This window comes from Vollenhovia emeryi, unplaced genomic scaffold (genome assembly GCF_000949405.1).
Source record: "Vollenhovia emeryi isolate VEMERY1.0 unplaced genomic scaffold, V.emery_V1.0 DF939165.1, whole genome shotgun sequence".
In the NCBI taxonomy this organism is placed as follows: domain Eukaryota; kingdom Metazoa; phylum Arthropoda; class Insecta; order Hymenoptera; family Formicidae; genus Vollenhovia; species Vollenhovia emeryi.
Genome location: NW_011967201.1, coordinates 696,907 through 763,091, shown reverse-complemented (window position 1 = coordinate 763,091; position 66,185 = coordinate 696,907). Strand labels below are relative to the sequence as shown.

Here is a 66,185-nt window from a genome sequence, read left to right as displayed (position 1 = left end):
GAATCACTCCAGCATCCCCTTAACTGCATATATAGAAATAGATAATATCACTTTACGATTAATTTTCCTTACCATAATTCATAATAAATATATCAAACATTTAAAATAAGTAAAATAAATGTTGTATAATAGTATTTTTATATATATTACATAATATTCATAAAATTACGTATATTTCTCGACATAATTGTGCTACGATTTTGACGTCATAAGTATCACGTCATCGGTCTGTGACTTATAGCCGTCATTATGATTTCGTTTTTGACGTCTTTTATGACGTGAGTTTCGTCATGTTATTGACTTAAAAATGACGTTATATTGACGACATCTTGCTACCTGGGTAGTTACATGTTCAGCGAAAAAACAGTAACTGTAACTGGATACTTTTATAAAGTAACTTTCCCAACCCTGAATATTCCTAATAATTACCCTAACAACAAAAAGTCGACTTTATGTCGACTTAAAGTTTTCAACTGTACCGAAATATGACGTGGCGTAAAGTCGATTATTTTAAGGACGAAAGTCGACTTCAAGTCGGCTAAAAGTCGGCGAATGACCCAAAAAACGTCGACTAAAAGTCGCCTTTTCGTCATGATTAAAGATTGTTAATTTTTACAAGAGCACTTAAAAATTTTTTCAGTAAATATTGTGTGTAAGAAATAAAATTAAGGGATAATAAAATGGTGAAGCTAAACGTTTCTGCGTTAAACAGAGAGCTGATAAAAATATGTCTAACAGAAATCTTTTTATTTAAAAGCTATCTTTCATAATGCATATGTATACAATAAATTAAATTAGTTTTCTTTTTCTTCATAACATGATATGTAAAAAGATTTGTACGTGTAAATATTTTAAATCATCAGATGTAATATACGTGTTAATAAATAAAAATTTTACAACTTAAAAGCAATAGTGGAAATAAATTCCACAATTTCATTCTCCGTGCGCTGTTTTCATACCATTGAGCGAATAATGCTGAAACAAAGTGAAATATTCCTATTCTCACAAGATACACTTTGCACCTTTTACTGGACGATATTCGGAGCTATTTAATAAATACTTGTGTTAAACCAACCTCTGTCGCGACTTGTGATCCAACCGATTACAGGCTGCATCTCATTTTGTCGTTTCAACCATGCATGCAAAGGCTCAAAATATTTGAGCATGGCACCAGCGTCTATTCTATTCGTCCTACCTCTTGTCATTTGCCTGACAACGTCTTGCCACGGTCTAGAAGCTCCCGTCGACAGAACATCTCTGCAAACACGGAAATCTCATTTTACTAACGAGCTATTAGATATTATTAGATTGATATTTCATTGGTGTTTTTGTAAACTTTACGTACGATAATAATCGACCCGCTTCTCGCGATCTGTAAAGATCGCAGGTGTGCAATTCGCCAGTGTGACCAGAAATTTCACACAGGGACTGGAACAATTGAAACTGTAATACAGTACTTACAAAATACCTAAAAATTAAAGGTACAAAAGTAATAATATAAACTGTCTCTATAATGAGAATAAACATATTTATTATGTTTTTACTTGGCATAAGGACTGTCTGCTGGAATGTGATACTTTGCCGCTGGATCGAAATTTCTTTCGGATCTCGGTACAGGTGGAACAATGCCTTGATATTGCAACCTTAATTCCCACCAATGTGCAGTCATATCTTCCACGCCATCGCTGAAAACGCGCCATCTCCACTATTTCGAAAAATTAATGCATGTAATTTACGACTATTTAATTATGTATTCTTACATATCTAACAATATTATTTTATCTTTTCAAAAACCATTTTATAAACAAATAGTATAAGTAGTAACAGTGCTTATTATACGTGAAAGTTATCTATTATTAATCATTTAAATGTTTGTCATTACTCACTTGATCGACTATGTAAGCAAAGGGTATATAAGCCACTTTGCGAAGAGCCAGTAGCATTAGAAAATTTATGTTACTATTGTAATCGTCTGTTAAATTACCGTGCAGTCCAATTTTATGCAGGTGTTGATGAGTGAAAATCGATAAACCAATTGCGTCGCTAACAGCTTCATGCAATCCTAATTAAAAAATTATTGTTAACGAAACATACAAAACCATAAGACATAGGTATGAACACGTGAATGTATGAATAAGATTTACCTGGAATTGCCTCGTTTCGAAATAACATTGGATGATCCTTGTATTGCAAATAATATTGCAAATGTGCCATTTCATAATGTGTAGACAGTAGATCTTCCATCGTAACTCTAGTACACTGTTTTATTCTGCAATTATATATAAAAAAAAACTCAATTTGGAGAACTGTGACACGCAATAGGTTAAATATAGAAGAATATGTTAAAATTAAATGAGCATTAAAAATTAACTCTCGTTATGTGACATAATAAACAAGGACACCTGTAATCAATTTTATTACAAAAATCCCATGCACTAGGGGTGCACTTGATTTCTCTATCAATAGGTTTTTCAAATATGGAGAATTTCCAGAATTCCGGTGGCATCGGTTTCATTCCGAGCGAGGTAAAGAACTCTTCCGCTATTTGGAACATCCTTTTTACATAAACAAAAATCGCTTTAGAAAATTATTGGTATTTTGTGAATTTACATGCAACTATTACACGTATGATCTAAAACATACCTCATTGGAGTTATGCCCTCAATCATCATGTCCAAAGTTACATCGAGCTTTCTGCTTGCAGGAAATGGTTGCACTAATTCGAAAAGATTTTCCCAATTCTGAGCCCACATATCCCCTAAAATATGCGCCGGTAAAGGCCCATCCTCCCGTATTCTATCACCATATCTTTCAATCAGTTTTGTGCGCACGTAAGTAAAAAGATTCTTGTAAAGCGGAGTTATGGCTGACATTATCTCCGCTATGTTTTGCTGGAAATATTCATCTTCAAACAATTCTTTCATCTGGTCACCAGCATCGGCGAAACCTTTCACAAAACAAAAAAAAACACGTTAATATATTTATTAGCTTGAAATATATGTTTTAAATAATTTTATGCGGTGAAACAGAATACCACATTTTAGAGTCAAAGCCCTTCGTACCATTTAACTTGGCTGCCAGATTTGCCAATTGAACATATCTCAAATATTTATTTTGAAGTTGTGGACCAATTGCTTCATGCCAAGCATGCCAATAATGTAATAATTCGTCGTAGTCTTTTGACTGTGCCATTATTTGATTTATATCTAAAAGTGATTTACACACATATGAAAGCGCGTACCTATATACACAATTTCTTTTGCAATTTTACATGTGCATCAAGATATGCATTTATTTTTGTTAATTGATAAATTAACCCAGCAAACACAGAACATTGCAGCAACGTTGCGACAATGTTGTAACATTGCTGTAACGTTGCTGCAATATTCTGTGTTTACTGGGAAGTTAATTGACTAACCGTGATCCAGATTCAAATTGCATTCGCCATCAATTTGTTTGTACGGACATACTCTAGCTTTAACATAAATCTCTTTCATTTCCGCTATTAAACGGTGTATCTGCAAATTAGATGTAGTTATCATACTTACATAAATAAACGCAATAATAAATAGGATCGCAGATTACATTGATTTAATAGCATTTGTCTCTTAAACACTTAATAATATGCAAACCCTTTCATTCACGTTTATGTGCTGATTAAGGGATTACAAATTAATCTCATTTTTATTACGAGACATTTAGCCACCTCATTAAATTTATCGTCGGTCAAGGAACTTCGACCTTTCGTAGCTATCATTTTAAGTTCTCTTCTTGCTAAAGGATCTGGTATTCGACTCCAAGCAAAGGTGACTGCTTTCCGCCAAGAGGCTCTTTCAAATTTTAACTTTAATGTTTGCTCGTCCATCTGATAATCACATGTTAGATGACAGATTTATAAAATATTGCATATAAATTATTTATATTATATCATTTTGTAAGTAATTAAAAAAGTTTGTTGCACCATTTTCTGGTGGTTAACATCAGTGACGTTGGTCGCGAAGTTCCATTGGGCTATTGTCACTCTTGTACACATTAATGAAGCTGCGTTATCATATTCTCTTAAGAATAAAAGGGCATCTCCTAAATTCATATTGAGACCCTTTAAATAATACATAAAAGAGAATTGTTAAAAATAAATACTGCTTGGAGTCTGCCACAATTATTAGTTGTAAGTTAATCGAACAAAGCATGTATTTTATTTAATATTAACAATTAGGAGCAGTAAATAAGTAAAGTCTAATAATCTACGTATTAAACATATAGTGCGATATGCTAATAATAATTTCAATGCCAGTTAACTGATGTATTTTGGAAGGAGATCTATGATTTTCCAAGTATGACCAAAATCTAACTTTTACGAAGAAATTGATTCACAGTCTTACCTCCAAATACTTTCCATAAGTTTCTCCATGTAATAGAATAACGAAGAAAGCAACGAGATTTCGAATAGCTATTGTCGTTATTCTCTGTGACAAATTCATCCTTGCGCCAATAATTGACATGACAAACCTCGTACACATTTTAAGATGTTTTTCATTCTCAAGAAATATCTTGTATTGTCACAATGCGAATACTTAGATAAGCACAATGACGACTTAAAAAGAAATGCGTGAGCAATTGTGTGTATATTTATAAATATTATTTAGGTTTTACACAAATATTCTGATATTAATCAGATGGGGGGTAAAGATGGCGAGGAGGAAAGACGTGCAGTGAGAAGGTAATCACCTCACATTTACATTACACGACAAAATAGTATTATTTTTGTAATATAAGTTACATAATATAAAAGTTTACACTGTCCCTAGCAGAAACTGAGCCATAATTTAAATCAAGCTTAGCTAATGTAATAATGTGTCAAAAATTTGAAGAAAATTGAACGATTATATGGAACAACTTGCTATGTAAACGTAATGTTTAAATTTGTTGACTTTAGCACAACAATCGATCAGTCATTCGACAACTGAGTTAAAGTACCAAGACTCGATGCTGTCGTCGCGGTAAAACTGAATCGTGGCAGAAGGAGAGATGGGTCTTTCCGGGACGGATATTCCATGGGCAAAAAGAGGAAGGGACAGGCACTATCGGTGCGTGAAGCGTAACTACCTAACGCATCGTAGCACACGCCAAAATCTTTCTACATCGCTTTAACTTCGTAATTATTTGGTTAAATGTATGTCACAATAGTGAATTCGTAAAAACTCGTAATCTTCAATGTTTTTCTAGCTATACATATATCTACAGTGCAAAAATATCTGACTTTAATGTTGGTAAACTGCCTTTATCTCTACAGAGAATTCATAAAAATGTTAAAATGACACAAGTACGCAACGCAATAAAGTTAATTAACGGAAACTTATCACTTTCCACACACGTATGTACTTCACATATAACTTCACATATAACTCTATGTACTTTTCTGTTCTTTTAAGTTAACATTTTAATGATATAACATGATATTGCAGACGATTCTTACGCAAAAATTTGTTGTTGCACAGTGTGTTAAACTTGAAGTAGAAAAAAAATTAAACAAATTTTAACGAAACGAAATTAGATAAATTATTCTCAATAAAATATATGAGGAGTATCTGGATCTACATAAATTTTAAGCTTTGTATTATATATTGAGAAAAATCCTGTTCTGAATAAAACCTGATTCAGAGAAGTTTCTTCAATTTTACTTGTGTAAAATTTTAAAATAAATGCAAGTAGATAAATGTAATTTCTGTTGTTAAATATATTTATAATACATTTTTAAATCTATTAAATAAAATTGGAAACTATGCTACGATCTCTCAAGTGTGAAGAAGAAGTGTTGTGAAAAGAGTTTGACTGATATGCTGTTTGTAAGAAAAGAATATTTCCTGTAACGGTACAAATCTATTTTCTACGGCAGAAAAGAAATACGATATATCTTCTTGATTTCATATAATTGTGCCTACTATTCTATGCGATTTGGACTGCCAATACAATAGTGGATATTTTGAATTTTTCCTAAAAACAGAAAAGATTTTAAAAACGAATATTAGCAAAAATACATTTGTTAAGTAAGGTAAAACTTTGTCTTAATTTATTAAATATTTTCTTACATTACACAATATATATTACTATTACGTATATGATAGGTCTCGTAATTTTTTTCGAGATTTGAGAGTTACTATTCGCTGAATCTCTCTTCGTCTGCTTAATTGTTTATGGATTCTTTGTAATTCCTGTAGCTTCATACGCGTTTTAATGGTATCTATAACACTTGGAACCTGCATTTAGGACACTTTGTATAAATAAGGAGATAATAAATAATTACAAATCCTCTTTAAATCTTATTCAACTTTTTGTGCAAAAAGTAAAGTTAAATATTGTACAAGGAAAAAAGTTTTCATGTAAATAAATGTATTAAAATTCAATACGTTAAGTTGTACAAATAAAAAAGAATGTTACCTCAAATTTGTTTATTAAATCTATCATCGACTCAAGCTGTTTTTCCGCTTTTTCTATTTCAATTTTTGTAGCAGTTTGTTCTGATTGCAATTTTGCGCTCTCCTGTCTTTTGAAAACGATATTATTTCTCACTTTATTCATAGTTGACACTAAGCCATCCACCTTTTTTTTGTGTTTGCTCAATGTAATGTTATAGTGGCCTGTATCAAATTTGATCGTTTAGGTACTGCAAAAATTTAAGAGTTTCTATCCCTTACCCGCGATTCTCTTCATTTCGAGCAGATACCGATTTTTCTCGTCAATTTTTTGTATGCAAACTTCATTTTCTATGTTCAATTGTTCGAAGTCTATGGAGCGTAGAGCCTCGCCCAATTCTCTTCTCTGCGCTAGCTGCAACCTGATTTTTCTTATCTGACACTTTACGGTAGTCATTTTCAATCTGATTTGTTCCATTATAATGTCGACTACTTTTAACCACTCTTCTGTAAATCTACATAATAAAATGATTGAGTCTTTATATCTTTATTAGATTTAATTAACTAGATCTGAGAGAGAGAGAGTTAATGTTACTAAATAATTAGATCTACGTCAAGAAGTTAACGTATAGTTGTGTGGAGGTGATTATTATAACACCTGATAAACTTTTCAGCCGGTATTTTCCCCGTAATGCTATCGATGCCTTTCTGTACAACGTTCTCTTCAAATTCCTCCCTATTTTTACAAGTTTCGTGAATGCTAATCTGACTTTCTTCCACTCGCGCTCGTAGACATACACTTTTCTTCGCCGATGTCTTTTCGAACTTTTCTAATCCTTTCTGTAATTCCCGGATTTCGGTGTTGGCCATTTCGATACGATGCATATACGTGATTCTACGATTCGACAAGAAATATTGTAATTACAATCTGTAACAGAAGTTATTAGTAGAAGTTATCTAGCGGATGGACTTTGTTCCTCCCGTTGGTACTCTGGCTGTTAAAAGACTTGGCGTGACGTGTCGACTTCCGGATTGCACGCTGGTGACGCTCACTGAATCTTTGTCGCCAACATTCATAAGACTTCCGGCTACGCTCATAACGGGCGATGTGCGAGCGTGTTGAGGCGCGATTTTTTGTACGCGCTTAGCGGTTTCTAAGATTTGCGCAATTGCTAGACAAGGTATATTAAGAGACAACGTTAATTCTATATCTGCAAGAGGCTCAATCTAAAATGGGAGTATAAGAATTTCAGGAAAAACTTAAAATATAAGCATAAATAAATTTAAAAAATTACTTTGAAGACTTTCAGGATCCCGACGCGCGAGATATTGTTCAAAAATGTCATTTTCTAACCTCAGGAATAGATTCGAATAAACAATATTTTCAAGTGCCTGTTGTAATTCCGCTTCACTCATATCTACAGATCAATAAAGATTTTGGGATGTTTAAGATACGATCAAGTTATAAATTTCCTTACCTTCATAATAACAAAATTCATCTCTAGGAGTTAAACCTATAGATCCGATACTGAGGGCACTGATTTGATGTCGTGACATATTTGGTTTTAAAATTTAATCTTTAGATATAACAATTTGTTTAATTCATGTCAAATTTGGTATTTTATTGAAAGTATCCAACATTACACATATGTGTTTAAGTAAACGATTTCGCTATATGTCATAATTTTTATGTCACATAAGTAAGGATATGAACTTCAGCTATCTTCAAGTATTATTTTTTGATAATGAAATACCTTTGTGCGTAAATTAAAGCAATTAAATTTACAATATATTGTATTCATTTTATTTTATCACACAATTTGATTTTACACTCATAGTTTAAAAATTGTACACAAAGTTGCATGGCACATTCAATAGTACTGTGATTAAATCTGACTTTACAAGAATAACAGTTTTAAATATTGTGTTTCACATTTTGTGTTTCACATTACAGGCTGTCGTCATTTATGATGCATGTAACTTATAGTACCTTACGAAAAAGTAACGAAATAATTACTAGAAAATTACTGTATACTAGTAATTGAATCATTAGAAATTACTGATGTACATACAGTAATTATTTCTTTACAAGAATAACAGTTTTAAATATTGTGTTTCACATTTTGTGTTTCACATTACAGGCTGTCGTCATTTATGATGCGTATAACTTATAGTATACCTTACGAAAAAGTAACGAAATAATTACTAGAAAATTACTGTATACCAGTAATTGAATCATTAGAAATTACTGATGTACATACAGTAATTATTTCGTTGCTTTTTCGTAGGGGGTTATCGATAGTGTGCACATACTTATCGATTAGTATATCAAATATGAAAACTCTTACAATCAGACAAGTCAAGGTGTATATATTTAAGATTCTTCCAATAAAGCTTCTTGCTGTATTTCAACGTCGTTGATATATAAAACGTACGCTATACCGATCTCTTTTTGCTCCGAGCTATAAGATCTGATAGCGGCCGGTACATCGCCAACGGAGAAGAGAATTTCTGCACCGCCGTCCATAAATTCGTTCTATACAAATCGATATTTAAATTACATGTTATCAAATAAAAGATCTGTGTAAATACACAAAATAATACGTAAAGTAAAACTTTCTAATCCTATAAATTACCTCAACTTCCACTTCTTGTCCATTCACGCAGACGCTGTGAGCGTGTTTGTCTGCAAATCGTGAAACAGAGGAGAGAAGTCAAGTATTTCAGCTGTATGTATACATATAATATACTGCTTTGATTTTGTTACCTAACACAATTCTATAGTCCTCGTTCCCAACTGTGGCCAACCAAGTTTCTAACACTTTTGACTGCGTCTGGACAAACTGTTTGTAGCTCTTTCCGTTCACCCACAACGAGTACGAATATTTCAGACCTATTTTAATCGCGATAACAAAAGAATAAAAATAATAGAATACTCATCACCCGAAGGGAATGAGACGATGAGGTTCTACCTGGCATTGGATCAACTCTGATCACGAACTTGGTGTTATTGAACATAAATACTTCATCACCAACCAGACGAAACATCCAATCTCTGTGAACTATATTACTGCCATCAATTTTTACCACGCGTCGGCCTGTTGCTGTTCCATGTTCAAACTCCACCACGTGATTCCCGTCGCTCAAAGGAACGGTCCATTTAGCGGTAGGTTCGTTCGCTATAGTTTCCAGGTTGTGAAGACTTCTAAATAGGTGTCAAAATAAACGCTATGTAGCATTGAAAAAATAATATTGAATAATACATCGGGGAGCGCTATGTAAATGCTGGCATTATTAGTTAACGTCAAACGTAAGGTATCAGACAAACGATATTCTATAGCAATCGATATATTACTTTGGAAACTTTTGATAATAAGTACAGAGTACAATATTAAAGACTATATGATAACACTAAGATAATGTGATTAAAATACATATTTTTATAATAGAAGACCTATATGTGCGTGCATGTGTGTGTGTTTAAACAAATGGAATGTGCATTCATTAGATTGGTAAAATAATTGCAATCCTTCACTGCTGCAACGGTGACCATTAGTGCAACTACAAATGCAAGTGCAATGTTAGACCTTGACATTGTCCAGTTTATACTTATGGAAATAAAATTATTGGTAGCTATACTACGATAGTTTTAAATTATTTATATATTAAATAATCTTTTATGTGTAAAAACACCTTTATATAGTTCAGATTCGTGTATTTTGCTTACCGAAGTAGAACGCCTGCCATGTTTCTTCTGCCTGCACCTGTACTAGTCTCCTTATTGATCGGCCTTACTGCGACTAACTCTCAATCAATAATCGAGTCATTTTATACGTCATACCACACAATATTGCTCCTTTAAGTACATCATAGTAATCCATTTGATGTTAATGTTTCGGTTATATAAATTGTATTCATTGACAGTAAATAATACAAAGTATACGTAAAAAATTACAAATAATTATTTACAATAAATAAACAGTTGCTTCATAAATAATAATTACAGAAAAAAATATAATTTGCAAATTTTTATGTACCTTGCATCTTCATCATAAACTTGTGGCTTAATTCGTAAATGCGTATGCAATTAAATTTTTTAATTAAAATTAAATATTTTTCAAATCTCTTTATTGCTGGATTTGTAAAAATACACTGAAATAATTAAAAATAAGTACACAAGGAAAAGTTTATTATATTATAAAGATCAAATATAAAATATGCAAAAGACGACAAAATATGTTTAACTTATCTTTGCCATATTTTATACACCAATTTCACTGTGTGTTAGCGGGTAACAATTTACCAGTACATGATCCAAAACCAACCTTGTAGCCGTCGCCAACACAACAACCTGGGAAATTAGTTAATCGTTACAATTATGTTAGTAAATCGTTATACACATAATGTAAGATTTGATAAATTTATTTACTTACCACGAATGATTACTTCATCTCCATCTTGAAGAAACTTTCTTGTAGTACCATCCTTTAATGGAATAGTTTGTGTGCCTTTCCAACATAATTCCAGCATGCAGCCATAAGAATCCGCAGTCTAAATAATCAATGTTAAAATTGTGTGATAAAAGTTATAATTTAAAAAGGATAGATGTCACGCACGAAAGAAATTAGATAAGATATGACAAAAATTAATTTGGTGTGTTTAACTATGCTGATAGAATATCGATTAAAAAATTCAAACGCACGTTTCCACTTATCGTGCCGGAACCCATTAAATCGCCAGGATTAATATTGCATCCGGTTATCGTATGATGTGCCAATTGCTGTCGCGGAGTCCAGTACATGTATTTGAAATTGCTCCGGCATATTGTTGTAGCTACACCACTTGGAGCTGCAAAATAAGAGAATAGCATACAATTAAAAACAATACAATAAAACAAACATTATACACAGATATATGTATACAATAAAGGACTGTTATGAAAAACGTAATAAAACAATGTCAACTCACGTTTAAGATCAACTTCAAGTTTAATATCGAAATTACAAGACTCGTCATGTTGCAAATACGGGAATGGTTTAGGATCTTGTGTCACATTTGGTAGCTTAAAAGGCTCTAGAGCTTCCATCGTAACGACCCATGGAGAAATGGAAGTTCCCAAGTTCTTCGCGCCGAAGGGCCCGAGGGGAATGTACTCCCATTTTTGAATATCTCTGGCTACAAAATAGAAAGAAAAATAAAAATCTATATAGGTATATAAAAAAATACAGAGTGTACTAAAACCACTGGATATCTTTTTAATCACAGTTTCTTTAGAAAATTTTAAGACAAAAATTGTAATACAAAAATGTCCGTAATAGTTTTTAAATAATAAGTGATTATATTTCACCGTCATGTCGCCGTGTCTGAGCGAAATCTCAGTCCTGTCATTTGTGAAATATAATCGCTTATTATTTAAAAACTATTGTAGCCTCGACATTTTTGTATTAGAATTTTCGTCCTGAAATTTTCTGAAGAATCTGTGGTTAAAAATATATCCGGTGGTACACCCTGTATAGATATACATAATATACATTTAAATTAATTAAAGGGTAAATTCTTTTAATTATAACATCATATTTTTAAATTATAAAACCATACCGCTCCAATCATTCATTAGGACCATGCCAAAGATATGATCATAGGCCTTCGAAGCTGGAACTGTGTCGCCAAGATTTGTTGGTGGTCCGACGAAGAAAGCAACTTCCAGCTCGAAATCCATTAATTTAGATGGCCCGAAAACAGGTGCTGCACCTTCGACTGGAAGGGTTTGACCATATGGTCGTTTTATGGGTGTGCCTGACACAACAATGGAACTTGCTCTTCCGTGATATCCAACCGGCAAATATTTCCTACACATACATATATATATAAGTTTATATATATATACATTTTTTCATACATAATTTTACTATTTCAACTATTAATATTTTTATACATATACATTTTATTTCTATAGTTTCTAAAATACAAATGTACAATTAGAAACATTACCAATTCGGCAGCACCGGGTTTTCTTTCCCACGGAACATAATTCCGACATTTGTAGCGTGTTGAAGGGACGAATAAAAATCTGAATAATCTCCAATTTTTGCTGGTAAATGCATCACAGCATCTTTCTGTGCGACGAAGACTCTGAAAAGAGATATTACGAAATTATAATATGACTTTAAAGATCTCAATTCATCTGATGAATTTATAATAGAAATTTTTTGTTTGTCGATTACTCACTTAGAACGGACTTCCGGATCTTGCAAAGTATGATTGTTAGCAGAAAGCAGCTCTTGAAGTTTCGATCTTGCTTCTAACCATGCTGGCCTTCCCAGTGACATAAAATCATTGAGAAATTCACGACGAAATACATCCTGTTTACTTTGCAACAGTGGTCCGTTAAAATGATTTGCAATAGCACGTAAATTTAGAATTTCATCACCAATTGCTACACCTATTTTTTTCTCTGGCTGAAACATTTCAAATAAAGATCATGCATATAATAATATAGCAATTATACAAACAAATTAATAAAACATTATTACAACTCTTGCATACTTTAAGCAGGTCTAACAAATTTGGCGATTCTTCAATACTGTAATATAATATAATTTATTGGAATTTAATAAAAGATAAGGTGAAAATTACATATATCGAACGATAGTAACGTACCAGCCGATGGTACCAAAATAAAATTGCTACTAGGCGGCGTTGAAAGGTGAGCAGACTGGAATAGAAACATTCCATTCTTCATATATTATGTTATGAAGAAATATACAATTTATGTTCAATATTGAGCAATTTTTCTAACAATCTGAAAGACATTACAAAAATGCGTAAAGGATTATTATATTCTATCACGATTCATGATTTCTTAAACCTTCCAAATTTCCTACTAAAGTTGGAAATGCGCAGTTGTATATCTATATTTAGTCACTCTGAAATCACATGACGTGGCATAATTTATACAATCTACGTTATACGATAAGTTGATTTCGTTCATACCTCATCTTTGGTAGAGAAGATTCCATACGGCAAATTTTCGATCGGGAAATCGCTGGAGCTCGAGTAATTGATAAAAGACTTCATGGTTACGGCTGCTACGAACGACTGACTCCAGTCGGTTTTGTCGCATGTGCTGGTAGCGACGATCTGATAAGTAGCATTCGACATTCCACTGAACTAGGCTGGGAAGTAATTTATACACCTGTTTACGATGCTCGGTGCCGGCGAGCCTCTGGTGTAACCTGTTCCGTACATTTTAATGCAACGAAAACCATTCTATTGGCTGTTTTATTTTGCCTTGAATCTTAATCAGTCAAGTTTATCATATATAAATGTAAAAGATTATTGTTGCATAACATGTTTTCAGCTCGCTCTCATTTTATCATTAATAAATTCTTTGATATCGAATTGGAGTTAACTTTTTCAAGTTTAATTGTTTTTCAAACTAGGAATTTTATGAAAAAAAATGTATGTACTGTCGATGTATATTTTATTATTTTCTCCCCCCTCCCCCCTTCAAAGTATCTTCTTTATAAAAGTAATAATATCATCAAATGGCGCCAACTAAACTGAATATAAAAATCAATGAGTAAAAGGGGCTAAGAGCCTTGACTAGGTGTTAGTGTCAAAAAGTAAAAATTTAGTTTATTAAAACATAAAAATTACAGACGTTTCGGTCTTTCTTTAGACCACCCTCAGTGTATAAATAGAAAAGAAAATGAGTAAAAGAAAATAATTTAAATGTAAAAGTCAATGGTTAAAATTCGCTCGCAACGCAATACATAAGAAAGATGTAAAATGTAAGCCGTATTCGGATTTCTAAAAACAAAAGAGGGAGTAGTAAGATAAGATTATATTATAAACTGAATTTTTTTATACAAACTAGATACTTTATCTCTTCCGATAAAATGTTATGCTCGATTGTTTGGCTGTAACATTTTATCGGAAGAGATAAAGTATCTAGTTTGTATAAAAAAATTCAGTTTATAATATAATCTTATCTTACTACTCCCTCTTTTGTTTTTAGAAATCCGAATACGGCTTACATTTTACATTTTACATCTTTCTTATGTATTGCGTTGCGAGCGAATTTTAACCATTGACTTTTACATTTAAATTATTTTCTTTTACTCTTTTTCTTTTCTATTTATACACTGAGGATAGTCTTTCATTCTCCTTTACTCAATTAAATATTTAACTAACTTCTTCTTTAACTTTTTTTTTATTCTCTAATCTTTAAGTATATTTTTTCAGAAACTTGCAAAATTCATATGCGAGGTGAAGCATGACATGAATCTAAAAGAGAAGTGAAGCACACTACCTCGGGAAAATCGGCATCGCGGAAAGGAAACCTCAACTGTTCGATATTAACGACACTCACGCCGGTAACATCTCTTTTTTAGAAAGAAAATACATTAATTATAAATTAATTAAAAAAGAAGAAAGTAGAAGCGAAAGATTTTTCTACAAGTTACGAGTTATCGATAATTTGGGATAACAGCAGTTTATTAGACATTGATATACAGTGGATAATAAGGGCAATTAGGTGCAGGCGGTATTCGAACAACATAGTTATGTGCCAGCAAACATCTTTACATCGCCGCACATACTCTTGACTTTCGCTTCTCGTTCACATATCAACGACATCTTACGCACACGCATGTACATATATATTTTTTCTATGTATATGTATATATATAAATGTATTTTGCATTACAGTATACAAGGACAGCTTTCTCTCCTCGAAGGTATTTCGAGGTTTCCTCGCTAAACACTAATCGATACTCTCATCGTTTGGAAGACATGGGACTTTGTTGTTGCTTTACCTCGTTACCAACTTAGACTAATAATTAGACTAATAATTAATGAGATCGACGAGTTCTAAAGTCGGCGCGATAAATCGCCAGTGGAGGAACTTAGTTATATTAATAATGTTTATCAGAATGACGTGATATTCTACCTCAATAACACAATCGACATAAAAGATTATTCGATTGTATACATACGTATTTCTCGTCGATGTAGACTATCGAAGATAGGCGGAACAGACAAGTACTATTGGCCCTATTAAACGTAATACGATGATTAAGATCCAATACGTGCAAAACAATATACATACTGCAAAGCAATGTATAAGCAGAGTGCAGGAAATGGCACATGCTAAGAGTGCATTATGCAAAATTGTAAGTTGTGCGGTGCATTTTTAAAATATTCATTACGTTTAAATAAATTGCATAATGTGTTATGTGCATAATATTATATAAGAACATTAAATATCATTTACTTTAAAAGAAGTTTATATTTAAACTTTTATATCGCGCCAACAATGCAAAATATTCGCACGCTTTAAAATGGCATTTTTTAATACAAACTTTATAATACGCTTCATTGATTATCTACAAAAAAATGATTACAACACTTGCAATTCTAAATTGTAATTGTACAAGTTGTATAATTCATCTAATAAATCGATACTTTAATACTCTACTATATTAATGCTATTACTAATATCCATTACATCGGCCGTGTAAAGATGTTTTACACATCCCGAAGGATGGAATTGAAGGAAAATACGCTGTACTAATCGTGTTAATATATCGGCTAATTATATGAGCAACTTAAATGATCGGAAGTCTACAGGGACGAGTATACTTTCCGTACAAATATATCACTCTTCGCTTAAAAAACGATCATTTACACAGGAATTAATAGAGAGACGTGTGTAAAGACATTTGTAATCACGAGAGAGATTCGTTTATGAGTAGCATTGATTACTATGTCGGCAGCGCCAACGACTATGTCTAAAAAAACTCTCAACGCTGATAGAATTATGAATAATAATTAACAATGATTCGATAGAGTTCTTCTTTGCAGGTATCGGTTTGCTGGTCAGATGAATAGTTTAATTCACTTTCTCGAAAAATACATTTTGTCCCTTCTTTGGCGCATAGTGATTGCAAATGAGTTGCTTGAACTCTGGATCAAAATACAAGTGCAATCTAATCTCGTAAACAGTATCTCAAATTCGCAATATTAACTGTAACTCCTTTAAAAACTGTTTTATGAAATTTTTATACGCAATAATAAATTTATTAACTTACAGAAATGTTCATAATGTTTATGTCTTTATTTCAAATTAATTTCAATTCTGATTAATGATTTTTTTATGTAAGAATATTTTATCTAAAACTGTGAACATAGATTATTGAATTACTTTCCTTTTAATAAATTTTGCCATTATTTTTCTCGTTGAGGCAGAGTTCAGCATATATAATGCGCTTCATATTTTACACATTACAAACGTTTCAAATTGAATTGACATCACCCGCTATAATCCATCAGCCAAGAGCTTTCATTTAAATACGTTGAATTAACATCTTTGGCATAAAATTACAGGTATCAGGATATATCGATTACTTTCTACTTCGATTAATCCTGTGTTAGTTTAATTCCGGCACTAATTGCGGTTCCCCATCTAAATATATTCGTTTAAACTTAAGCTAATTGTCACGACGGCACGGCAGTCGTCAGCAGAAAAGAAAACGCGGTACAATTCAAAGATGCATGTGTACATAAATACACTTATAATTCTTGTATAATTACATCTAGATATTTCATGTTACTTACTTTAAATACCTTTTTTTTCTGTTAGTCCATATTAACGAGTAAATCGAAATCTATAGAATTGTTCTATTGCAAGTGTCAAACAGATCGAAACGTTTGTCGTCATTCCTAATAATAAGTTCACTGTGTTTGTAATGCACATATTACGCAATTATTTGTATAATATAAAATAATCGTCACAAACGTATAAGAAATGAGTTATAATTAATATGTAATAAATAACAGGAAATTATATATGAGATCTAGAATATTGAAAATGATTGTTGCATCACACAATTCCTTGTGACGTGCAATCATTACTTTCAATAGTGTGTTTATGGCGTTTCAATGAAATGGTCGATAGTTTTCTAACAGAATCGACAAACTAATTGAAAGTGGCAACCGTTCGCATGAATATTCGAAAAAGCATGTACTTTCATGGGTTTGTGTTTTGTATTCTTAAAATTTCAACACTAAATATATATAATGCTTTGATATATTTATATATTTATACTTTTATATATATATCTATATTAAATATATATTAATACTCTCCTTTAGAACTGTTTAACAGTAAATTATAATACATATATATTTTTTTGTATATAATAGACGAAGTCCATCTCGTAACGTTATCTTCGCAAACAATTGATAAATTATAAACTCCGTTAATATCCCAACAGAATAACGTTCGGTGTTAAATCTATGTTCTATGGAAAGTAGTGTCGTATTTGTGTTATCTATCCCTAATCCTACGGCGATAGAAGTTTTTCTATTCCGTAGTTATTGGCTGACGATTCGTTGCAAATCGTACAATGGGGACAGAGCAACACTTAAGCTCCGACATTAGCCATAGCTCTTACAGTTTACATTCTAAATGGATTTTTACACTGTCCGAAAACAGGATTGCTTTCACTCCAGTGTATTATGGACAAACTGCAAAGTCTCATTAAATTACAATAAATATTTTTACTTGAATGCATGGGAATTCAGTTTTGCACAATTAATTTTCAACAAATATGTCAAACAATGTTAACTATATAACTTGAACGCGTGGGAATTCATTTTTGCACAATTAATTTCGCTTAATTTTTAACAAACTTGTCAAACAATGCTAACTATATAACTATATTTAAATGATTAAAACCTATTAAGGATCTCAGAGATGTTTGAAATATCTAACCATTAATGCAGAAGATGATTAATAAGAGCGTAAGACACAGTAACTGATCCATAGAATTTTCAAATAAAAACTGTACAAAAATAGTTAACAAATTAAATATATTTAATTTAACGTGCTTATGAATATAAAATATCTGCAAGAAGAAAACATTCTTTTATAAATTTAGAGAATCATATGTAACTTCATACCTAAATCATTCAACACCAATTTGATATGTCATTCGCTAAAATAGAATATACATTGAAAATAAGTTTTGAATATAAATTTTGAACAATGGCATCCTAAACCGCGTTTCAAGATGAAAAATTCCATTCAGATGTTTCATTTGGAAAGCGGGTGTACACTATTATTGCTTCGATTAATGAGTAATTTTATCACTTGCGTAAATATTATCGTGCGTGCATCGAGCAGCAAAAAATAACAAATCTGCATAGCTTACGGCCGGAAGCATCATTAACTTTGTAACTTCATTTATAACTTCGTTTTCTTGGATATGCCGTGTGTTTCATTAAATCTAGAGAACTTATATACTACATACATTTTTCGACGTGCAGGTAGCTGCTGCAAACTGGTCGCAAGATAAAGAAGCGTTTCAACTACACATCGACCCCTTACTAATATCATCGCTTTGTCCGTTCAATGATAAGTGTCAAATTAAAAACATTTGTACTAATAAACTATAATATGCATATCAATTAATCCAGATTTTATTAAAACATGTTATAGAACGACGAATGAATGTTTACGGGCGAATGTGTAATAGTCCAAAGAATACCGTAAGAAATGTTTTCTTTGCTCAATCTAAAGAAAATATAAATACTAAATTAATTAGAAATTCATCGCTTTTATATTGTACAATATGTAAAACAAGTTCATAAAATTATACTATAGCAAAATATAAAAAATAATTAACGTTAGTAAAACGTGACGTTATTTTGACGGAAAAATGAGAGGAAATGATAAAATATACCCGAAGATATACTCGATATTCGTGTGTTCTCTTCTATCGTAACATTAAAACTGTCTAATTTCATCGTATGTCTTACGTTCGTATTGATGGTTCCGAATTTAGTGACCTGAGCCTCGAATTTATAATTTTTGTTTAACGTACCGTCGAAAATGCATTCGGATAAATCACGGTTTCGCCAATGTGTGTACCAGTCGGCTAATCGCTGCACATCGTACGATTAATGCCTATGTGTGGACAGATTTCTTACAAGTCATGGCCCAATCGATCCATCTCAGCCAGGAGAAAATCGACGTCGGCCTCCGATACAGCGGCACTGGAGATGATATTCCTGAAGAAGTTGGGCCGTCGATCGTCCGGCTGGTAACCAACCATCAGCGTGCCGGCTTGCATCATGCGACCTTTCAGAATTGGACATATCTAAAAGCACAAACGGTTCTCTCTTATTCTAAAACTTTGCCGAGAGAGATTTCCGGAGCTTCCTTATAATATTAATGGAGACTTTATTAATAGTCGTTTGTACTTCGTTAAATTCACCAGACGCACCTCGCCTAAGATTTTCATTCTCTCCGCGGTATGTGGCATGTTTCGCACGCGCGTGGGCAGATACCAGAAACAGACGTTGACCAATTCAGGCTCGAGAATCAGGTAATACTTGTCGGGCATTTGTTTAATCCTCCTAACCATGTACTCCGTCAGCTCCATCAGCCGGTCCATGTGCCTCTCGAAACCCTCCGTTCCCTAATAATAAAATAACGGATTCATCCCTCGGTTTTAAGTCTTTGTGGTGGTACAGCCTATGTGCTACCGAAGAGAATGCCGCGCCGACGTATAATGAGAAAGCATAAAATCAGCTTTCTGTGACAATATGACGGATAATGGATTTTGTACCTTGGCGCGCCATTGCAGCCAAAGCTTGAAAATGTCGTTGTGACGCCCGCATTGAATGACCTTATCGCCCGTGTCGTACCTCACGTCGTACAGCTTGTCCGTCATAAACAGGTATTCCGCGGACATTTGGTTACAGCTGATCAGTAGCCCCTGCAAAATGGAAACAGCTCTCGCTTTCAAAACGTACGAGAGACGGGTGTCTACAACATTTTTCCGACAACAAAGCGTTTCCGGAATTGTTTTCGCGCGGTTCACGATTGACAGGCCGCCGGAGGAGGAAGAGGGCGAGTCCGTCTGGGTCGATACGACGCTTCAACACATGCGCGCGAGGAGGAGAACTCAGGATATTGAATTTACAAAATGGCGGATATGCCGCACCAATGTTGCACTCCATTATTGGCTACCATTGTTTCAGACGAGATTACTGTTTAGTCGCTTTCCTCCGAGGATCACTATTTGTAAATGTATCTGTAAATGTCCTACTGTTACGTGGAGAATGCCACGCAATGTTCATGTACATAACTGACGAACGTTTTTCTATTTTCAAGCTAGAGAAGAGATTTTTTAGTTTCATGTCTGTGCATTTGGTTGTCATCGCTGCCTTTTAACGTTAATGCCTGACATAGAAAGTGAGTATATTTAATTATTGTAGGCATAGGCAGTAAAAAATGAATACTTTTACATGCCCGCCTTGTAAATCTGTATTAAAACAACATGATTGTTAACGGAGCACATCCCTTGGACACCGCGCTTCAACGTCAACGGCATCGCGGCCCGACAAAAGCACGGCGCGCGCTCTCTCCCCCGGATATCTCGCGGCAGCCGGTGCACGGAATTTTAATATCCGAAGGGGAAGTTCGGAGTTAGCAATAACTGAGTCGCGTGGGGGGATAGACCCTCCCCGGCGGCGCGCCGTAGACGGACGGCAACATATGTTATCTCTTAGTTTAATTAAATTCCTGTAGTGCCGAGCACCCCGGCACGTAGGTCTACCCCTCGGAATGCGACTAGTGTTGTCTCGTTGCCCTTGCGCGATGCAGGAATTTCAGTACGCTTGGAAACCGGGTGGATTTCTAAAAGTGCAACGTCTTGAACGTGTCGCGGGTGCAACGTCGATATTTATTCGTGGGGATGCCTTTTATTTATTTTTTTTATTTAAAGACTCACTTCTCCACGTGTTAAGATCGTGTCAGAATAAAACATTAGAAGAAAAAGTTGAGTAAAATAATAAAACTCGGAAATAAATATAGACTTTTCCGAATAAGGGGACACTAGTGATAATATTTCCTGGTGTAACATTTCCTTTTTGAATTGTCGTTGATAATAATTACTTTCATAATTCAAGATTTTTTTGTATTGGTGAAAATACTATCTGTAATTAATAATATCTAACTTACATCTTCCTTAAAGTGAATAGATGAACATTGAAGCAAGGCTCCCATAAGTTTATGTGGGTTCCATGTCACTGAATCAGCCCTGAAAAATCAGATACACATTGTTGGAAACTTACAAAACTTTTCGTCGATAGATAATTTTTTATTCTTTCGGAGAGATTACGAAATTTACGCGGTAAACATTAAACAGTGTTTTTATTCGTCTCTCGAATCAGAAGTACTATCAGATTGGTTGTAAATATAGCAAGTTTAATTCTATGCTACGAAGAACTTACTTCAATTTTATCGCATTAATAGGAAAGGTCTCTGTGATAGCAAAGTATATCAAATAAGCCGTACATTTTATGAATAGTGTAGAAAATCATTCTTCCTTTGCCTTATCAGCAACCTGTCGAAGCGAGCCTTCGCCGAGCTGACTGAAAAAGCCAGCCGACCTCAGCTGGTCGTCAAACTCTTATCCACTCCCACGGGAACCAATAGGGGATAAAATATGAGTTATCTTCCCGCCGTGCTCACGGAAGGGGGTCTATCAATTCGAGAGAAGAGCTATTAATATAGCCACACGACCGGATTTAACCCCCTGGTCCTCGGAGACCCACTCCGGCGGTAAAAACCTCTAACCCTTCTTAATCCTTGAAAAAGCATTGTGATATGTGAGAATCCGCATTCACATTCCTCGACCCAAATTTGTGCTTTGTTTTAGATATTTTAGCGGTTAGTGGCGCGCAAAACTATTAGAGCAAAAAAAGGAGCAAATCTAATAAAATATAGTAAAACAAGATGTTGTGACAAATATCACAGTATCTATTACAAGTATTCCCTCGGCACAGATAAGATTAAAGGATTTATAAAGAATTGAAAATAGTACACGTCATTTTTTGTAAAACTTAGCTTTAAGTACATCAGCCGCGTGCTTTATGATAAATTTGATACTTGGCAAGTGACATGTTTATCGCGACGCCGATCCCGCGCGTTGGCTGAACATCCTGTGGATGATACGAGGGTACTCTTGAAGCACCCTTGAAGCGCGATTCGTGTCGTTAGCAGACACTGTCCATTATTCACTCGTGCGCATCCTTCTTCATGTTACAGATCGACACGCGTCTATTTGTTTAATTCTAACAAATAGAATTCGATCATGTGTAATATATATTTTCTCTTATATAGTTTACGCTAACATTCGTTTGTTATTTATGTCTGTATTCTTATTGTCTGTATTCTTCGGAAGTGTTGGTCTACAACGTTGCTTTAAGTAAGCTGTAAGCCTTAAGTCATAAGAAATTAAGCTTACAGCTTACTTAAAGCAAGGTTGTAGACCAACACTTATACTTTCTATAGCAAATTTATAATTATTTCTATTTTTCTGAACCTGTAATTTGCCGAGCAAACTGTATTCGTATATCATAAAAGATTCTTTATTTTAAATTTGTATAAATGTTGATGCATTAAATTTTAAGAATTATTTAATAAGATTTTAAGAATTATTTATGTTTTCCTGAATATGTAATTTGCTGAGCAAACTGTATATTATAAAACATTCTTTATTTTAAATTTGAATAAACGTTGATGCATTAAATTTTACAGATTTTTACAAGTACAACATTAACCTGTATAAAAAAATAATTACACAAGTCTCTAAAACTATTTTAGAACTTGTCATTATTTACAGTTAAAATTTACTAATAAATAAAAATTGAAATAGCAACTTACGTTGCATTATTACGTAAAAATTGCTGTAAACTTTTTGCAATAAACTTACGAGTATCAATTTAATAGAAAAGAAATGTCGGATACAAAGTTTTTTCTTCGCATAAGACATACTGTACTTGAGAAGTGTGTATAAAGCTCGAGTGATTAATGCGATTCGCAGCTGAAGCTGGCGCACACGGCACCCTACTATTCGCTTTTAAATTCGTCCAAGGTGCCAACCCCAAAAGCCGCTCGATATATATTACAAGGGATGTTAATTACCCGCACCCTTAGCGTAATGTGCGTACGCTATGTGTGGAAGAGAGTTCTATGTTCGGTAGCGCGAGAATTACGTTTCCGACTCAGTAACGATCAAAGGAAAATGTTAACAGAAGTTAATCCCTGCCAGCACACAGTATATTCTCGTAATTCGAAAGCAAAGCTGAGTCTTATATGAAGCCATAAGTCAGACATTTTCTTTGGAAGGTAGAAAGAGTCACAAGATATTTCTGTAATGATGAGGATTAAATAATAATTAGATTTCCTCAAGAGATTAATGAGAAACTAGGAACTTGTAATTAAGAACTTGGAACTGACTTGAAGAAAGTTGAGCAGGTCCGATTTCTATTCTTAACAAATGGCTTGAAACGTACACTTTGAACTTTGAACTTCACGTTCACCCGCAGCTCTCCCCGGGCCGTCTTTTTAAGTCCGATCATTTCAACTTTACCGTGAAGGTAAAATCACGGTTCTTTCTCAATTCTAGAACAATCTGGGACGCGGATGCGAAGGGAACAGAAGAGGAGAAGAGAGGATCGACCGGAGAATGAGGGAGGCAGTTCTCTTTGTACGAGTTTAATCCGGCATTGTCAAGGCACAGGCTTTTATTTCAGGCTTCCAGAGGAAGACACGGTGATGGCACGGCGCCGCAGCGCGTCGATATAAGAGGAGAATTCTGTTCTGCAAATGTGCTCCAGGGAACTGATCCAGCTGTTGCTCATGCGTCGGATCTTTCTATGCGCGCCTTTCGTTTGCCATTTTAATCAAGACTTCCAGGAAGGAAGTTCCCGTCGCAGTACAGTCCACGCAGAAAAATCGCGGACGTGCATTTGCGACCGGCATAATGAAAAAATGTAATTCGTAATTGTGATAATCTCTAAGTAGATATTTGGCAGTTACGTTGAAAATACACGTTGGAAAGTTTTATAAAATATATATAAAAGCCAGTTTCTTAATCACATAAATTATCTATTATAATTCATTGTAATCTATTGCGTGTTGTATGAATTTACCAATTTAAGAAACATTATCCCCATAATGATATTATACCTTAATACGTATAAGATACATTGTTTCATCAATATCCTTGAAAAATACTGATGGTACACTCTGAGAGTTGGTTTACCATTTCTCTTTGTACATAAATCATTCCCGAGAGACTTCTCGCACCGATTTTCAGGTCAGGGATTGTCTGAGTCTAGGGAGCAGATGCGCCTGGATGCAAATCGTGGATTAATCTCGCCAACCCCATGCATGTCTCGTCCGTACCCCTGACCCCTATCGCAGCTCGAGGGTTCCGTTGAATTCGCGTCCACGAAAATATACAACGTGAATCAGAAATTGCGTATTTTCCCCGCGGATTTCTTGTAGGTATAATTTGTGTTTGGTGTCGTCCGTTAAAAAATCCAACCTTCGCACTCTCTTTTCCACTCTCTTTTAACATAATTAACGATAAATCTAAATTTCTACGAAACACATTTTTATTTATAATAGAAAATATATATTATAACAATTTGCATCACTTTGAATTTTCTGATATGATAACGTTATTTTCAATGCAAGAAATTCTAGGGCAATCTGAGCGCCAGCCCCCTCGTTGCATCCTAATCGCGGTTTATGCGAGCAATACATTATAGGCTGACTGCCTTCGACTATTCTCATGTAAAATCATTTGCAGCGCCTGACGTTCGAATCACAACTACCTCTAAAGGAACGTATCGATTTTATCCCACATATGCAATGTACATCGGGTTAGAGGCGTTTTTCAAAGAAGTCCATTATAACTAAGCCCAACTAAGCCCCAATAAACTGTATAAAATGCGTGGATTGGACCTCCCTTACTCTGGACGTATGCGAAAGTAAACAGAATTTCAAATAATGCAATAGACGTGTAAAGTATGAAAAAAAATAAAAGAATAACAGTATTTGATTTTAAAATATGCCGACAAACTATGAAATAGTTTAATTGAGAAATTATTGACCAATTGACATCTTCTTTTCTTATCATGACTCAACTGCTTGAGATATATAAATCAAAATAAATTTTAGCATATGATTTAACACTCACCGTTCGATGCCGGTCAGTCTCGGATGCCTATACTTTCTCGACAGAAGCAGTCCACCACCCCAAGCCGCCTGTAACAGAGATGAATGATTACTCAATGGATTGTCTCTCGAATACTCGATGACGGAATGCAAGAAATCGACACGAGAGATGTGCGATCACAATGTATGGGATTTCTTTAAGTATTATTACTTAATCTGACTTATAGATCCGGTGTTTTCGAATTCCCCTTGCTGTTCACTCGCAAATGTAGTATTGGCGAAACCTCTGCCGCTTCCCACATTTATTATTTACGTTAAGGTTCTTACGCATTTGGCATTTACAGCTTAAGTCGTGTTTGGATGGGCTTGATTGCATAAGCGCATCTAATGTGAAACGTTATTGCTTAAATGGGCGCTCAAAGCTATATTTGATCAACTGAATGTCTTCTCTCTTTTATTTATACATATATTAGATATTTATTACAGTCTTTTTACTTTATACAGTTATTATTGAATCGGTACAACTGTATAATACGTGAAATTAATCTATAATTAATATATATCTTTTCATATTTCCGGTCAATATCTAGAAGAATTTATTTGCCTGGGAATATTGTTTCACTTCATGTTGCGTAGACGTTAAAGTGTGCTCAAACGAACGTTATTTGAATTTATGTATTTGATCTACGTTTGAATACAGACGCACTTAAATAATAATGTATATGTATGTTTTATTGTGTTCTTCGAGGAGCATTACTCACGTCGACGTGCAGCCATAGATTGTATTTTTGACAGATATCAGCCATTTCCGGAATCGGATCGAATGCACCAATAACCGTTGTTCCCGCAGTGGCATTCACGAAGAACGGTATGTGACCTTTGGCCTTGCGCTCCAGGATTAATTCCTCCAGTTTCGATGGAATAATGCGACCGCGCTCGTCGCTAGGCACCATCACGCAATTATCCGTACCGAGGCCACAAACGGACGCGCATGATTTCACAGAATAATGGCACTGTAGACATTAATAATCCACACCAATGATGAACAACCTAATCAATTGCCTCTTATGAGGGTGCACGAAACTTTAATCAACTGTGTGAAATTTATGCAGTTTCAATTATGCTCTGGTGTGAATTTTTTTATATTTGAAAACTTATCGCTTAATTGTATGGAACGGGGAAAAGTGCCAATGCGAGCCAACAAATGAACGGAAGACGGTTCTCACAAATTTATAAATACTTTCTCTCTTTAATATAAACGTTTCGACCCTGTTTCGGGTCTTCCTCAGTATAACTCGTTAAATATATGGTTTGAGAATCTCTTTTTCTATCATGGTCTCATGCTTCTTCTCTAAATGTTCCCGGACATAAAGAGAACTGGAGACACGTCGACTGAGATGACTTCGTTGTAATGGACTTAACACGACAGTCGTGTTTAATACTTTAATGGCTATATATTTAACGAGTTATACTGAGGAAGACCCGAAACAGGGTCGACACGTTTATATTAAAGAGAGAAAGTATTTATAAATTTGTGAGAACCGTCTTCCGTTCATTTGTTGGCTCGCATTGGCACTTTTCCCCGTTCCATACAATTTCTTTTTGAGAGCCTTCACAACATTGGAGTATTATCGCTTAATGTTTCTTACATGATGTATTATGATTCTGTTGTGACTACTCGGTTCTTCTGCAATTTTCTCTCTATTAACTTTTAAAAGCTAAGTTTGTTGAACTAAAAGTTTTAAAAATAACGTATAAAAATAGTTAACAGTTTCATCAAGCGTTTAAACTCTAAGACAAACCTGATCGGACGTAAACATAACCAGCTGTCCTCCGATAGCAGAGAGTCCCTTTTCTTTATAGTACGGGAACATCTTGTGCCTGGCCGCAAGGAAGGCGTAAAGGTTGCTAATAGATCCTCCTGGTGCGAGAATGGAGTCGCCGCAGTTCCAGCCTATAAGCTCGCGCATTTTTTGTAGAACGACATGCTCCATTAGAATGAATACGGGAGCGATCTCGTAGGTAAACATGTTCGTGTTGGCCGTCGCAGTTAGCCACTCGCCAGCCATGGACACTAAATCGAGACCGCATGATAGCTGATTGAAGAAACGTGGATGTCCTAAAATCAAGAGGGGAGAATTTCCTCAGAGAAAAATCACGGTATGATTTCATGCAATACGATTGAAATCGCGCCAAAGTGCGTATCCTTGTCGAAAATTCTGTAAAGGTGACGAAAAATTAATTACTACGAATTGCCCGATATAAATCATTCCGCCGGTAGTGGCTGGAGTGATCGTTGACAAGCGGCTCTTAACAGCAAAGTAATTAATAACGTTGACGTGCACGTGTCCGAGTATTAATACATTTACACGCGACCTTGTACTGTCGCGTAAGTTAAAGGTACGCGGGAGGAAAGGCGGCAAGAGAGAGAGATTTAAGCTCTTCCCGAGTACGTTGTCATCCGCTCGGCTGAACATCGCGCGAGGATCAGGCCTAATGCTTCTATTCGATGGGAGCCCGGCCTTCTGATGCAACTAGGGGAGCGAGTACTTAATTTTCTCTCTCTTTCTGCATTTCCTCCCTCCCATAAGTGCCTGGGCATTTCGGCCTTCTAATCCGCTATTTGCGTTCCGCGTTAAACTCATTTAGTTTAGACCCACTAGTAAAGAATATCCAGAAAAGAAGAGAAATTGCGGGAAAGCCGCAAGTTGTAACGGAGAAGACAACTGGTCAAAATTTGAAAAAAATATTCCTCGCGAGTGTTTTCTCCCACGTCTCGTCCGGAAACAATCAATGAAACCTACAGACATTGTACAAAAGAACCCTACGAGCACTATCATCTTTCTTTGAGATAGCGCGAATCCCTTGATCCTTGAAATATGATGGATTTACTTCCGTTGAATATCCGGTATCGAAAAGACTTTGGCCTTTGTGTGATCGATTATCTTATGCTTTACCGCACAGCGCACGGACGCCGATGTATCAAGAGCATCGCACCAAAAATAAAAAGAAGCTTAAATATCTCAAATTCCTATCAAGAATCTGACACATAAAATTTATTTTAGATGTTGAATTAGACAGAACCTCTGCCTAACAGACAGAAATGTTTTACATCAAGAATATTATTTCGAGTTTATGGGCCAATTAAGCGCGCGCTATTTCTCTATTCGTTGGTACGTAGACACTTTAATCTTTTCGTTTTCCGTAATGATTGACACATGACGTCGCGGACTACGGACATTCCCCTTCACCGACGACAACAGCCTGGGATTCGACGCGTGGTAAAGTCGAACCGACGTTAAAGGTCTAGAAGGATAATCCCCGATTCTCCTCGGAGGATTCTCTTCACGCGGACCACGTATTTCCATTAAAGGGATTCCATTAATGGAAAACGATTATGCGTAAAACGATGGCGGATATTCTTTAAAAAAGATTTTTATTATCGCGACTGTAAAATCGGAGCAAACGACCAAAAGAAGCGATATTCCTTTACTTATCAAATGCGATTTATAATCTGCTACAAATTCTTTATAGCGTCTGTAATACCCATAGTTTATATTCCACCTGACCTGCAAATTTCTATTGATTGCAACTGTCTGAGGGAGGTTTTTACTTTCCCAGCTATCTTGAAAGACGTCTCTCTCGACTACTTCAATAATCTTTGTAAATGGCTACGTAGACCATCACCAATGGAAACAAATATCAACGGTCCGACACGAAAATCGCCTTAGACACGATATCAGATGGTGGTATTTGAGCCGTTTGTCGTACTGTTATTCGCAATTATCTCGGTCCGTGGCTCGTGGCACGCGTCCGGTCGAGGGGTCTGCGAGAAGACGATGTTCTCTCTTCTTCCCGTCTAGCAGGAGCGACAGAATCGCGCCCTGATCAAGGGTGGAGCGGGATTCGATGGTCCGAAGCGCCCGCATTTTGCGCGTCACACGCGTCGCTGCTCGACTAGATTGTTTGCAGAGGCTCTCAAACGCTGCACGCGTACACCGTTCAGGAAAAACAAACACGTGCGACCAACTGGTGCAAGATAAGCCGCTTTGCGTTACGCAGATTTGTGTCGCGAATTCGGGTACGCGCGAACAGTCTTGGAATCCTCTTGCGGAGTCTACATTAAATTAACCACTCTCGTCTCATGTTATTGACTGATGTGTCTCCGTTTCTTACTCGTAATTTATATACCGTGTATTATTTTTTACGTATACAAATATCAAACAAAGATCAATGTAATCTCGTGAATTGAGCTTAAATGAAATAAGCTGATCAACGATACAGATTCGAAGAGACTATTTTCCTATTTTTCTTCTTGCAATGTGTTTGCAACTTAATTGAACTTGTAAACTTAACCGTGTACCTAGAATTTCGATTTTCAGTTGCAATACAATGAACGATTTGTCTCAACCGCGGCCGATTCTTCGTATAGCGATTATGCTATCCAGGGAATCATTTTCCGACTAATTTGCTCCTGCCCTCGCGTAGTCGGGGAAAAAGACAGAACGCAAGGAGAACCTGTTCCGAGCAGACTGCGGTGATATATTATAGGGCTCGGGATTTGTATGGAGCGAAGTGTGTAACTCGGGCTTAACATTAATGCTGCGCGATCAATCATACCGCTCATAAGGAAGGTAACATTGTGCCTGGCATTGCTGTTATATTACGTCTATAAAGCATTTTGCAAAATATTGAGTCATAATGTGCCACTTTTACATCACTCTGTTCATTGTATTATGAGAAATTAGAACATTCATTTCACCTCTAGAGCGTATAAATGTTACTGCTACAAAAAGCCATTCGGTTAGTTTACGTTTTGAGAAATATATCTTACTTAGAAAATTATACAACGATATATCTTATTAAAATTTCTTCTTCGACAATTTATCGGATAATTTGCGGGGGATGGAATATAGAAGTTCAATGCCCTTTCACCTTGCCGGGCAGACAAATGCGTTACGTACTTTAAATGTCGGGTACGTTTGATCTTTTTCGACGGAAAACTATCATCGTCTGAATACCTTCCATGATACGGCGTTTTTCGCATTCCGTGACGAACCGATTTGCGCATTCCACGACGAACTATCGATATCAATTTAAATTCCTCCGCGTGATGCTGCCGCGCCAGAGCTTCGCGAAATACCGCTACCCCTATATCGCGCAAACCACCCTCTGCAGCTGGGTTTCGCCCCCTATTTACTGTTTCCCCTCTACCCTACTAAGAAAAAATCGTGTAGAAATGGCTCTTAATTACACCAATCCTATTGAAATTCGCCATCCTGTGCAACAGCGCCACGCGCAAACTTATGCAAGCAATAACGCCACAGTGTTTTCATACGGTAGCCATAATGCGGATTTGAAACATGGCTTTTAAATTGTATAGTCGTGAAGAAAATTCTATCTATTAAGTTATTTCCCGCATTTCCTGCGTCACTTGTTATTGAGTATGATTTTATATTTGTTTCACTACACGGACAATTGTAATCTGTGAATAGAGAAAAGCTCATGCAATCCGCACACAATATCCTCAGTTATGCAATAATAAAAGTACCAGGTGATAGAAATAGATTACGTGAAACATCCTGCGGACAACATTCGGCGCACATATATGGTTATATGACCTGGAAAGAGTTACATTCAACCACATGACTCGTCAGCTTCTTTTCAAACTGCTGGAATTTCGATATGTCACAGAATTCTCGTGCTTATACAAGTTTTGCGAGTCGTAATAAATGGAGCATAAGTCGCGGAACGGAGTTGCGACGCTTTAACGTCGGATATGCGATTTCAATATGTTTGCACAGATGCGATTATCGTCAGAGAAACGTCACTCAATCTAATCCTATTATGAGCAAATACCCATCGATTAACGATATTCTGTCATCATGTCCGTACGTGATCGTGTAATTTATAAACAATATCCTTAATGAGGAAAGAATTAAATATAATTTGACATTTCAATTGTTTAAATCAATTTTGACAAGCTTCTACCTCTCCGTATCATTTTTTTATTTCGAAATATTATTGGGAACTGTTATCGTCGTCGCTAGTACATTTTTATGCTTAATATGTTGATTGGAAAGTCTAGATTGCATTGTTTTATCAGTCATTCTATTGTCGATGTCTATTAACTTCGTTTCGCGATTATCGTTCTCGTTACCGTTGTCGTCACTTTCAACGTATTTCTGATAAATCTCTCCTAAAAAAACGACGTTTGTATCGATACGCATCGGCTGACATTCTTCATGGATAGGACGGTTCCTTCTGTAGCCAAGCGTAGATGTCCCCTCCTTCCTCAAACCCAATATGCGAAGGGTTCCCGAATCTTGCGGCATATAATCTAATAACGAGTTTTTGTCAGCACGTATCGTGCACGCGCCCTTCGATATCGGGGGGGGGGGGAGGGGATGATCGCGCGGCCCTGCTTCCTTTTACATGGACTGCAGACAAACGGGATTCCTGGCCTAAGTTTAGTTAGGTCTGCTCCATTGTGCATTACCATCCATTCAAGCTGGTAATCGAATCCCACTGAGATAGCGAACTTTCGCACGCCGTGGGAGATTTGCGGTTGACTTTTGGTATTTCATCGAGCCTCTATATTGATATTCAGACACTTCGATAGGTCGATGTTATTAATACAAAATTTCCACAAACTGAAACTCTCGTGTATAATGAACGTATTTATTTTGCTCTTCACGTCTCGTTGAAACGTACATTTAAAGCACTCGAAGGAATTTGACTTGTTATTTTGTGGAATTTGTAAGAAACTTGCGAAATTAACAACTTAAACAGGAAGAGTTGAAGAGAATTCGATGTGTTCTCAGAAACAGACAAATAATATGTGCAAAAATACTTAAGTATACAGTAAAAACTTTGTTAATAACATTTGTTGTCTCATTTAATAAAAATAATCACATTTGTTACAACATTTCATTAATGTTTCTGTGTGAAATCTGGTTGGCAACTGATTATCAAATGTAAAAGAAAAGATCTTACTTCACATAGGTACTGAAACATTTTTTAAAACAATTTTTGCAGAAGTGTGAAAATCACATACGAAACAGTTTTTTTAATAAAATATTTTATCGTTTCCGACGATATGAAATATGACACGAAACATCTATCGTGTGTGCTTCTGTGCCTATTACAAACACGGCCGTCAATGTGTCTATTTCGAGGGTTGGCCGATAGCCGTCGGATTTCATTGCCGGTGTCTGTCGCTACCTTATCTTCACCCCTGCGAGCGCGTATGCTAAATTGAATATGAAATTATGTGGCTTATCGCCCTAGGGGATAGGGACGTGCGATAGCACGTAGCGTTAAAATGCTCCTCTTCGTAGGGGTGCTTGCACTTTTTCAGGATTTTTTGTCTATTATCTCAGCAACGGTCGCGTACCTCGTGTTTAATGCTGACGCGAGCTTTAATCAATTTAACGCAATACTTTCATTGGAAAAATATTCCACAAAACAAAGTTACTTTAAAAATACTCAATTCTCTGTTATTTTTGAAACATTTAAAATTACGCTGAATTAAATAATCAGAATATTTAACTTTTTTGAATATATATAAAATAAGAAAGAAATTATTTTGAATGTTATGGAAGCGGAGAAAATGAAAAAAAAACACTTCAGTAGCGATCGTTGAATATATCGATTTTGAAACGTTTCGCGAACGTTTTAAGATGAAACATCTTTATGATACAAGTATTCGCACCGTTCAAAGTATTTTATATTATATGACGAAAATATAACTTGAGTTTACAAAGTAATACGACAATGCTTATTTTTTTCGATATTTCTCGATTCTCAAAAATTTATCTTTCCATTTTACTGCTTCCTTTTTCGAAATTTAATTATAATCAGATTTTTCGGCAATTGTAACGGGTGTTCTCTTTGGAGTATATACATCCCGCTAGTACTTTACGTTTTGATTTATTATTAAGGGCCAGTTTCACAAACGTCGGTCAATTGTTAACCAGAGTTCAGCCAACTCCCTATCTCTTTCTATCTTATTGTCTAAATAAGAGACAGAGAATCAATTAACCTTCGGTTAGCAGTTAACCGTCGTTTGTGAAACTCGCCCTAAGAGTTTAACACAAAATTGGAATAGAAATAATTCGTATATTTACCTATAATCTGATTTTTATTAGCTTATTTTCTATTAGTTAAAAAATATGTATTATTCATAACGTCATTTTTAAGATAATATACTATACTATTGCAATATTACTTATCTACAAAATGTGTATGATTAAGTAATTAAAAATTGTCCGGTTAACCTTTCATTACTTATTCTAATACAGGTATATAAAAAAAATGAGCAAAGTTTGCGTATGCTTACCGGTTTTTACTTGATACTTCAAGGTTGTGGAACAATCCAGTAGGAGCTGTTGAAGGGTCAATCCAGTATCGGGAATTTCTAGATCGAGCAGGCGCATCATATCGGCAGGATGGTGAAACTCAAGAATCTTCGCACTTCTGTCATTCGTTGACTTGACGAAATCCAGCAGAATGTCCACCACCTTCATCAGGAACTCTCTAGTCGCCGGATAACCTTCTGCATTATGAGGCAGAATGTCTATGAACAAAATAAAAAGTTGCAAACGCGTACTCTTTGCTCTCGTTTATCTGTTAAATAACAGTTAAGTTATTTACGACAACTATCAATGTAGAAATGAGCATTACAACATGATCGTGCATAGATTTTATTTAAATGGCAACATAGAGAATTTTTTCAATGTTTCTGAAACAAATTATATTATATATTTTTATCAGACTTGCATTGTAGTTCTTGAAAATAAAATCAGATAATTCGTGTGCAGCGTAATGTAATAACAATAACTCTCTAATTGTTGGAATCAAGTGAAATCTCTTCTACCGTAGCGATTAAAGCCGGGATCCCACGACGCCCGACGTCACGTAGAGGCTCGGTGAGCCTTGGTGAACTGTACCAAGTCATCCCCGAGCCACGCGTCGTGGGGCCGAGATAGCTTGCTATTACTCGCGGTTCGCGGTCCGTCCTTCCCGTTGAGAGTCCCAGTAAATAGGTAGCGCAAGGATTTGCCGAGCCACCTATCGAGCGACGGAAGAGAAACAGAACGACGGAACGGACTAGAGAACGAGCTGACGCGTCATGGAACCTATGCGGCTTGTTACAATTCGTTGCTTACTAATTCGGCAGGCAAACTTATCGACAAGCATATTGACGCCACGAGCCGTGACGAACCGCACGCCACGGGATCCCGGCTTAATATCGCATTGACAAAATTCCTTTCGGCTGTCTTCATTGTTCGACCTACCATCATGATTTTTGATAGTATCCTCGGAGATAACGATTAGAATGATTTCACCTCATCAAACAATTGAAAGTATAGACCTATATTGACACACTCTCACTTGTTTGGTGGGATGACACCATCTGCATATTCTTCTTTCTCTTCTTTTCTGTTCATAGCGAATCCTTTTTACATCTTGACATATAGCCACCTATCGGTATAACAGCATGCAATTTATTGCATCTATACAAGTCATGCAAAATGCAATTATTCCATAAACATTTTCAACTTGAGCGTCACGTAATTAATATTCGAAATTAGTAATAAAATGCATAATAAAACTCTAAAGACTATCTTTACACTAAATTCACTAAGTTCGTAAATAAATAATAAAAGTTTCTATTAATATAACCGAAATGTACAATTTTTGCATAAAATTTTACGTGCTATTAGAACTGTTATCGCAATTGCGAGCAAAGTATGATAAAGACATGTTACAATGTTCTCTAATAATACGAATATGCTAGGTAGATCATTGAATCATGTACATAGATTCAATGAAGACAGAACAAAGTCGTTGCAGTGGAACATTTCAATGCGCTCGTGGTAAATCCTGGGTAAATTGAACTGTCCTTCTATCGTGGCGCAACCATAAAATATCCCATGAAGTAAACCATCCCCTCGTTTCCCATTGCATTAAGGTGATCCCATGGATAAACAGCCAAGCTACTATGGGACTTTGCTTTCAAATTATTATTTAGCATTTTAAGACGGCGGTGAGAGATTTTTTTAAGAAGATGTAACGTTACGGCATTATTTTCAATTCTCTTTTTTCAATGATCTCACATTGATAACACCATGCAAAAGAATTATCCGAATTTTGCCAGTTTTATGAAACGCTACTATGCTTCACTAACTTAATACAAATGTAAATCAATGTAAATGTAATTTTGTTAAATCGTTAAAATATAATAAAGATAAATCCGACTTCGGGCCAATGTTTGAGCTGAAATATTTGCTGAAAATAAAAATGTTAGGATAGCTTTTTTAGCCAGTGATAATTTTTTTAATGTTTCGTTTTTCGATAAGAATACTTTTATCAATGGTCATAAGAATCTTGAATAAAGGCCGACTAAAGGAAAGAGGGCGCACGCGAAAACTTATGGTGAATTGCCTTGAGCCTATGGTTAGACAAGGGAAATCCCCGGCTTCCAGCGGTCGGATCCAACTAATCCAGCTCCATCAATCTAATGTCCGAAGACCTCCGCCTTTTTCTCGAGGTTTATATAGCACTTTTCGAGATACAAATAAGCCGGTAGCAGTCGCTCAAGATTTCGCTACGTTATAAATATGATCTAATTGGCATCTGTTCTACTTACTAATTAGTATTTTTTTTAATAACAATAGAACACGCGCATAAATATTTTAATAAACAGTTTCAAATGCGACAATTATTTTACTCGTATTCCAATCTAATTTTCATATAATGACATCTCCTAGTTTCTCTAGTGTATCATTGCAGAGTTCGGAGCCGCCGTATCCATCGTGTGCACAGTCATTTGGTACCAGATGTGCCTGGACCCTCGCGTTTCGACTTTAATCAAAGCGCCTTCTGAGGGTTCTTACACGTGGCAATTAGTCACGCCGATTTATAAGCCGGCTTACAACCTTAATTTATAGTAATTCGGCAGATTTCGCGTTACGGCGTAATTTAATTCACTTACGTGCACAAGTGAAATTCTCGTTTTGCGCGAGATATTTACGGTCACTAGTTGTTCAAGATAAAAATCACTCGTTGAAGCACAAGAATCCATTCAGACATTCACTGTTCTACGAGCGGCACGCGCGTGTCGTTATCGCCCGCTAACACTTCCCAAACGACGAGGATGACAAACCCTTCCGTCTCCCTGCGGCGTGTAATCTGTCCTCAGCCACTCGGCACCTACCAACCTCTTTGGAATAATTCTAAATCCTCTATTATTATGCACCCTTCCGTCCGACAGGCCTCACGAAATCAGAGCAATATTGTGACTCTTTGATTTTGCACTCAAAAAGCCAAGCCTGCGCTTGTGTAATATCGAATATGTCGATGTACTTTCTAAATTTCATATACCAATTTTAAATGCCCGGATGGCGCTGAAGTAGAATTTCTATTATTAGAATTATAGCCGAGAACATGAATGAGTAAAGCGACTCCATGCACCACACGTTTGTTAGTTGATATTTATCTTTGTAGCTTTGTACCAAACTCATGCAGTGTTCTAATAAACATTAACTAAAAACTTCCCCAATTGTCACTTACCCGAGTACTTCAAGTTGCAATGCTCTTTAGAGAGCGAATAAGTATTTTCGGAGCTCATTAGTCTGGTAGGCGAGTGCGTTCGTGCGAAGTTCTGAAATCCAAATCACGAGGACCTCTCTTCTTAAGATACACTTTTGCACTTGCGTTTTGCTGTTTATTTTGATTCGATTAACTTCCCGCAAATATTAAAAGTTAAGTTCTTTTTAGCTAAAATTTTTATTAATCAAACCAACTTAAATTTAATCTGCTTATATGACTAACCATATTAATTATTATAAGTATCGGCAAACGTTTGCTGCAAATCAAGAAATTAATACAGTAGCCTAAGAATCCCTAATTGTAGTTACGATTGAAATCAGCGAGATAGATCTTGTCATCACAGTGTTTCCATCAATACTACGCGCGTCGACCGATGTGTCTAACGATATACATGTATTCACTCGTGGACATAAACGCCTGGGTATACGACTTCTGCTAATACTATGGAAAGCTACGGTTTCAATCTAAATGTAAAGTATGCGCAAGATGTATTATTCCGTTGTAAACTCTAATTTACCTGACCGCTCAAGTGCAATGTAAGGAAATAATCAGTATGGTACCGAGGCAATACTTATGTTAATTAAATAACAGTATTTGATAAAGACACTGTCGACGTCGATCTCACTAAATGAGCAGACATAATGAATGATGTGCAATGTGGATGCCTTACATATAAGTATTCCTTGATCGCTGTGATTTTAGTGCCGATCATTTGCACATTGTCCATGTCTCTGCTTGTGTCCCTCGCCTCAACAGTTCCTACAACAATCAACAATAGGTTTCGCTTCAGTCACGACGTACTGCGGCGTCGAGTCTTTGGCGAGTTTCAGCGTGATTGCGAAATTGTTAAACGAGAATCGCCGTGATGTAACCGCGATAGGCTGAGCGACCGAAGAAACATGGACAGAGAGCAGTTTGTGGTCTTTTTTTTTTAATTAATTCCTAGAACACAAAGCTTTAGCACTTTCATAACCATGGCGAAGAACATATTGCGATTTCTAAGCTAAAAGACCCACAATTTAGTCATGTATTATTTTCACAATGAAACATGTATGTTTTCGAAGCAAAATTACAGGAACATTTATTAATAGTTTGGAATTAGATCTCTGAAGCTGCATAGAAATGCATAAAGAACCACCACTAGAAAATTTAAATAATTAATACAAAGAAACTAACAAAAAGAGAAAATTCGGAAAAATTACTAATATATAAAAAAATTATAAAAGATAAAGATTGCAAGATTACTGCTGAAATAAAGAATAAGATTAATGTGATATGTAGAAAAGAAGAAATATAGAAAATAATAAATTGAAATAATATGATATAAAAGTAACTTACACTTACACTTATTATTATAATATCGAATAAAGCGGTATTATCAAAGCGTGTGCAGAAGATAGCCAGAAACCTATCCTTGAATACTATCTAAGAATCGTGCTATGACATACAGTCTGCGGGATTAAATTTGAGTAAGTAAAGATGCGATACCGAAGAAGGCACAGAATCATGCTCAATTGTACTCTGTCGCAGATAGAATATAAGTTCAATTTGTAAGTAAGAGACATCTGATAAACTCGTAAAGTGTAGAATGGAACAGAGCAAACAACAAATAAAATTTAGTTTATTATTATTAACAATTATGTAAATATGTAGCCGTAGAATGGATAAACTTGGACCATCAATCACACTTTATATTCTAAATTTATTTAAAAGACAGCCTTCTTGAATTTCTCAAGCAATCAGATCGCTTTGCTCTTTGAATCAATAGAGCGGTCCTGGAAGCATGAGAAATAAGCTGAAAAAGATCCGAAAGACATTCACCGATTCCTTTAAAAACATTAAAACGTGCAACAGACGAAAATGTAAAGAAGAGATTAGAATGTTTATGAGACATGCATGATTAATGAATGTATTGGGGAGAAGAAATATGTCATGTTAAATAACTAACAATAAGATACCTTGTCATTTATTTTTCCCATATTAATGTGTTAAAACTTCTTTACTTTGAAATAAAGAAATACGAGTGAACAATTTATATTAAATTTTCGGAAAGTTCAGAAAACAGATAAATCTCTTTTGTTAATATAAATAAAATTTTAATTTGATATTTATAAAATTAAATTGTGAGCTGTATTACTTTACTTTGCATTTTAATTTCTTCTTCAGTTTTCTCGTGAAAATGAGTTTTATAAAAGATTATATTGCTAACGATACCATTTTATTCCGTATTTCAATTTTTTTTACGATCATTTTTCTGACAATTCTAGATTTAGTTTAGTTTTCAGTTTTCGAAATTTGAGGGAGTATTTTAAATTTAGCGAAAGTTCTTACACACAGAAGAAAAAGGATTAGCTGATCGCGATAAATATTTGAGAGATTGTAAATTGTAAATCCACGAGTTGATATCACGATGAAAATTAAATGGAACCAAACAGTTTATAATTTTAAATTATTCATTAAAAATAAGCCAATTAAAAAAAAGATATAAAAATCAAGACTTGAATATTGAGAGACCCGACTTTGTTAATATCTTAATTATAAAAATCACATTATTAATTTATAACTTAGTAATTTAATATAATTTTAAAGTTGTATGTTAGTAATTTAGCTTGGTATCCAAATTAAAAAAGTTTCTCAATTTGCAATCACTATCCATTTATTAGTTTTTCGTTTATTATTGAAAAATCTTTTCTATTAATAGCAAATCTATTTGAATTATTATACATGTACATTATATTAGTATACATATTTAAATTTTTCTGGCAGCTGGCTAACCTACTGCAATTTTAATAATTTTTTTTAAAGAATATATACCGTTTAAACGTTTCCTCATTCTACATTTTTAAATTTCACCTTATCATTACACTTTTTATAAAATATGTGGTTGAAAAAACATTTGGAATAATATAAAACATATTGTCAAATTTTGAAACATTCCTTGATAATTCTATATAACATACATTATACCAAAACTTAATTGCAATCTAATAAAAAGAAATTATCTACCTCCTATAATATTTATCTCGTACTCACCTAATCCCTTCTTCTTCGTCAGATCTCCTTCGTGGCCGGATGACTTAACTTGTGATCTCAATGGGGACTAGATTTTGCCTCAGAACGAGCGTAGGTTTGAAGGGTGAAATGCCGACGGAGTGGTGAAGCGACGACGGGCTTCAGGGTGGTTTCCAAGGGACTGCTTCGTACCGAAAACGCCTGGACGACTCTCGAGCTTCGGCCTGACTCGGCCTGCCTCGAGTCTGCCTGACCCAGTTTCATCTCGCGCAACCTACGCAGCCACCCTTCCCAATCGGGGGTGCTTTTGCGTAGGCGTGGTCGTGTCCAGTCGCGACTGGTGGGAGATGAAGGATGAAACATAGTGGTGGATACCAGGGCGTGTCGCCACGCTACCAATCCCGAAGCCAACGTCGCTCTTGACGTCAGAGGAAAGAAGAGAGTAAAGGAAAGCAAATAGTATGCCAATTTCTCTCGCTTTTTTTTATGTTTCCAGACTCCTTTTTGTTTATCCTAGCCGCGTGCGGTTTCCGCAGCGAAACTATCCGCTACCGACACTTTTGTGTGTTATTCAATTCGCTACCTTAGGACGTTGAGCTGAAGAGGCGTCTAGAAAACAAGAATCTCAATCTGTCGAGACCGGCGTTAGGAGATGGTGGTAGATTAAAGTTCAAGACAGTTCTGAAAGATGATACATCCACAAATTTCCAAAGCATGCGTATTCCAACAAATGCACAACAGTTATGTCATAAATTTTTTACGTCCCTACACCCGAAAATTTTTGATAAAATGTGATACGTACAAAACATGTACTTTCAAATAGTACTTAGCTCATTTATAATCTTAAGAATGAAATTATGTACACGAACGATATTAAATTCATTAAATATTCCATTGTATAAAATGATAGTATTTGTAGCTTTTTGAGAAGAAGCAGTTGTCTCTTCCCTTTTAACCTTAATTACAAGTAAATTCAGGGTCACTTAATAATTTTCTTCTAGACTAAATCTAAAAGAAAAGTCAACATATCATCGATCGGGAGACGATGTTGAAATGTTAAGTTTAATATCTCCAAAATACATCTCAACAGAAACGGAGCGCTCATTAGGATGCGAAACGGGTTACCAAAGAAGAATCTAATTGCCGATGGTCCGATTTCTTCCGCGGAAAATGTCGCGACGCCTGCGTCTTCGGCCGACAACGAGGGTGGATCGGGGCTGAAGAACGTGAACAGGTAGGTAAACAGAGACAACGATACTAGAAGAGGAAGAAACGATTATGGTTACACCGAAGGGGGTGGAAAGGACAAAATGGACGGCAACCAATGGAACGCCGGGACAAAATGGCCGTCGGTGAATTTAATCAATACCGTCCTCCGTCCTTCGTTGTAGGTGGAGGACAGGACGAGACCCAGAAAGGGCCAGGATCGTAACTAGAGTACAGCGCGAGTACCTTTCTCATTGACGTCGGTATATTTTGCGCCCCATGTAGGCGTGTAAATCCTCAATGTGGGCGCAGTCGATGTAACGCGATCCACTATTCCTGCAATACCGTGTCAATGTTTCAAGTTGTGAACAACGGGCAAAATTGAAATCGGGATTTGTACCAGTGTCGAGACAAATTTCTATTGAAGAACATGTATAAGAAAATGCATACGAAAAATCCCATTGCTACACAATTTCTTATTAATATTTCAACTTGATTGTTTTATAAGGATTGCGCCGTGCCTGGCCGATTATCCTTTTCCTTTGAAATAATATGATGTAAATGTAGGATAAAAGACATATTGCCACTGAATGTAATTATTGCAAATATGAATTATACAACGTAATTAAACTATCGATAATCCCAGATTAATTGTAATAATAATTTTACTCCATTCCTCTTTATAATTTAAGTTTGTTAAAACGAAACTAAAATCTAATATGTTCCATCCACTGAAGAGAAAGAAAGAATGCGCTACCATTCTCTCCTCCCAATTGTAATGTTTATAAAATTAATCCTACTGAATTTTATTTATTAAATTATGAAATCGGTTTTCAATTAAATAGACCTGTTTATAAATTCCTATCAGTCGTTGATGGAAGACAGTTATAGTGTCCTAAAACAATGCTGTTGTTCACTCGGTTGTCATGACATATCAGCAAGAACGAGCATTATCGTCGCGTGAAAAGCTTTAGCGCGAAGTTTCTACGAGCAGCAACTATCAACTCGGGGTGACTGTTTTAAGAGGAGATCCAAGTTATTTTACCATGGTTGGCAGGGAGAGGAGTAGGTCGCCGATTTAATGGAACGCAGTCGGACAGCATCGATCCCAGCATCCACCTTCCGTTCTTAGAAGGCAGCAACTCAGCTACGAAGATACTGACAGTCTTTCTATTCTTCATCTTTTGAAAAACTTTAGCTCGAATTGACAATCCATGTAACGTTCGCAACTGGATTTGTCTAAACACACACCCCACATTACCTTTAAAAATTTACTGACTATTTACTGTGATATTTTTACGTTGTTTTCCTTTTACTCTTCTTCTGTAGAATAATATTAGATGTAATAGATTTTTATTTAACACTTAAGAATAAATAAATTTTGATAGTTAATTTTATTACCTATCAAAATTTATTTATTGTTAAGTGTAATTTTATTAATTAAAAAACATGTTCCCCACTTACTCGATAATTAATCATCGGTGATTTCATGTATCACGTTTTATTTCCCGTCAAAAATTAAATTGTTATATTATGATTAATCACCACTTATATAATTTTTACAATTTTTAAATATAAATCTTAAAATATATAGCACAGTATATCACGTGCATTTAATTTTCTAATGTGTTTACTTATAAAGTTGCAAACTAACTACAGATATCATTAAAAGATAAAAATTTGTCTAAATGTATTAAATATAAGAAGTAATGACTAAAACTAAAAATAATTGACAATATTATACATTAAAATTTTGAAATTGTGAAATAAAGTGCTTAATCGTTTCTTTATATTGTTATTAGAAAATTTATATGGAATTTACTTTATTTAGTTTACGTAATTGAAACACAAAGAACGTTTATATTTCGGTAATTTATATATTTGCAATTTATTACTCCTTTAATTCTATAATATAACGATACAATAAATATAACTACATATATCGTTTCTATGCGATTAAAGAAGCATAACTCGTTTAAACTTCGTTAAAATATCTGTATTGTCTGATGAAATAAATCGATTGTTTTCGCTCTTAAATCTGCTCTTTTAATTATAATTTATACGTATTATTGGTTAAGTTATTTAATCTCTTGAATTTCGTAACTTTCTTGAAAGTATTAAACTTACGATTATAGAAGTTTTTCTTTATCGCAATTTGAAAACTTTATCTAATTACATAATTTAAAATAGAAAAAGGATAATAAAACTTATAACAATTTAAAAATAATTACATTTAAACCTCGTAAAATCCAAACTTTTCTAACGTTTCCTTTAAGGTATAAATATTCTTGTAAATATTTAGAAATTACGCATGTTATTAGTCTTTTTCCGTTGTATTTAAAGTATAACTTTGAAATAAAGTTACATACAATAAAAATTCATAAATTAAATCTTATAAAATTACAGACTTTCAATTTCTTATATGTCTATATCAATATATGAAAATCTTATTATTTATTACAGTTTCGGTTCGGTTATAAAATGATTTATATCAACTGAAAGTAATTAAATGTAAGTGATGAACTTCTATATAAGTTACTTGATAAACTTACTAACGTTATTTGATAAAGTATAATAGAAATCTGCACATATCATCACTATAATATAAGGGCTATCCCTTGTGTGCGATCTCAAGTTATGTATAAGCAGTGATTAGCACTAACTTATTTAATTAAAAAGTTGTTAACTATTTTAATTATTTATTAGTTAAAATGATTAACTAATTATTTTTAAGTGAGTTTCTTATAAGGTTACAAACATCTACATCAAAGAATTCTATGCTTAGCAGCGTGTGTAAGAAATGTTTATAAAGATTGTCATTTTCTATAAAAGGATTATGACGGCTTTGTCGAGTCGTTATAAAACCTTCATAGTTACAGAAGAATCTGTCTACAGTCTAAGCTAATTGTTACCGAGTGAATATTCTTTTGTATAATACTCCTTTCTCCTTCAAGAAACTTATTTAGAATTACAGTTTCTAAAATTAATAATAAAATCTTTCTTTAGAATACATTTCTAAATTTATAGTTTAATTTGTCACTGAGAAGAGTATCTAAAATGGTTTAAAATATTCGGCATTTTTTTCAATTATCATCTCAAGGTTTATTAATGACATAAATAATTTTAAATTATTGCAATTATAACTCAAACTGAAATATTTAATTACTAAACAACGACTACATTCTGGCTCGCTGTTCGGCTCGCCACGAGCTATCGATATTTCCTTTGTATAGCGAACTAACAGTTTGTTATGATTAAGTAAGGTGACTTGATAATAACGGATTTAGGTATGTGCGAATAACACTTTGAACGGGGAACCAAATTCGGGGCGCCAAGCTTCGGAATGCCAAACTGAAAGAAGAAACTATTCGTCGTGTTACTTTAAAAAATATTATTAAGCCTACAGCTACAAGAAGCCTCGACAGTATAATTTAAGAACTGTTCATAAACTAAATTTTCATACAGATTCCTTCAGTTGTTCTATGAATTTGGTTATTAAAACTATTAATGAAGTAGTTACGGAAGAATATTCTACATTTATTGTTAAAATCTCAAACAAAATTATTTAAAACTGTACCATTTCAAATGTACAGACTCAACTTTATTATTTATATAAAGATATAGATGAAAGTCGAAATAATGATACTTTTATTATATTACTAATATCTAGATCTATATATAGATGTCTAGATTCTTTCCTTGGAATTTTTTTGCTGATTAAAGAATATTAGCACTACTTGATATGTGAAAAAAGGAAGGATATCAATTTGCACTAGGCATTACCGATGCTAAGATCGGCCCTGCTCCGTACCAACGCTATAAAGCCGTCAGTTGTGTGTTGAAATAGATATTTGTATTTCGGACGCCGATGTGAGTGTACATTTCTGTGGATCGAAGTCACTTTCAACGAATTCTTTAAACCGAAGAGGATATAGATATTCATATCAGCACCAGATATTTGTTTCTGAACGTTCCAGTAAAATTCTACTGCGAGAAAGTTCGGTACTCAAATTACCTTTTTAAATTGAAAGTAAGTAGAAAGCACTTTTAATCTATTTCAATCATTTCCTATAACGATTTGAATTTTGAAGAAATAAAATAAACTTTCTGTCGTGATATCTGCCGGATTTTCGAAATCAAAATAAGAAATTCGTAAAATGACACGATACTGAAATCGCGCACGCTCAATATTCCACAAACATCTACTACATTGTTTAAAATCTCGTAAGTGTTCCGATCATCTCCAGCCGATCGTTTATCCTGTATGTACAGCGGCTATCGAATTCTGACTATCTCGGATATACACTGTGCGGGTGCGCGGTCAGACTCCAGAAATTCCTTCTTAGCCATACACCCCTCTCAATAAGCTGGCATCGGAACGCGGAGCTCCGCATCCCCTTCAGAATATTGATTAGCCATCATTTTCAGATGACGCCTACGTTCCGTTGGGTGTTCCTGTTGGCGATGGTGGGCCGCGCCGCGAGCGTGCCAAGGCCTCTCGTGGTCGACGCTTGCGCCTTGCTCTGCAATCCCGGAGCAGAGACTGAATCCGAGCGAGAGCGGGATCCGAACCTATTTCCCCGATATCCCAAAGTAAACTGCAAGCTTCAGTCCGGCAGCGACGAGCACCAGTCATGGATTATTGCCAGCCACTGCTTGAAACTGTGCAGCTACGACCTGTCAATCTCTTCGGAAGTTAACTGTTTCGCTCTGAGATCGTCTCTCGGAGCGAGTTTAGGATGTTATTGTGAAGCTTTAACACCCTTGAGTCCGAACACTATGCGGCTGCACGAAAGTTGGAGGCTCGACTTTTTGGTAAAGCAATTGGCGGAGGATATCGTGACGAATATTCTCAATTCCCCTCTCGATACAATCATCCTGTGTGAGCTTCACGAGGAGCTGTTCAAGAATCAGACAGATACGTTAGCCAAAGGAAAGCTAACGGACGCGTGCGTCAGAGATCAAACTAAAGTACGTAGAAGGCGAGGTGCTGAGAAGAAAACGGAACAACCAGATGACCCGAGTCCAAGGCAAACTGAACGAGATACTGAGGAGAAAACGGACCAACTAGATGAGCCGGTGCCAAAACTATTTAGTTCATGTGAACGAGATGCTGAGGAGACAACGGACGAAACAGATAACATGGTTCTAGAACGAGAGGAACGAGTTACTGAAGAGAAAACGGATCAACCACAAGCGAAAAAACAGACGGATGAAGACCAGGACGCAACGGTGGAAACATCAACCGACATGCCGGACATCGACGAACTAGGCAAGACCCTGCTTGTGATGAATAAAATGTTCTCCGTGGTTAGAGATGACAGTCCAGAACTTATCAAACTTCCTCTAGACGAGCGTCCCCGAGAGCCGAGAGAAATATTGTTGAATCCAAATGAAGGTCAGGATCAGAACCAAAACACCGAGGACTCTATTAGTGAGGACAAAAAGTGCAAGGAAATATGCACGTACACCAAAACTTCTGAAAACTGTAATTGCGAATTATACGCCCAGAGTTAGAAAGTTGAACAATTACTTAAAACATATACGTGAATAAAACATAATAGGCAGGAGTTCGCGTAGAAAGGAGGTGCGGGGCATGAATTTATCTTATAGATTAATGGATTCGTTGTATTAAAGGCATTTCTTATCGTAATTATGGAGACGTAAAAGAGAAATAAAATCTGAAACATGATTTTATTTCTTACTTTTGCTATTCAAATTGATTTTTGCCACGTCAATTTAATATATAATAATAATTATAATACGTAAGAAAAACTAATAAATTATTTGGTACTTGAATTATTATCTGTTGAAATGCTTTGTAATATGCGTAATTCCAAAAATTGTATACTATTATTATTAGTTCGTCATGATTCAAGGGTTATAAAAATATCAGTATGCCTTTCCATACATTATTCCATTCTTAAATTTTGTATTCTTCTATTTTTAATATACATGTGCTTTTTATATATGTGATTTGAATTCTTCTTTCTTTATATGTGTTAATACTTTTATATGTATTTATATATATTTGTCTATTTTTACTGTTATTTTTTATTACCAGTTTATATAAAGTCGAAGTAGAACGTTTTAAATAAATCGAAACGAAACGAAAAATATTCGAGCAAAATAAATTATTACAGAAAAATTGTGAGAATTTAGTTTCAAAACTTAATACGTATTAGTATTGATATACTTGCAGCATTATAATTGCGAAACATTATGTTAACGATTGTAATATAACAATAAGATTTTTCACTTAATGTTTAACATTGTAATCGCTTTAGGCTTAAGAGAGTTCTACACAGGTCCAGTTCACACGAATGCGTTACACGTTCTTCCTTTCTCGAACGATGAAATTTTCATTTTAATACACAATTCTTCAGTAATATTTCAGATAATGTACACTTTCCTAAAGGATTCTAATTATACAACAAAACATGATTGTAACGAATATGTATACTTTAACGTCCTTCATTCGATTTGTTCATCACACAACAAGTTAAGAAACATTTAAAAGAATATTACATCCTACGATGCGTCGACACATTGCTTCTTATCGTGTAATAAAATGTAGACAAAAATATATTTCTATATATAGTTTATGTTTCGCAAATAGTTTTGTTTAAAAAATATCTCAACTAAATAATCTTTCTCTAGTACACATTATCATAAATGCAAATAAATGTTAATTCCTTAATAGATAATCTCTGCTAAATAGAACGAAAATTCAGTAAAATTTAATTATTTCACACACAATTATTAATTACATACATATATAAACTTACTAGTTTTCATTAAGATAATTTATATTTATGTATGTGTCTGGAGGCATAAAAATTCGATCAAAATACTTGCAACGTGTGAACAAGACATCGATGTGTGATATGTGTATTATGCAATAAATTCTACTTATATGCGCGCATGATATGCACGTGCAGTCTCGCGCTGATTATAGTTTACCTAAAGCGACTAATCATTTTTATACAACGCAATAGAGTATATTAAATAAGTAAATAAGTGAACGAAACAAAATCCATGTCTTCCACTTTGTAGTTGAATTATTCTTCGGCGACAGAGACCGCTTTATATTACATAAGTGACAAAGGTATATGCTACTAAAGATAGTTTACTCGTTCTTAGTACGATAAGTCTTGTCCGGCATTAATACGTCATCGATTGCTTCCGATCGAAAAACTATTAGTCTTATAAAATAATCGTTACGTAGGTCGTACAGCGAGTAATCGACGACGTGTTTGTTTCTCATGCCGAATTAAGAAAACAAAGTTGTGACGCGACAATAAGACGTAGACTCTAGTATGCCTGTACGATGTATTTTCAATCGTATCATGCTCTCGGTATTCAATCGATATAAGTACACACAGTTCGTTGATTCTGTAAATTTCTTTTATACAGCAGACGTATCTGCACTTAAAGAGAAAAGAAGCAATGCTTAAACAAAGAGTTATTTGTTGAGTGTCCAGAGGAAGGATTATAATTTAATTATATACATGCAATAAATATATTCGAAAATCGGTCGTTCGCCGAGAGCATGGATAAATTTGGCTCTAATATTTTATTATCTTATATTAATATATGTATATATGTTATTATTTATACAAATACTTATATGCATATTCATTATATTAATATAAGTATTCATTTTATCCCATTACATATATACATTGTGATAAGTAATAACATAAAAGATACCATATTAATCAAATTTAATGTACCTCTCTAATAATTAATTCTATAGTATCTGTAAAAATCGTTGATTGTAACTAATATGTAATATAACTATATACAAGCGAAATGCTATTATCTTAAACGATTTGCCAGCTAAATAAAATAATTACTTAAAAAGCTCTATCATGTGTCAACTCATGCGTGCGAGTTTCTTTTAAATAATAATTTTTTAAATTATATTTATACCGTTTATGTCAAGATTATAAAATATTATATATGTATATGTCGGAAAAGTTTAATGTATATGCTTAGCCCCACATAATAATAAAAAAGATGTTTATAGGAATAAAATTCTGCCGTTACTTCAGTAAAAAATAATAATTACTTTTTAAGGGAAAGTAAAATGATTAGTGAATAGCGATAATGCAATAAATTTGCAATATTATTAACACTTGAGAAATGATCTCCTTTAAAATGTTTCGAAAATGTCTTGAAAATATTGATTAATATATCATCGGCGGAAAGTATAGCAAAGTCTTTTATCGATTACAGCGATGGAAGTACCCTAGCGAAAGTAACTTGTTGAATACTTTGTCGGTGACGAAAGGTAAGTCTCAGAAATTTCAGGTTATCCTCCGAGATATATCGACAATAGGTAGATACTTTTTTAATTTCACTTCACAATATTTATCAAGATTAATACATTTTTAAAGAAACAGATATTTATCTGAATACTAACTTATCTTACGTTACTTATAAATATATTTTTATCTTTCTGTCAAAATTATGTCAAAATCATATAGAATATAATTTTTCGAATAATTGTTTAAACGGTACGTAATATAAAAATACTTTGAACTCCTTATTCTTTTAACTTATATATTTATATCATATTAGACATATAGATATAATTAAAAGGCCATTAATTAGAATGACTAAAATTATTATAGAATTACTTTATTAATAAACATGTTCTTTACTTCTTCATTTTTCACAATAAAGTCATGAAATTTGAACCTGTTAATAATATTTCACAGTCAAGCAATTTATTGAAAACATTGTACAATAAAAATGAAATGAATATTAATTATTAAATAAATATTAATATTTTGGGGATTAATATATTTGTGAATAATAGATTATTATCTATTAAACTGTGATTTTATTACGAGCTTCGATACACGGTCTATACGATGCGATTGAAGCAATTTTTATTTCCCTGAAGTAAGAGGCAATCAGGATGGTCTTCAATTGCATTACACTTTCTGATAGCTTATTATTTCTTCACACACTACACCCTTATAGCATAGGCTACTCTCATATAAAAGCCGATCCAACCACCGAAGAAGCGTCAGTCGAGTACCAACTATCTCTTGGACACACCCCGTTCATTCAGGTGAAAGCATCACATACTTTTAATTACAATAATTATATTTGTATACATACATGTACGTCATGTGTATGTGTGACTTTTATTTTTACGTTATATATTTTTTATTCTGTGCAAAATTTCTAAATTCTCGAATGAATCTAGGCTTTCCACGTGTCAAAATATTTCTAATTCCAATAACTTCTCGATATAGCGGCTTTATGTGACACACAAGCTGGCCATCGCCAGTTATTACGAATTTTGATATTTCGCGACAAATCAATACCCTTGGACGAACCCGTGACGTTACTTGCAAATAATGTAGGTCGACTGCGTTTGATGGAGACATTTGTCTTTGAATCGTTTCCCCGAGTATAAAAGCTCGCAGCTTTTGCGCCGCTCGTAACATTCGGTGGCCGACAATCTTCTAAGAATCAAACAAGTTCTTTTCGTTCGCCCGAAAGAGAGTAAGCTTCCTTCGTTTTATATTGAAATTTATTTATTGCAAACTTTACTAAAATTTATTACCATTTATCTACAGTTATTATAAAACTGATAATAATTTTTTCTGCTAAACGAAATAAGATAATAGTTATAAAAGTTTGTCGTTACAAATAAACAATAAATTTTGTCTTTTCTGTTTTAGACGAAAACAGATCAACGCGCCAACATGGTTTCCATCCGTCTTATCATGGCTCTTGCTGTTATCATGGTAGCTTTCGTCATTAGCGCAAATGCTGCCTACAAGAAACCACCTTTCAACGGTAGCATATTCGGCAAACGATCTAACACTGTGACTGGTAAGTACAAGTTTTGCATTATCTTCGTATAATGCAAAACTCTGAAATATCAAAAAAGATTCAATTTTATGGAGAGTAAAAGCCAATTTTAAATCTATTCCTGGTCCGTTCTTATATGTATAAGACCATCTTAAGTGCAGTTTTAAGGTATTGTAGTAAAAACGGACTACGAATAAACAAGTGAAGTTAACACCATCTGTTAGATAAGCTTATATTAGAATATCGGCCAACTAAATATAATTTTATTATACGGTATATTATTTTGTAAAAATTATCTGAAACGTATCGTGTCTGTATTTCTCGTTCCTCAAACTCTTATTTGATATAAAGTTCTTATTATTCGCCAAAAAGATAATCAATAAATTGTATTGCTTCTCAGATTACGAAGTTACCAGCCGCGCTCTGTCAGCTATTTGCGAGGTCGCTAGCGAGACCTGTACCGCTTGGCTGTCTCATCAAGAATCCAACTGAAGATGAAAAACCGACCGAGATGATCTACGATTCTCGCCGACTGATCGACCCATGAAACAATGTAATTAACCGAACTCCTGTAAAGTACCCGCAATCATGCGCTTCAATGTTCGTTACATTATTTTCTATCAATAATCATTATGTATCATATCTAATCGTAATTTATATCTAAACAATATTGTAATTACGATGGTTTAAGCTTCCACGATCTAGCTTTGTTTATCAAAAGTGTTCCAAATAAAATATTATGATTTCAGAAGCTAATTAATACCATTTTAATTATTTTCTCCTTCTCAGATTCATTACATAAAAGTGTTGACTAATATTATCCGTTTATATTTTTACTTTAGTTAACACACGGTAATTTCGCGACGATTTTTTTAAACAATTCTGTAGTAAAGAAATCACCAATTAGAATGTTTACAATAGTAAAGCGTATATTTAACAGAATGTTTCAAATTGAGCAACTTCAATAATTGTAAGAGTTCATTGAAACTCAGTTAAATGTAGACAAGTAGCAATTTGATATGAAAAGCACGTACCATTCACCTGCCTGGATAAGGGTTTATAGTCTATTGTCTACGGCTGAGAAAAGACAAGCAATACGAATCAATCGCGAAAGTATTGACGTATATTTAATTTTATCGTTTCATAAACACATGAGATACTTTATACTTATACAGAAATAAGCAAACATTCAATTGTAGTAGTAGAATGAATTAATTTTGCAGGTACAATATTAGATTTTATTTTCAGGTAATAACAGCGATAAATAATTATATTCTGTAGCAAGTCGGTATGCATTCTACATTAAAACCGCAGCATAAAATTACATTTTTCAAGAATTTATTAGAAATTCATATCAAATTAAAGTACCAATTAAAAATTATAAAAGCACTTTATCCGGGACGATAAATCTACCGCTGATAAAAGCCAACCGAGAAATTTATTCTCGATACTGTTAAAGACAAACATTGGTGTGGATTTACAAGGCGTACATGAACTAAATACTTAATTGCTCTTTAATCAAGTATAAATACGTCAGGTCTGATAGAGCTGAGCCCATTGCACCCAATTCACCTACAGGTAAGGGATATTATTCGTTACTATTCAATCGGAATCTATCTTTTATTAAATTCTGATTTTTACGAAAGATCTGCAGTTTTCAACGTTAAATCTCCGTCGCATTAAAAATTAGAATAACCAATATCTTTCTTGTGATTTTGAGATAGAAGAGCAAATGTCATACCGCGGAATGTAATACGCGCTCTTTATGGAATTCCGAAGCGAACAGCTTGGCAACTGTAGTTAAAATAGATATTTTTATTCGTAATTCGTAAAAACTAAAACATTATTACATATTAATTAAAACGATTATTAAAACAAATTATTTTTAAGAACGCGACTGTGTGTAGTTTAATTTTCAGTTGCTTCAACAAGATACATTTAATTTATACTCTCTAAAGTTTTTGGAGTGAAAATAGAACCATAGAGTGAAATATTAGCTCTATTGGAGTAAATATTCATTCTAATAGAGTAAAGATTTGCTCCAATAGAGTGAACGTTTCACTCCATGGTTCTATTTTCACTCCAAAAACTTTAGAGAGTACCCACATAGAGAACTTTTCAATTCCGCAACGGGGGTGTTATCGATCACGCGCTGGTGATTTCGGAAATTCTTTATTTGCCTGTGCAACAGCGTAGCGGTACGTCAAACGTTTCTCGTAACGTCCTACGACACATCAAATTCTACAGAATGCATTTTATTCGCGCGGGTGCGCGGCTGAATATTTCTGTGCGTGTTACGCGAGCGAGGACAAACAGTCAGCGTGATTCAAATGCGATGGGGTTTCGCGACGTGCAAACTTCTCGTCGATTCTCCTTCGCCCACAATCGTCGAGCACTCCGGTCCACTCTTCCCGGTAATGGAAGAAGCCGTATGCACGCGAAAAATCGCTCAGTGTTCGCCGAACACCCGCGAGACGCGCATCCTTCCCGCGGGAATCGGCAAGTTTCTATGGCAGTCACTTACGCGTCTGCTGCGATCGAGGATGCCACGTCGATTGGCGCACGCTCACTCACAGAAATAATTATTGCGATCGATTCTGAAACGTATAATCGGTGTCATGTGCTGCTCAAAGGGTGAAGTTGCTCTTGAAGATTGAATTGCGCTTGATTCATTACAGGTATTTACCGCGACTTTCCCGAAATGATGCTGCAGAGGGCTCGCACTCAGCGAATCGGAAATGTCTACTTTAACGGTAAGCTAATTAGCGTTACGTATTGCTGTATAAATTTACCAAGATACGTGTTTAGGGATTATTTAAGTACAATATATCCTAGGAATCTGTTTATTTAAATGTTAAAACGTAATGTTCAATATTATTTCTACGTGTAACACATGTTCAGCTTTTCTTATTGGAACTGTCACGTTGTTGCTCTGTCAAAATACCACAATGGCGGAGGAAGTACCAGCGTTCTTTTTGAAAATCGCCAAAATACCTACTCTACCTCGAGTAGGTCGAAGCGGAAGATTTGAAAATTTCTTTTACAAAGCTGAGAAGCATATACCTCGAATTGGTAGAAGTAATCAACAGGTATCTGATTAGTGGAATTAACACAATCATTATAATCTTTATTATAATGATTGCTATAATTATTCTTTTGTATTATTGTACGTATTTCAAAAGTTTCGTTTATGTAATAATAATCTTAAATAACCCCTTGCATTTTTCAAGTCACTCAATCCTGCATCGCTGCAAGACAAACAAGAAACTTACTCCGGTTTAACTAAAAGGCGTATAGATTATCCCTCGAAAGGTAAGAAATTCGTTGATATATTTTTTCACATGTGTGTAACCAAATAATCCTACGATTAGCCTTGCCTTTTCTTGTCAGTTGAGGAATGGACCTGGCAGAATTTTCCTCTAGCGATCGAAGGTCCAAAGGAATTATGGAGGGCATTAGCTGGATTTTCAAGGGACGGCGATGAGTAAGTTTTACGAAACCGCATTGTTTGAAAGACATTAAATTTGTTGTTTCAATATAACTTAATGCTTAAAAAATATTTCAATTTATTAAAATGTATGTACGTAGTGTCGCCCTTCATGTATATTCAAATATATTCAGACACTTGTTCATATGAGATTAAAAATGATTATTAAGATAATAATCTTACAAATTATTCGTTTATACATTTATTTTAACGAAATTTAAAAAAATATTTTTAATAACTGTATTGATATTATGATAAGTCGCCAGTGGTAATTAAAGGAGATAATGCTGTCGTCGACCAATCCGGCAAGTTTATTGATTAAACGTACAACGTTTCGGCCATGGGTTTTGGCCCTTTTCAAGCAGAATATTTAGTTTGGAACGCCATCAGATCTAGTTAACCACGTAGTGTAATGGTAAGCGTTTGACACGACTAGGATCGCATGTCTTCTCGTTGCGAAAGCTAAACAACGACTGAGCAGTAACTAGATCTGATGGCGTTCCAAACTAAATATTCTGCTTGAAAAGGGCCAAAACCCATGGCCGAAACGTTGTACGTTTAATCAATAAACTTGCCGGATTGGTCGACGACAGCATTATCTCCATTTTTAATAACGTTAGATATTACGTTGACGATTAAATAATTGCTTTATCGATTTCAGTATCGAGAATGAGGTGTGGGAGAGAAAGAAAAGAACCGGAACTGAACCAGCAAGCACACGAGCGAAATAACAAAACCACGGAAGTTCTTCATCGCTTTGGGAACGCTAAATGTTATACGGCCTTTGCTGTTATATGGTGACGGGAAATAATTAAAAATAATAAACGCGTAAATATCAAGTGGTTTCGCTTTCATCTTTCTTCAATTTTTGTCACGCCAAAAAGGGAGATCTCAATAAATGATCATTTTTCTAAACTAAATTATAATTTGTTCCCTAACAATTTACAATGTATAATGTATTAGCAAAATATAACAATTCGTAGGAAATATAGTAATTGTTTAGAATGCAGAGTCTTAATATTGTACATTTCATAATCAAACGATTTTACTGTTTATCAATGTTCAAATATTTATCCAAAGACAATAAAATCTGAGAAATTTATTTTTTTTCTTGATCCTGATGTATTATCCTGAGTCAAAAAATCTTATACAATATCTACATATTTTTATTATGATTCATTTCCAGCATATATAAATCATGTTTTATGCATCACTAATACATTGCGTGCGAAAAAAACATTTATACTTTAAGCATGATTAATATTTTTCATTTTAGAATTTGCTTAAAGTACAATAAAATTTCTACCAAATTAAAATTAGGATCTTCGCAAGTATCTTTTATTATAAGTTACGATTATAAGTGGTATTTATTACAAACAAAGAATCATTAATAAATAATAAAATTAATTCAATTAATTCTGAAAAATATATACAACACGTCGGCTCTGACATGATATACTAGACTGGAAATTGAAGATAGAAATAATTATAAGAGAGAAACAGATTGCAAAAATTGCGGGGAAAATAACTTTCCGCTGTCCCTTCTTTCTGTATATTTCACTTAATCCGACACGCTGCGTTTGTAGGAGCAGCTGTAATTTTCATGACTTATGAAAAATTACCGATATAATCAAATCGATACTTATAAGAAACTGTGGCTTTGTCGATTCTCGTGCAACTCGTGCGACAGTCAAAAATACACGAGTGTATATTTTTATATCTATTACGTTCGTCATTGTAAATCTGAGGTGTCAGAATACTCTTCTTCCTCTCTCTCTCTCTCTCTCTCTCTCTCTCTCTTTCTATATCTTATTCTCCTTTCTTGCTCAATTTAACATAAGAGAGCACTCCGACACCTCAGATTTTGCAATGTTGAACGTAGAGCTCTTGTTCGACAAAAACTATATATCGACATTACATATGTAAGTCATTACATATGTAGTCACTATACATATAAATGTGTTCACGTGAATTTGCGCACATATCAACGCGTTTATACATTTTGCATTTACATACATGAAAAATGTACATGTGTCCATGTGCCGAATTTAAATAAAACTATATGTTTAAAACATTTTATTTCTTACAGGTTTATTCTTATTTTTCATTATTCATTTAAGAGAGCAATAAATTTGCGAAACTACAATGTAGGTACTTGACTTTTTAAATTGTCCAACCGACATTATTAATAAATCAGTCTTTCTTCATGGTGCTTTTAATTGTATTTCCCGAATATCATTTTTGTATTTAAAATGTGCCCAATAAACGAAGGAGCGTTTATCCAGGATAAATTATCCATTCTATTCTGTTTAGCCCATCCATTTTAAGACAATGGATCTGTGATATGTTGTACCTATTTTTAATTGCGTCCTTTTTAGCTTTATCTCTGACGCCTTGATTTAAAATGAAAAAGAAGAATCACACTCGCTACCAATGCGACGCGCAGCAGCGAAATTGTAGAATTGTACAAGAACTACGTAACATACAAATATATTCAGATTATAGTAGCGACCGAGACAATTGTTACTTAAAAGATTAATTGGTGCTCGCATAAATACATAATAAATTATTTACCTCACATTTACTCCACCGTTGCCCGATGCCTCCTGAGCCTCCTCCTCCTCCTCCTCTCAGATTTTCTCGTTGCACACGCGCACATCTCACACCATATACACTCGCGAAGATATAGTTAATTATTATCGCGCGCGCACTAATGATCGGAATATTACGATCGGGTGCGAGGCTTCCATTGTTAATTACACGTTGCACGCACTTTGTTACGTTTCGAAATAATGTTATGGAAAAATAATACGAACGAGCTTCGGTCGCACGAAGCCCCGCGACCAGCGAATCGAGATTAAACACGAATCTCAAACGATACAAGATTTAACTACACTATATCGTATAAATGTCGAATTTACAGTATGCGATTATTACGATTATCGAAGCACCGAATAGTATCACAATTGTAAATTAAACGTTACACGACGGATAAGTCGTACAAGAAATCTTTACTTCTTTAGACAATCATCGTTAGAGCGAGAGAGAGAGAGAGAGAGAGAGAGCCAGTTAGATCACGGACCGGTAGTCGCTAATTGTTCGCGCGAGACGAAAGTGAAATATTTCGTAGTACTTGTCGCGATCGCGGCTCGGAGAGCAGTGCGAAGACACGCGGAGCCGATCGTCCGTTAGACTGCGTGAATGATAATACGAAGATACCGGCGGTACGTGTACCTGTTTACGTTTTTTGGGGGTTGAGCGCGCCGCGAATTCCTGGAATCTTTACGACGGTCGTCACGACCGAATTGCCCGCTCGGCGAGGGGCGCGGTAAACAATGCGTACTATTGTAGATCACCGCGCGCGTTCGTTATCATTCGCTCGGCGAGGCTCGCGCGGCTAGTTACGTAGCGCGTTACCGTTCACGTATCTTCGCGTTATCTTTCGAAACTCGGTCGCGAGTGGTACCGGAAGATGCGTAGCGTCACATACTATACGAAGGATTGACAATACGTAAGCTCGAGTCTCACGATTATCACTGCAGGCCGCGTTTTGGATTACACTTGTGCATCTGTACTGTGATAGAACTGTTCTTCCAGATTAATCCAATCAGCGCAAGCGCTCACTGAGTTTTCTCCGCCGAACGCGACCAATATGTAAAGGATGTTACTTATTGGAGGGAATCTTTAAGTTATTCATCCGAGCCGCGACGTACTTGGCCGACAATCGCAGTCATGATCAAACGTCGCGGTTTAACACGCTCCCTCGTGTTTCCGCGTTGACGATTCGTCGAGACCCTTTTCGCACCAATCGAGATTCATCCGTTTTCCCTGTGACGCCGGCCGTAATTCTTTTCGCGCGTTATTTTTGTGTGATACAATCAAGTGCGTGTCGCGATTAACACCGCGCACAGCGCCGTTCGATCGTATTCCGGTGATTATTACGTGAGTGTAATTAACTATGATCTCGTGAGTGAGTGTTGTGCGAGTGCAACGGCTGAAAGAGGAGGCTGGGAGGAGGAGGAGGAGGAGGAGGCGCCGGGAGGCGACTGCGGGGCGAGCTTCGGGTGAGTAACTTATTTATTCGTTATTTGGCTTGCGAGCTTAATCATTTATTTCCACATGCCTGTGCAAAGGGTTTCGCGTGCTACCTTGCATTGTTGTAATATAATAACTTGGTTGTTCAAGATAACGCGTGCGCCCGCGATATTTTTGAATCTCGTTTTAAAAGACAGTATGTTTGACAAGTTTGTTGTTATATTTAACCAAGCAAGCATTGTATAATTCAATTATTCGAACATATTTTGTTAGAAAAAAACATTTCTATCTTTTCTACAAAAGTAACAGGATCGATCAATTGCCCCAACTGAAATGGATATTTTATACAAACTGGATACTTAATTATTTTTTTATATTAAAATGTTATATCCAACAAATGGAACATAAGATTTTACCGTCAGAAATAAAGAGGATAATAATATTAACGAGACAAAGTTTTAATTTTTATTTAATAAGAGTGTAATGCAAACAAATTTAATACAGACAAATATTTTATTAAGAAGTGGCCTTTTCTAATTTAATTGTTGGATACATGTCGGTCCTGATTCGCGACATTATTGTTTACTAAGAAAACTTGGCGCTGCTAAACCGAGATATACAATCTAAATAATTAAATTATATAATTTTTGACTGGATGTAATACTATGCTCACCTCGAAATTGAAGATGGAAATAATGACAAGATGGAAACAGGTTGCAAAAATTGCAGGGAAAATAACTTCCCGCGCTGTCCCTTCTTTCTGTATATTTCACTTAATCCGATACGCTGCGTTTGCACGGGCATCTGTAATTTTCACGACTTATGGAGAATTGCCGGTATAATCAAACCGATACTTACAAGACACCAGCTTTTTCGATTCTCATGCGACTCGTGCGACAGTTGTTCCCTAAAATTGCACGCGAATCCCCCCCTTTGCGTCAGTCGTTACGCGACAAATAACAATACCTGATAACATTACCGAAAAGACCGATATGTACGTATGTTGCAACTGAACTGATCGATGTAATAACGCTGGGTGAAGGAAAGCACGGAGATCGACAGCTGTATGCAAGAACCTAATGTTCAATTTCGTATTTCTCGATAAATAGCTTCGAGACAGAGCACGTAAGACCGCGGGGCATCATTTAATGTATATGAGATGCGCGATACGCAACGGCAGATACAGATAAATGGGAAAGTGGTAGGCGATCTATAGACAAAATATAGTTAGCACGTAATGAACACGCGGTCCCCTCCGGTCATCACGATCGTGAGCATCGTTTCTTATTAGAGACAGCTTAGGCCTTGTACGAGGTGAAAACGCTTATCGTAATAAGAGAGTCATGTCCTGTGGACACGCGATCATGATTTCTCGCACATGAGATATTCGAGCATAGGTGGACCGGACTGTGATAAGGAATTATCTTTGTTAGTATCAGCTCGCACCCTAGATAAATGTTCCACCGTCGATAAAACTGCTTACAATTCTTGTATCATGTGAAGATTAATAGTTTCAATCCCGAACTAGGGAAATTCCTCCGGGAACGTTCGTTATTTTTAGCGCATTCTATTGTAAAAAAATATTTTACTTTGGAAGGTGTTATTTAAATTAAAAAAATTTTTAAACTTGAATGTCTATCTCTTCAATTAAATGTTGGCAATTGTTAGTCTTTCTTACTTCGACATTTTGGTTTCATTTAAAATGATCTGGTTAATAATATCGCGTGAAAAGTAAATGTAAACGACACATTATTCGTTTATAATTTGCGCTGTCGAAATATATTTTTTATTTCAAAATAAAATATCGATGTGGCACTGCAACGCGCCGTTGTAGAATGTCCCACGTTGGTGCCCAAGATGTCGCCAGTTAGACCATTTGATAAACACGTTTGAAGGAGACGTCGCTAGGTAGCGCCATCGATCCGCTGAGCGCATGAATCTCGCGCCATTGACTGAACCCCGTAAGAATAAATTGTTGTAATTACAATAATTCTTGCCTTTAAAATAATGCTTTGTGTTTAAGTCCCATTGCCGCAACCAGTAATTTTAATTCGTTATGCGGTAACCGCGAAGCGATTCACTCTCTTAGTGACCTAAATCCCAACATGATTATCGGGAAGAAAGAATCTTCTTCGCCCCCATCATATCTTTTACTACGTTTCTTTCTTCTGTACATCCTCAATGTTTTAAAATATATCTCAACATGCATCTCAACTTGTATCTTTTACGGATTTTTATTTGCGTAATACAAATCAAGTTCTATAGAAACGAAGGTGAATTAAGAAAAGTTTCAAATGTAAGGGACATAAGTATATCTTATAGCTTTGCTTTTTTTAGTTAAATATAACTCAACATATATAGCTCTGTTTACTTTTTACGATAAGTATAGCTCTTAGTTAATAGTTTTGTGATTTGATACAAGTATAGGTTCGATTATCTACAGGTAGTTGTTACTCAGTGGTAAAAGAAGATGTGCAGTTTATCTTTAACGCATAGCTTCCTTCTGAAGAAAGTTTTATCAACTCGTACGACTTGCACATATAAGAAACATTTTACTTTCGACGAGGATAACAGCGGCGATAAGTAAAAGACGTCGGAAAAATGAATTCCTGAACGTGAGCGACCTTTACAGCGATGCTTCTCGATAAAGCATTACTCAATAGCAATAATTAGCTTGTGACGGCTGTGCAATTCTCAAATCGATCCCTCACGGCCAGATGAAAATCTGCCTGAGCCAATATCTTTCAAAACTGCTACCACACGTCGACGTGAACTTTCCAAATGATTATTATGCGCATTATTTAATTCATCTAATTACTTATTGCGCGCCGAATGCGCTTACTCGCGAGACCGAGCACGATCCCTTCGGCGGAACATCCTCGCGCGTCCCCGATTCTTCTCTCGCGCTTCTTTTTGCATAATAATCGCGCGCGATGCATAATTCGCACGCGCACGAAACGCCGTTTTCTCCGCCGCTTTCCTCGGCCACGTGCGGTTTCCGCGCGGCGATTTTTCCGCGATCGCTTTCCCCCGCGGCGCGGCGTGCCGACTCGTGCGCGAGGGACGCCTTTTTCGCGGGATCGCGTCTTAAGGATAGCAACGCCGTCACGTCGACGAGTATGTACATCGTGCGCGACGCGGATCGGCCGGGTTCGCACGTAGCAATTTACGGAAACCGCACGTAACGCGCGCTCCGTGTCGACCCGAGCCAACACGAGCGAACGTTTCCATGGAGTGTTACGTAACGGATCGACGCTAGATCGACGGCCGAAGTAACTGTATTTTCGAAGAAGCGGCCGCCGAAGCGAAATCGTCGAGCAAAACTTAGCCTAAGGGCAGCCGCCATGCTTGGGGATAATAGGGTTGTGAGGATATTGCCTAGCTTTCATGGAGTTTTTGCCATTTTCGTGAAAACCTGCCGGTTACAACTTGGGGCCCCGAATAAATGTTTTCGATCGGACAATTCGTTGACAATTGTACTTTGTTACTCGCAATTTTATTTTTATTTTTTTTATTAATATCATAATTTCCGCTACTATGTTGAACATAATTAAACGTGCTTGAGATCTAACTTCGTAACCAGTAATTTACATATATCTTCGTGATTGCAATATAGCGTGAACGAATCGTGCGCTGTTTAATTGTATATTTTTGCGAAATAAAAAAATACCACGTGATAATTTTCATGCAAGTCACTGTCGACTTTAGCCCGATCAGCAGTCTGTACAATGTTGCGTGAGTAGGTATTTTCCCAGTCGTATTTAGTAATCTATTCAAATGACCGATTATTACATTTCGGCCTTGATGTTTTGCACAGTTCGGGAATGAAAATGACACGTTAAAAGCACAGTCGTTATAGGTGGCGAGCGAATGTTGTAGCTACTCTCTCATCCCGTCACATAATCGTATTTGTAAAGACAATCTATTGTAGCAACGTGTAAAATGTTCATTTTGAGCAAGAAACCGCGTTATTAATCAACAGGAATACAGTTAATTTACGTATTACGGTATAAAAAGTATATAATTACTCTAAGGAGATCATTTATTGGCTCGATCACAATAAGCAACTAAATGAACTTTTATCGATGATATATTACTTTTGAAAAACGACCGACAGGTCGGCACTCTAATGTAAACTTTCGAGTTTACGCCTTGACTTACTTTTGACACTCGAAGATTTGTTATCCTCACCGTGTCCGCATTGTTGCAACGATGCAAATGCCAAACGCGACCCCCGGTAATCGGCCGCGTCTTTGAAAAGAACATTGCACGCGGGCGGTCTCGTATATGCAGAAAAAAAATAGTGTTTACCACGGAGATGCGAGCGCTGGCGGAAAAACGGTGCGGAGCAAGGGGCGAAGCCAGCAGGAAGGTCTTCGAGGCGGAAGTTGCATGGCCAGCGCGAACAATGCGTGTCCCGCGAGCGGTCGTTTAATAACCCTGATTTGCCGTTTATACGGGAGGTCATGGAGGAGGTGGAGGTGGGCCAGGAGAGACACGGAGGAGAGGAGAGAGGTGGCGGAGGGTGCTGATGATGGGACGAGAGGGTGAGCATCGGGATCGCGCGCAACAACCGTACATAATCACGTAATGCGGTTATCATGCCAATTGCGTAAATATTTGAGCCAATTTGTGGCATGCAACGGATTCGCTCTCCTCGACCCGTGGCTTCGCGAGAGAGAGAAAGAGAGAGAGGGGGGGGGGGAGGAGGAGGAGGAGGAGGAGGAGGAGGAGGAGAGAGACCGCCGTCCGATCAGAGCGACCTATTACGGCCAACTTGTTGGCGTTTGCCGACCCGCGGGTTTCCGTCTCTCTTTCTCTTTATCTCTGTATTTTCCCTTATTCTCTATTTCCTTCCCGTTTCTTCCATCTCACCTGTCCGGATGCCGACGGAGGGACAAAGAAAAAAGCTGGCTGCCACGCGCAGAAACCGCGGCGACGCGGCGGAAACGTTCTGCTTGCAGTAACTTTTGATCGTAGCACTTTCAGTAGCCATTCGCTGTATCTACTAAGAATGGATGTCAATTTATTATTATGCAATCTAATTTGGCCAAGTGATGAAAGATCTAATTATAAAGATACTAGGCTTCCTGCAATTTAATATACATATACAAACGGACGGGAAAGATTTCCGGATCTATTCATCGTTAGATCACGTAGCAAATGTCAACTCGCGACTTCACGGGTCTCTTCCTTTTCTCTCCCCACTTCTTTCGAATGGGACCGATTTTATTTCCGTCGAAATCCTGGAATCGAGACTACGAGAAAAGTACGAGAAAAGGGGGAAAAGAACGGGAGAGAAACTGGCGCCACTTCTAAAGCACATAATCGCTCTACGTGGTCGTATGTTGCCAGCCAGCCAACCAGCCAGCCAGGACCCAGTTCCTGGTACTTGGCTTCGGCCGTAGACTCGGGCTTCGACTCCTGCGTGTATCCGTCCCTCCGTCCGCGTGCCGCCCTCTCATCCACGCAGGTAGAACAGACGGGCAGCCGCGGATCAATTAGTGCACAAGTGTGGACCTCGTAAACCTGCAGGACCTGCCGTGCCGACTTCCTTTCGGATAGACTTCCATGAAAGTCAAGCTGATCCAATCGCACGACATGATCCTCGATTTGCAATTTATGCGCCGCGGCTAAGGGACAACTGTCCAGAATTAATTCCCGTGATAATTCGGCCGAACTATTATAGATACAGAAACGATATAAACTGCAAGATACCCTAGAATAAATGCACGTTACAAGATATTGGATACAATTTTTGCAATGAGGAAAATTACATTCCTTATCCAAATTTCATTAAAATCACGACGTGTAAATTTCGGCCCTATCTATTATATACAATCGCGTTTAACTTTACTACTTTAAAAGATCAAGTGTAGAGAAACCGAAACGTATATACGTATATCAACATTTCGAGGATCATGCAGACACGTCCGAACGGTTTGATTCTCTCGGCTAGGGTCCATCGATTGGTTCCAACAATGGAGATGCGTAAGGAAGGTCGGAAGGTCGCCGTTTCGTATACAAGGCGTCATCCGCGACAATCATTGTGCGTCTCGGCTGTTGTCTTCCCATCGGCGTAACGCGTCCAGAAGCGTGTGAAGAGATGGTGCGAGAATAGGGAGCAGAAAAAGTGGCGAGAAGTTGAGGAGCAGGAGCAGAGGCGCCTTGTCATGCCGTGTAATGACGGCGGAGATGCGCGACGTCCTGCGTCGAGGAGAGAAAGAGAGAGTGAGAGAGAAAGGGGGGAGGGGCAGAAGCTCGATGAGAGAACGGGAAAAAGGAAAAGAAGCAATCACCGTCCTTTATCCACCTCGCTGAGATAAAGCCTTCTCAGTTAGTTGCAACAGAGTCGAAAGCTATCCTTGCTACTGTTGGTACGGTCGATCTTGTTCTCTCGTTGTCAGTACTTTTGCCGTTTATACTTTTATTGAAACGTGAATGCACATTCGTTCCCTTCCCTCGGACGACACGACGTTTGAATATTATAATAAAACCGACGATGTTCGAATAACGTAGACTTATATTCTGATAGAAACACTCTTACATAATCAAGTTACTTTACGTTTCTAATATTTAGATAAAAAAATGACAAGAATATTTGGTCCCTTATAAAATAAATATATAAATTATGTAAGATGAAGAAATTTACTCTAGAAATAATATTGTAATTTCTTTATTCTAGTATTCTTACGGGTTTTCCGAAAAGCTTAAAAAAAGTTTCACAATTTTTCCACTGTTCTTCCAATTTTCTTGCCGTTTCTTTGCATCTGTTTTTTTTTTAATTCTGGAGATGTGGCCTTGAGAATGAGTAGCATCAAAGGGACGCTACCGTACTGATATTATCAAGCGCTGGCAATTAATCGTCCCGTGAAAAACATGAATGGAAGAAAGCAACGCGCGGCGCCTGACTCGGCGCATTAGTCGTCGACAGGAAACGGCTCCGAAGATGACGTTTCCTTCAAGGGGGAAAAAAAGGAAGAGTCTTCGAAAGTCGGTCCCTTTTCTCAAGAGTGATTATTTCGAAGAGGGCGGTGGGGCAATTTAGCGTTGGGATCCTCTTAGAGTTTACTGTCGATTTGTGCCATCAATTTCGAATTTTCAGTGAGAAACTTCGTCTCTCTTTGGATTCAATTTAAACCGCTATTCAGAAAGCCAGATAATTCCATTTTTAGTTAAATATTATTTTTTATTAAAACACCTACATTAGCGTTTTACTTGTAATTTACAAAGATAAAATTACAGATCGCGAATCTTCTCTTTTTCTCATTACTTTAGCTTTTCTGGGATAATAAATCGCGCCTGTTTAGAAAGAAATCATAAAACGTCAAAATATCTATATTTTCTAAACACAAGTCATTATCGTTAAACTAATCGCCGTAGATCCATTCATAAATTCTCTGGAGAACTGAGCGGTAGCCGTCCTAATCTCTTAATATCACTGACTCTGGGAGGCAATATCGTAATTTTTTGAGAAGCGTATCTAGGTGTCAAATCGCACATTTCCGTGATGTTTCTTTAAGAAAAGGGGGGA

General features: G+C 35.7%; 8 protein-coding genes across 11 annotated transcripts; 3 read left to right on the top strand and 5 right to left on the bottom strand.

The window, feature by feature from the left end:
* Window positions 1-871: 871 nt before the first annotated feature.
* Window positions 872-4,481, bottom strand: LOC105564404 (angiotensin-converting enzyme-like). The gene is made up of 13 exons (XM_012016735.1): window positions 4,383-4,481; window positions 3,962-4,099; window positions 3,707-3,865; window positions 3,419-3,518; window positions 3,063-3,206; window positions 2,644-2,947; window positions 2,403-2,555; window positions 2,145-2,269; window positions 1,887-2,062; window positions 1,545-1,705; window positions 1,346-1,468; window positions 1,076-1,257; window positions 872-996 (listed from the first exon to the last, which is right to left on the bottom strand). Exons 1-13 carry the CDS (start codon window positions 4,479-4,481, stop codon window positions 878-880), a joined length of 1,983 nt encoding a protein of 660 aa, XP_011872125.1. The 3' UTR covers window positions 872-877.
* A 1,617-nt stretch (window positions 4,482-6,098) lies between these two features.
* LOC105564443 (coiled-coil domain-containing protein 113-like) lies at window positions 6,099-8,111 on the bottom strand. Its single transcript, XM_012016801.1, has 6 exons — window positions 7,709-8,111; window positions 7,374-7,585; window positions 7,072-7,325; window positions 6,696-6,928; window positions 6,439-6,638; window positions 6,099-6,257 (listed from the first exon to the last, which is right to left on the bottom strand). The coding sequence occupies exons 1-6, from the start codon at window positions 7,827-7,829 to the stop codon at window positions 6,111-6,113; spliced, it is 1,167 nt and encodes a 388-aa protein (XP_011872191.1). The 5' UTR covers window positions 7,830-8,111; the 3' UTR covers window positions 6,099-6,110.
* An 84-nt stretch (window positions 8,112-8,195) lies between these two features.
* LOC105564403 (fas apoptotic inhibitory molecule 1) lies at window positions 8,196-10,543 on the bottom strand. The gene is made up of 6 exons (XM_012016734.1): window positions 10,451-10,543; window positions 10,141-10,269; window positions 9,386-9,618; window positions 9,181-9,306; window positions 9,050-9,099; window positions 8,196-8,949 (listed from the first exon to the last, which is right to left on the bottom strand). The coding sequence occupies exons 2-6, from the start codon at window positions 10,158-10,160 to the stop codon at window positions 8,788-8,790; spliced, it is 591 nt and encodes a 196-aa protein (XP_011872124.1). The 5' UTR covers window positions 10,161-10,269; window positions 10,451-10,543; the 3' UTR covers window positions 8,196-8,787.
* A 42-nt stretch (window positions 10,544-10,585) lies between these two features.
* On the bottom strand, window positions 10,586-13,678 carry LOC105564402 (fumarylacetoacetase). The gene is made up of 8 exons (XM_012016733.1): window positions 13,407-13,678; window positions 12,642-12,871; window positions 12,405-12,545; window positions 12,012-12,262; window positions 11,382-11,588; window positions 11,116-11,261; window positions 10,847-10,964; window positions 10,586-10,764 (listed from the first exon to the last, which is right to left on the bottom strand). The coding sequence occupies exons 1-8, from the start codon at window positions 13,572-13,574 to the stop codon at window positions 10,688-10,690; spliced, it is 1,338 nt and encodes a 445-aa protein (XP_011872123.1). The 5' UTR covers window positions 13,575-13,678; the 3' UTR covers window positions 10,586-10,687.
* A 1,216-nt stretch (window positions 13,679-14,894) lies between these two features.
* On the bottom strand, window positions 14,895-40,322 carry LOC105564401 (glutamate decarboxylase). 3 transcript variants are annotated; one of them, XM_012016730.1, is made up of 11 exons: window positions 40,108-40,322; window positions 37,745-37,833; window positions 37,036-37,126; window positions 33,800-34,036; window positions 27,261-27,577; window positions 26,220-26,471; window positions 25,481-25,548; window positions 21,448-21,526; window positions 20,051-20,200; window positions 19,706-19,900; window positions 14,895-19,579 (listed from the first exon to the last, which is right to left on the bottom strand). In XM_012016730.1, the coding sequence occupies exons 2-11, from the start codon at window positions 37,799-37,801 to the stop codon at window positions 19,406-19,408; spliced, it is 1,620 nt and encodes a 539-aa protein (XP_011872120.1). In that variant the 5' UTR covers window positions 37,802-37,833; window positions 40,108-40,322; the 3' UTR covers window positions 14,895-19,405. The 3 variants fall into 3 exon arrangements, with proteins under 3 accessions (XP_011872120.1, XP_011872121.1, XP_011872122.1); XM_012016731.1 differs by lacking the exon at window positions 37,745-37,833 and having other exon boundaries at window positions 40,108-40,321; XM_012016732.1 differs by lacking the exons at window positions 37,036-37,126; window positions 37,745-37,833 and having other exon boundaries at window positions 40,108-40,321.
* Window positions 40,323-45,181: 4,859 nt separating this feature from the next.
* On the top strand, window positions 45,182-47,283 carry LOC105564400. Its single transcript, XM_012016729.1, has 2 exons — window positions 45,182-45,322; window positions 45,721-47,283. The coding sequence occupies exon 2, from the start codon at window positions 45,721-45,723 to the stop codon at window positions 46,807-46,809; it is 1,089 nt and encodes a 362-aa protein (XP_011872119.1). The 5' UTR covers window positions 45,182-45,322; the 3' UTR covers window positions 46,810-47,283.
* Window positions 47,284-50,332: 3,049 nt separating this feature from the next.
* Window positions 50,333-51,885, top strand: LOC105564399 (FMRFamide-related neuropeptides). Of its 2 annotated transcripts, none has more exons than XM_012016727.1 (3): window positions 50,333-50,377; window positions 50,997-51,150; window positions 51,530-51,885. In XM_012016727.1, exons 2-3 carry the CDS (start codon window positions 51,021-51,023, stop codon window positions 51,619-51,621), a joined length of 222 nt encoding a protein of 73 aa, XP_011872117.1. In that variant the 5' UTR covers window positions 50,333-50,377; window positions 50,997-51,020; the 3' UTR covers window positions 51,622-51,885. The 2 variants fall into 2 exon arrangements, with proteins under 2 accessions (XP_011872117.1, XP_011872118.1); XM_012016728.1 differs by lacking the exon at window positions 50,333-50,377 and adding an exon at window positions 50,746-50,817.
* A 1,844-nt stretch (window positions 51,886-53,729) lies between these two features.
* LOC105564398 lies at window positions 53,730-55,636 on the top strand. Its single transcript, XM_012016726.1, has 6 exons — window positions 53,730-53,733; window positions 53,808-53,882; window positions 54,031-54,218; window positions 54,360-54,441; window positions 54,520-54,613; window positions 55,278-55,636. The coding sequence occupies exons 2-6, from the start codon at window positions 53,831-53,833 to the stop codon at window positions 55,345-55,347; spliced, it is 486 nt and encodes a 161-aa protein (XP_011872116.1). The 5' UTR covers window positions 53,730-53,733; window positions 53,808-53,830; the 3' UTR covers window positions 55,348-55,636.
* Window positions 55,637-66,185: the final 10,549 nt, after the last annotated feature.

What these genes read in the sequence shown, in the direction of transcription:
- LOC105564401 (XM_012016730.1), bottom strand. Translation starts at nt 37,801, where the DNA reads ATGGACAATGTGCAAATGATCGGCACTAAAATCACAGCGATCAAGGAA. An exon ending in CGATCAAGGAATACTTATAT is followed by an intron (nt 37,127 to 37,744) that starts GTAAGGCATCCA and finishes TTTGGATTTCAG; the next exon opens with AACTTCGCACGAACGCACTC. An exon ending in CTATTCACTTTAAGGAAGAT is followed by an intron (nt 20,201 to 21,447) that starts GTAAGTTAGATA and finishes TCCATTTTGCAG; the next exon opens with GGGCTACTGATCAGCTGTAA.
- LOC105564404 (XM_012016735.1), bottom strand. Translation starts at nt 4,481, where the DNA reads ATGAATTTGTCACAGAGAATAACGACAATAGCTATTCGAAATCTCGTT. An exon ending in CAATTTGAATCTGGATCACG is followed by an intron (nt 3,207 to 3,418) that starts GTTAGTCAATTA and finishes AATCACTTTTAG; the next exon opens with ATATAAATCAAATAATGGCA. An exon ending in TCTGGCAGCCAAGTTAAATG is followed by an intron (nt 2,948 to 3,062) that starts GTACGAAGGGCT and finishes GTTTTGTGAAAG; the next exon opens with GTTTCGCCGATGCTGGTGAC.
- LOC105564399 (XM_012016727.1), top strand. Translation starts at nt 51,021, where the DNA reads ATGGTTTCCATCCGTCTTATCATGGCTCTTGCTGTTATCATGGTAGCT. An exon ending in ACGATCTAACACTGTGACTG is followed by an intron (nt 51,151 to 51,529) that starts GTAAGTACAAGT and finishes ATTGCTTCTCAG; the next exon opens with ATTACGAAGTTACCAGCCGC.
- LOC105564398 (XM_012016726.1), top strand. Translation starts at nt 53,831, where the DNA reads ATGATGCTGCAGAGGGCTCGCACTCAGCGAATCGGAAATGTCTACTTT. An exon ending in TTGGTAGAAGTAATCAACAG is followed by an intron (nt 54,219 to 54,359) that starts GTATCTGATTAG and finishes GCATTTTTCAAG; the next exon opens with TCACTCAATCCTGCATCGCT. An exon ending in TATAGATTATCCCTCGAAAG is followed by an intron (nt 54,442 to 54,519) that starts GTAAGAAATTCG and finishes TTTTCTTGTCAG; the next exon opens with TTGAGGAATGGACCTGGCAG.
- LOC105564443 (XM_012016801.1), bottom strand. Translation starts at nt 7,829, where the DNA reads ATGAGTGAAGCGGAATTACAACAGGCACTTGAAAATATTGTTTATTCG. An exon ending in CGAAATGAAGAGAATCGCGG is followed by an intron (nt 6,639 to 6,695) that starts GTAAGGGATAGA and finishes AATTTGATACAG; the next exon opens with GCCACTATAACATTACATTG. An exon ending in ATTTAATAAACAAATTTGAG is followed by an intron (nt 6,258 to 6,438) that starts GTAACATTCTTT and finishes TCCTAAATGCAG; the next exon opens with GTTCCAAGTGTTATAGATAC.
- LOC105564402 (XM_012016733.1), bottom strand. Translation starts at nt 13,574, where the DNA reads ATGTCGAATGCTACTTATCAGATCGTCGCTACCAGCACATGCGACAAA. An exon ending in GATCCGGAAGTCCGTTCTAA is followed by an intron (nt 12,546 to 12,641) that starts GTGAGTAATCGA and finishes ATCTCTTTTCAG; the next exon opens with AGTCTTCGTCGCACAGAAAG. An exon ending in ACTTGAAGTTGATCTTAAAC is followed by an intron (nt 11,262 to 11,381) that starts GTGAGTTGACAT and finishes CTTATTTTGCAG; the next exon opens with CTCCAAGTGGTGTAGCTACA.
- LOC105564400 (XM_012016729.1), top strand. Translation starts at nt 45,721, where the DNA reads ATGACGCCTACGTTCCGTTGGGTGTTCCTGTTGGCGATGGTGGGCCGC.
- LOC105564403 (XM_012016734.1), bottom strand. Translation starts at nt 10,160, where the DNA reads ATGGCAGGCGTTCTACTTCG. An exon ending in CAGAGTTGATCCAATGCCAG is followed by an intron (nt 9,307 to 9,385) that starts GTAGAACCTCAT and finishes CGATTAAAATAG; the next exon opens with GTCTGAAATATTCGTACTCG. An exon ending in GGACTATAGAATTGTGTTAG is followed by an intron (nt 9,100 to 9,180) that starts GTAACAAAATCA and finishes CACGATTTGCAG; the next exon opens with ACAAACACGCTCACAGCGTC.